Below are 72,089 nucleotides of genomic sequence, written 5' to 3'. Positions count from 1 at the left end.
TCCCCATAGCTCTGCTGGGCGGAAGTGACGTCAAAACATCAGTGCCGCCCAGCCTCTTAAAGAAACATTTTTTTTTTTGTCATTTGAAAAAATGACATTTCCAAATTATTATTATTTTTTTGCATTTAAGCCTAAATATGAGATCTGAGGTCTTTTTGACCCCAGATATCATATTTAAGAGGACCTGTCATGCTTTTTTCTATTACAAGGGATGTTTACATTCCTTGTAATAGGAATAAAAGTGATCAATTTTTTTTTTTTATTTCAGTGTAAAAAATTATAAAACTAAATAAAAATAAATAAGAAAACAAAAACAATTTTTTTTAAAGCGCACCGTCCCGACGAGCTCGCGCACAGAAGCGAACGCATACGCGAGTAGCGCCCGCATATGAAAACGGTGTTCAAACAACACAAGTGAGGTATCATCGCGATCGTTAGAACGAGAGCAATAATTCTAGCCCTAGAGCTACTCTGTAGCTCAAAAAATGCAACCTGTAGAATTTTTTAAACGTCGCCTATCGAGATTTTTAAGGGTAAAAGTTTGACGCCATGCCACGAGTGGGCGCAATTTTTAAGCGTGACATGTTGGGTATCATTTTACTCGGCGTAACATTATCTTTCACAATATATAAAAAAATTGGGCAAAATTTATTGTTGTCTTATTTTTTAAAATTCAAAAAAGTGATTTTTTTCCAAAAAAAGAGCGCTTGTAAGACCGCTGCGCAAATACGGTGTGACAAAAAGTATTGCAATTACTACCATTTTATTCTCTAGGGTGTTAGAAAAAAATATATATAATGTTTGGGGGTTTTAAGTAATTTTCTAGCAAAAAAAACAGTTTTAGTCTCGTAAACACCGAATCTGAAAAATTAGCCCGGTGGTAAAGAGGTTAATATAGGTGTAATATGCTCCAAAGTGAACTTAATCTTTATTTTTTTAAGTAAAGTTCAAGAGCCTATATGATTGCATATAAATTGAATGGATTGTTAGTTATTTTAAATAACATGTCTAACATACTGTATGTGGCTGATATTATACTTTAGTTGATTTTAATGTTATTTTAGCAGAAAATAAAGTTAACAATCAATCCACATTATTAGTATAATATTGATTCACATGCAGTTTTAATTTCATTGCAAACATTAAAAAAACATGTTTGGTTCTGTTCACATCCTTTGGAGTACTTGGGCTTTCTCCTGGATCCATTTAAGGCCAAAGTCTTACTGCCCTAGGAGATTTTGATGAAACTGCAAACACAGGTTCAGCAACTTCAGACCAATGTAGGTATTCCCTGTGGATCTGGAGAGTGCTGGAATTTATGGTATCCCAATTCCACTCTAGAGCTTTGCAAGGAAACATTCTAATGTCATGGGACAAATGGCACCTCCCATTGGGTCAGATGGTTGCATTACTTCTGTAGCAGTGCCCCTGTGGGGTCACTGAGTGTAGTAGTTCCACCTGTCACCCTGCTCAGCCCAGCATTCACTTCCAGTCACTCCTCACTGAACAATGAACAGTCCAGCAGCTTGTTTTTGTTGTTTTATTGAGGGATTTAAAGTGAATGGGGTAAAGGGGACATGGGATGCCCAGATAATTGACTTTAAATTAATGAAAGATATTTGGAATCTGTATCTGCAGCCTCTAAAGCTCCATAATACTCTAGAACATCACTTATGAATCACTCTTCATTAGGGTTGCCACCATTTCTTCGAGTCAAACATTTTGCCAGCGCACAACAATTTCTTTAAAGTGGTTGTAAACCCACTATTTGGACTTTTACCTACAGGTAAGCCTATAAAAAGGCTATAACAAGGCTTACCTGTAGGTAAGGAGAATATCTCCTAAACCTGCACGGTTTAGGAGATATTCCCCCCCGCAATGCGGGCGGCGCATGCGCAGGGGGGAATCCACGGCTGAAGGACCGGCATCCGCCGGACCCTGCCGATTTCGACTCGAACATCAGGTGTTTGCCCATTCATCGAAAAACAAACATAATGAGATCGCAGTGCATTGCTGTATGATGATTGGCCAAAGCATGCACCATGACCATGCTTTGGCATCCCAGCGCCCTCTGCTAAAAGAGCCATAATTGGCCAAAGGCAGGGTGCCTTTGGTCAATCATGGCTCTGGGGGACTAAGTCCATGCCCCATACTATATAAGGTTGCCTACACGGCAGCCCTGTGTAGAGTTGTTGGTGTGAATGGAGAGATAGTGTGATTTAGATTAACTAAGTGTGATGTAGCGCCTATGTACTTTATAGTACTGGTGCTAGTCAAATTTAAGTGTAGATCAGAGTATAGTTAGACTCTGATCCTGATTGTTAGGTGTGAGAATAGGTCCTCTGTCTCAGCTTGGCTGTGCTGTGGGTCATTCTGCTGTATTGGGGTGTTCTTCCAACCCTGGTGCTGTAGGTGGCAGCAGTGAAGTCGAGGTTTGGGTGCTCTTCCCAGCAGCCAATCACAACGGTTTGTCCTCGCTGTGCATGCTGGGGAGAGGTATTTATGGGGCAGAAGCCATTGTTTCTGAGTCTTCTTCGTCCAGTGTGGCACCCACCTTTAGGGTGACCAAATCACGTCGCCCCGGCGCTATGGCCTACCTGGCCAGGGCGTGCTAACCACGCGGTGTTCCTGGTTCCTGGACCATGTTGGTCCGGAGCATCTGAACCAGCGATGGGGACCCAGCGAGCGACTGGGTTCCCTCTTTTGAAGATCCCAGGCTGTGTTGCTGTTCGGTGGGGAGTCGGGCTGAGGAGTGCCATTGAGAGGCTGGCGGTCCAATAGGGCTTGGACGAAACCACCGGGGATCACAGGTGGCCGGACACTGCGGGACTGATCACCTGTCAGTCGGTACCTGGGCGACAAGGTGAAGGAGATCCAGACGTAACTCAACCAAGGAGGCATATCTCCAAGAATTACATCCAGAGGGGACCTGTGGCAGAGGTATCTTCTGAGGCTCTTTGAGACTTTGGCCCCATACACACGATAGAATCCATCCGCAGATAAATCCCAGCAAATGGGTTTCTGCGGATAGATCCTATGGTGTGTACACGCCAGCGGATCTGTTTCCGCGGAGAAATCTCCTCTGGGATGGATTCCAGCAGATCGGATATTTGCTGACATGCACAACAAATCCATCTGCTGGAATCCATTCCAACGGATGGATCCGCTCGTCTGTACAGACTTACCGGATCCATCCGTCCAAAGGGATTCCCCACACGCGTCGTAATGATTTGACGCATGCGTGGAATTCCTTATATGACAGCGTCGCGCCGTCGCCGCGTCATAATCGCAGCGACGGCGCGACACGTCATCGCCAGAGGATTTCCGCGCGGATTTCAATGCGATGGTGTGTACACTCCATCGCATAGAAATCTGCGGAAATCTTTGAGAGGATTTATCCGTGGAAACGGTCCGCTGGACCGTATCCGCGGATAAATTCTCTCGTGTGTATGGGGCCTTTCTCTCAAGTTCAAGTTCACCAAGGAGGATCTGTGGCAGAGACTTATTCCTATAATTGTCCGAGTGATACTCCGGCTGCCAGGTCAGTGAGAGAGGCATGTCCGGGTACACTGAACCCACTCCAGCGGGAGTGGCGCAGAGAAGTGTTACGTTTGGGAGCAGGACTGTTTCCTATCATTACGCCTGAATCTGATATTCTTCCTCCGTTCAACTTTACTTTCCTCACCACAAGTTTTATTGTTTTTACCCGGCTGGGTAATAAAGAGCACAGCAAAAGAGCACCTGTCGTGGACATTCCTTTACTTCTGTTTATGCACATATGCATCACTCGCCCCTAGAGAATTTGAAGGAGCCACGAGGTAACATGCCACCCAAAAATCCAGCAGCTCCAATAGGGGTAATGCTACATAAATATATATATATATATATATATATATATATATATATATATATATATACAGTCATGGCCAGAATTGTTGTGTGTATTGGAACAAAACAAAAAAAGCTAATTGGACATAATGTCACAAAAAACTGGGCTGGTCAAAATTCTTGGCACCCTTTAAAAATTGTGGATAAATAAGATTGTTTTGAGCATGTGATGCTCCTTAAACTCACCTGGGGCAAGTAACAGGTGTAGGCAAAATAAAAATCACACCCGAAAGCAGATAAAAAGGAGAGAAGATCACTTATGCCGCGTACACACGATCATTTTTCGGCATGAAAAAAACGTTGTTTTTCAAAAATGTCATTTAAAATGATCGTGTGTGGGCTTCACATAATTTTTCAGGTTCTGAAAAAATTCGAACATGCTGCATTTTTTAACGTAGTTTTAAACTATGTCGTTTTTCGGGTTGTAAAAAATTATCGTGTGTGGGCTAAAACGACGTAAAAAACCTGTGCATGCTCAGAAGCAAGTTATGAGAGGGGAGCGCTCGTTCTGGTAAAACTACCGTTCATAATGGAGTAAGCACATCCATCACGCTGTAACAGACAAAAAAGCGTGAATCATCTTTTACTAACACGGAATCGGCTAAAGCAGCCCAAAGGCGAATGGAACTTCCCCTTTATAGTGCCGTCGTACGTGTTGTACGTCACTGCGCTTTGCTAGATCATTTTTTTAAAACGATGGTGTGTGGGCAACGTCGTTTTAATGATGAAGTTGGGAAAACTTCGTTTTTTCGACATGCTGAAAAACAAAGTTTTTTTTCATGCTGAAAAATGATCGTGTGTACGCGGCATTAGTCTGTGCCACACTAAGCATGGACAACAGAAAGAGGAGAAGAGAACTGTCTGAGGACTTGAGAACCAAAATTGTGAAAAAAATATCAACAATCTCAAGGTTGCAAGTCCATCTCCAGAGATCTATATTTGCCTTTGTCCACAGTGCGCAACATTATCAAGAAGTTTGCAACACATGGCACTGTAGCAAATCTCTCTGGGCGTGGATGGAAGAGAAAAATTTATGAAAGGTTGCAACGCAGGATAGTCCGGGTGGTGGGTTAGGTTTGCCACCTCATCCCTTTTAACCTGGACACATATGAATTACACAGGTTCTGAGGCTAATTTAATGCAGATGAGGCTCCAAGTGAGTTTAATTACCAACTTAATCAGTCACAGAACCTGTGTAATTCATATGTGTTCGGGTTTAAAGGGATCAGGTGGCAACTCTATGGTGGGTAAGCAGCCCCAAACAAGTTCCAAAGAAATTCAAGCTGTCCGGCAGGCTCAGGGAGCATTTAAATGAAATGAAACGCTATGACAGGAGATCCAGGAGGACCCCACTGCTGACACAGAGACATAAAAAAGCAAGACTACAGTTTGCCAAAATGTACTTGAATAGGCCAAAATCCTTCTGGTTAAACTTCTTGTGTACAGATGAGACCAGGATAGAGCTTTTTGGTAAAGCACATCATTCTACTGTTTACTGAAAACAATCTTATTTATCCACAATTTTAAAAGGGTGCCAAGAATTTTGACCAGCCCATTTCTGGAGTTTTGTGTGAAATTTTTTGCTTTTTCTTTCCTCCCTTTTTTTGTTTTGTTCCAATACACACAAAGGAAATAAACATGTGTATAGCAAAACATGTGTTACTGCAATACTTTTTTTGTAATAAATACTTGTTTTTCTGGGGAAAAAAATGGGGTGCCAACAATTTCGGCCATCACTGTGTGTGATGGCCAAAATCTGCATCCAGTGTAGCCTATATCTACAGTCAGGGCTCAAGTCCTGCAGGAACGCGTGGGAACGGAGTTCCTGCACTTTTTTCACAGCAGGAACTCAGTTCCCTTTGCAGGACTAGAGCAGCCGATAGCAGCTGAGCCGCCCGAGCCAATCCTTCACTAAGCGGCGATGCCCAGCTCGAGGTCTGCCGCAAGTTATCGTGGGATTTAGAAAGAACTTGCTTCTTTCTAAATCCTGCGATAACTCGCGGCAGATCTCCGCAATGTCTCCTGTGAACAATGACAAAAGCTCCCAGGAGACCTTGTGGCATCGAGGAAGTGACAGAATACCCGCACATAACCCAATGAATCCATATACAGGAAGCGGCCAGTAACATAAAGGTACAGTAGAGCCAAAAAAAAAAAAAATGCGGTTTAGTAATTATGCATATGAGCGTATCATTTTTTTTTTGGGTGGGGGAGTGGATCTTGGGTGGGAGTTCCGACACTTTTTTCCCCAGGACTTGACCCCTGTCTACAGTGCATTCCTGGTGTACTTTTTCTACTACACTTCTGGTGGTGTACACAATACAGTGCAGTCATAGTGCACTTGCTACTACACTTCTGGTGGTATACACAACACAGTGCACCAGTAGCGCAGTTGCTACTACTTTTCTGGCTATGTACACAGTACATAATACAGTGCACCCATAGTGCAGCTGCTACTACTTTTCTGGTGGTGTACACAGTACACAGTGCAGTGCAGACGCAGTGCAGTTGCTACTACACTTCTGGTGGTATACACAACACAGTGCACCCGTAGCACAGTTGCTACTACTTTTCTGGTGGTGTACACAGTACAGTACAATACAGTGCAGCCATAGTGCAGTTGCTATAACACTTCTGGTGGTGTACAAAGTGCACAATGCAGTGCAGTTGCTACTACTTTTCTGGTAGTGTACACAGTACATAATACAGTGCAGCTGCAGTGTAGTTGCTACTACACTTCTCTGTTCTGGTGGTGTACACAATACAATTCACCCATAGTGCAGTTGCTACTACTTTTCTGGTGGTGTACACAGTACACAATACAGTGCAGCCATAGTGCAGTTGCTACTACACTTCTGGTGGTGTACACAATACACAATACAGTGCAGCCGTAGTGCAATTGCTACTACACTTCTGGTGGTATACACAATACAGTGCACCCATACTGCAGTTGCTACTACTTTTCTGGCGGTGTACACAATGCAGTACAGCCGTAGTACTGTTGCTACTACTTGTCTGGTAGTGTACACAAAATCTAATACAGTGAAGTGTGGTGTTGCAAAACAAAATATACATCATGCCTGGAAGGCCACCAAGTAGAGGCAGATGCTCACAGGCTACTAAAAGAGGGCAAGCAGGCTCTGTGTCTACAGTCAACAGTGCTGGTTGTGGACATGCTGCATCCTCTGCACGTGGTTGTGGGGCAGGCTTTTCCTATTTTTCTACTGCTGGGTGTGTTATTGAGCCAGAACATGCAGAAGCGTTGGTGGAGTGGATAGCAAAGCCATCCTTATCCTCCTCATTCTCTGTCACCCAGGCTTAGAGTAGTTTGCCTTCCAATGCAGCTGACAAAGCGGCTTATTCTACTGGCTCATTGTCCACAGTCACTCCTTCCGTAGCCCCACCATCATGCACGGAGGAGTTCCCCAAACTATTTGAACACAGTGTCGAGTACATGCTGCTGGAAGATGCTCAGCGATTTGAAGGCTCTGATGTTGGTACCCAGGTTGCCCAAGAAGCACAAGAAACTGGCAGTCATGTTCCCTCAGCTGCAGCATACTGCCAAGTTTGCTCCAGTGATGAGCAGGGAGGGGACAGGGCTGGACTGGGACAAAAATTTGGCCCTGAACTTCATCCAGACCGGCCCACTTTGACAGGTATCTCCCATGGCGGCCAGACAAACCCGCCTCCCCCGATCGGCCACCCCCGATGGCCACCCAAGCCCCCCCTCCCCCTTCACTAGCCATTCTACTTTATTACACAATGCTCTGGCCCCCCATGCGCCTCTATCCCCCCATGATGCTCTGGTCCCCCATGCGCCTATATCCCCCCCATGATGCTCTGGTCCCCCATGCGCCTCTATCCCCCCATGATGCTCTGGTCCCCCATGCGCCTCTATCCCCTCCATGATGCTCTGGTCCCCTGCAACGCTCACCTCCTCTCCCTGGCTAGTTAACTTCAGCGTGACTGAATACAGACATGTTTACTCGGGAGTCGCACTGAGAAGCTCATCATACGATCCAGAAGGAAAGCGGCCACACACAGCTGTGACATAAGCTTCCTTGGCACTTGTTCTCCTGGTCTTTCCTTCCCCCGCTCTCCAACCTGTCTGCTGCCGTGGAGAATCTATATGGAAAGCGGGGGAAGGAAAGACAACGAGTGCTGAGGAAGCTTAAGTCACAGCTGTGTGTGGTCGCCGTCCTTCCGGATCCTATGATGAGCTTCTCAGTGCGACTCTCGTGGAGCATGTCATGGACTTTGGAATGCTGAAGTGTATCTCCTTGAAATCTGTTACACAGTGGGGGGTCTTCTGCCCTGTCTTAAAGCTAAACCCCCCCCTCCAGACGTCTCCATGATCTGGAGGAAAAGCATTGTTCTGTGTCTGGCTGTTTGTGTACGTCTCATTACACATAGCAGTCCTTCTATTCACGCTATCGAACCAATCCCTGCTGACCCTGTTTCAAGTCCTCATTTGCATGGCTAAGAGGACCTAATTGAGAACTACAATGTACTTTACAATTGACCAATAGGAAAGCGGTTGTTGGGGGCGGGGTGTTCGAACTGCTGTATAAAAGTGTGTTGTGTGCATCCAAATAAAGAGTTTTCCTGTTTGAACTTACATACAGCCTGCCTGGTGTTGGTTCTGATGGATTTTCGAAAGGCACATAGCTGTAGTTCGAATCCCGGAGCCTTGGATGACAAACCATCAGACGTTGCGATCTGCAATCTGATTCAATAGCAGCAGAGGAGTGTCGGGAGAGTGTATACCCCAGGGATGGGGGGCAGTTGGCCTAGATCCCCAACAGCATGATGAACTGAGCCTAGTCACCCTGTCTTCTCTCCAGTGGCTGAAAGGACTCCAGGGAGAAGGGCCAGTCCAGGCCTCTCCCCCGTGGCACTCTGCTCTGTTGTCAGCTCTTCTGCTGGGTTGCTGTGAGTGGAGACCACAGTCCCATTCACCGATATCAGCTCGAGCTGCAGTTGTGTGCAGCGGCCAGTAGCATCCTGCCCGGCTGCCAGGGATTCAGCTGGGAGTAAAAGCTTTACAACATCAGCTTGTTGCTGGAGAGAGGGGCCAACCGCCCCGGCTCCCTGGAACTCCACAGTTGGTTCCGGTGCTGGGCAGAGATTGGTAGCACTCTGCCCTGTTGCCAGCACTTCTGCTGGGGATGCATAAACCATAACATCCTCTAAATGGTCCATTAATGCCATACATTCTGTAATGAATGGGACTGTGGTCTCCACTCACAGCAACCCAGCAGAAGAGCTGACAACAGAGCAGAGTGCCACGGGTCTCTGCTCTCAACTAACGGAAGAGGGAGTTCCTGTGGTAGTGGATGGGACTTCGATCTTCACTGACACAACCCCAGAAAATGGTGCGGCACTGAGACAGGAGGATGTCAGCCTTGCTTTGCAAGCACCGGGGGATTTTAACCTACCACAAGTGGATGGGACTTCAGTCTCCATTTGTATACCCCAGGGATGGGGGGCAGTTGGCCTAGATCCCCAACAGCATAATGAACTGAGCCTAGTCACCCTGTCTTCTCTCCAGTGGCTGAAAGGACTCCAGGGAGAAGGGCCAGTCCAGGCCTCTCCTCAGTGGCAGGCATGTTCTCTGAGAGAGGCAGAGGTTGGCTGGGTGAGTTTTGCTCTGTTTGGGACAATTTATTTGGGGTACTGTGTGGATACCGGCATTGGGGGACTGGAACTATTGACTAACTTCAGAGTCAACCCGTCTGGGGTCTCCTCCTGTGTTAGTCTCCTGCCGAAAGGGGAGATATGTGACAGACCTAGTTGTGACAGAGGCTTTTGGAGAGGACTGAATGCGAGCCTCTTGCCTTCCGATTATGGGCCAGGGCCTCAAAACAGGAAGGCGGATAGGTTATCCCGGCAGACAGACCTGGAACCTTAAGACTACTTTTCCAACATCCTCGAGTTGACCCGTTCGGGGTCCCCCTGTGGCTGTTGGACTGTTTCCCAGGGGGGAGTATTGTCATGGACTTTGGAATGCTGAAGTGTATCTCCTTGAAATATTTTACACAGTGGGGGGTCTTCTGCCCTGTCTTAAGGCTAACCCCCCCTCCAGACGTCTCCATGATCTGGAGGAAAAGCATTGTTCTGTGTCTGGCTGTTTGTGTACATTGATTGCCCCCTGGGGCTTCTGTCTCATTACACATAGCAGTCCTTCTATTCAAGCTATCAAACCAATCCCTGCTGACCCTGTTTCAAGTCCTCATTTGCATGGCTAAGAGGACCTAATTGAGAACTACAATGTACTTTACAATTGACCAATAGGAAAGCGGTTGTTGGGGGCGGGGTGTTCGAACTGCTGTATAAAAGTGTGTTGTGTGCATCCAAATAAAGAGTTTTCCTGTTTGAACTTACATACAGCCTGCCTGGTGTTGGTTCTGATGGATTTCGAACGGCACATAGCTGTAGTTCGAATCCCAGAGCCTTGGATGACGAACCATCAGATGTTGCGATCTGCAATCTGATTCAATAGCAGCAGAGAAGTGTCGGGAGAGTGGAACCGAGCGAGCAAGGGTCTCGTTACAGAGCATATCTGTATTCAGTCACGCTGAGGTTAACTAGCCAGGGAGAGGAGGTGAGCGCTGCAGGGAGGGAGAGGAGGTGAACGCTGCAGTACTTCCAGACAATCTGCTAGCAGTACACCACCATCTGATTTTAGCATGCAAATTTCCCTACCCCAGTTGCTAAACCGTAGAAAGAAATTCGGTCCCAGCCATCCACATGCTCCCAGTGTGAGGAATTCATTCCCACACATCAGCACTCAGCAGCCACTGAAAAGTAGAACCCTTGTGTCAGGAAGAGGAGCGGCCCCTCCCAGAGCACTGCCAGGCTGTACGGGATGCCCTATGCTCACACTGATGTTCTGGATGGATGCAGAGAAGGAGGGAATGGAGAACTTTGGCACTTCGCCGCCCCCACCTATGCAGGGGTCCAGGTTCAAAGCACCCTGCCTCATCCGCCTAGGATTGGCCCTGCCACTGCCTCCCCTGGGTGGGAGCAGGGGGCAGCTCAGGCTGCTGCGGCTGACAGCTGGGAAATCGTATGCAGGAGACTCCCGCGAGTTGCGGGAGACTTGAGATGTCTGCACTATGAATAAGTAGTAGTTTCAATTGATGATCCTGAATATGCCAGGGGCCTGCAGTACCCCTTATTTGTGGCTGTGGATATTACTTAAGGAAAATATTTGATGATGGACTACTGATCCCAGCAGTCCCGACATGCAAATCCTGCGCCCTTGGGCTGCATCGATTTAACATAAACTCCACAGTCTCTCCTCTGGCTCTTCAACCAGCTCCCGTTCCAGGACACCTTTCCATGACCGTATCAGGAAAGGCTCCCTCCCAGCTCTCCCTAGCATGCCTCTTCCAGATCTCCACTGTGCCTCACTCACCGACTCCTTCAAGAAGAATTTATCCAAACCATGCTGACCAACTGCTCTCCAGCTCCTGTTCCAGGACACCTCTCCATGACCGTGTAAGGAGAGCTCCCTCCCAGCTCCCTAGCTCCTCCACTGGATCCACCCCCCCAAATGGGGGTGTATCTCCAGCATGCAGTCTAGCACTCCATCCTTCAGTTCACCCGGTCAACAATTCCCCCCTAGCAGGCTGACTGAGGGAATATATAGGGTGCCCGTCCCCTGCCAATCCTAGTTGGGGATTGGTCAGAGCTCCTACATAGATCCCCATGCCACTCCAACTCTCAGCCCTGCCCCTTTTTCAGAACATTCTCACTGGAAACAAATGAGGTGCCCAAAAGCTGAAGTACATGTCAGTCACACCCACTGCTACACTAACCACTCCCTGCCCCCAGATCAAAAACAAACAGTCCCAGCTTTCAGCATAAGCCTGCTTAAATTTACCTACACTGGCAGCTAACACTAGAAATCTCACATCTAGCACCTACCTATGGTAGAGGGTGCTACAAAAGGTATGTTATATTTACTTGTTTTCGTTTTTTTTTTTTTTTTACATATCTTCAGTTGCTTCCTGGTTTCTGTCATACATCCCAGAAATCTTCATGGGCATTTTTTTCTTTCATGTGGAGGGAGGTAAGAGGGCCTTTCTCAGCTAAGCGCTCCTCCACATTCATGTCTGAGCTGAGTACAGATGGATTGCAAAAAGTAAATGCTACACTAATCATCTGGTGTCAAAGTTATTTTCCAAAAAAATAAATAAAAAAAGACATGGATTTGTGGTTTTGCCCTGAATATTAAAAGTGAATGAAAGGATATTAAAATTTTTGTGGTGCTCAGATACAGTTAAGTTTCACATTAAGGTAGGCTCAGATGTGTTATGCCGCGTACACACGGTCGTTTTTTGTGATGAAAAAAAACGTAATTTTTTAGCATGAAAAAAAACGAAGTTTTTCAAACTTCATTTTTAAAAACGACATAGCATACACACCATCGTTTTTCAATGAGCTCTAGCAAAGCGCGGTTACGTTCAGCACGTACGGCGGCACTCTGTTCCATTCAAGCTCGCGTCCTAACTTGCTTCTGAGCATGCGCGGGTTTAAAAAAACAACATAAAGAATTGAAGCATGCTGGAATTTTTTTTTGTCGTTTTTCAGAAGACATAAAATGACGTTTTCCCCACACACGGTCATTTTAATTGACGTTTTTAAAAATTTCGTTTTTTTATCACAAAAAACGACCGTGTGTGCGCAGCATAACTCTTTGTCTATATTCTATGTGCAAAAAAGCATATGATCCAGTGTTAAAGGCAAAACAAAAAAAAACATTTGAACCTTTCAAACTGTGGGAAACGCTATACCTTACCTAAAGTATGGTAGCAGCTATATCATAATCTGTGCAAGGTTTTCTTTGAAAAAAAAATACTACAGGGTAATTTGCTTCAGGTTGCTACAAATTAATGCTTGGGAGGAAATTCTTTCAGCAAGACTTTGGGCCAGATCCACAAAAGGGATACGACGGCGTATCTACTGATTATTTTTTTTTTTCATTCAAAAGTTTTGTTTATTGAGGTCAATAGAAAAACAAGAGAAATACGAAGGATGACTCAACACAGACGCAGCTGTGTGCATATCACGTCTGATACAAATACCACTAAGCAACTCCACAGAGTGAGGCAGAAAATGAGAAACAGGTGACAATGCAAGAGAATACCTGGAGTCATTAACATTGCATAGGTAGTTATTATAATAAAGGAATTAATTATTCATATTCATGTCAAAAACGTATCAGTACGTAGGGGTTACACTTAAGTTTAGAGAGCCAAAAGTAATAAGAGATATCAGAGGTGATATCGTAGGCGAGAAGAAGTGTGAAAGAGCAAGAAAGGAAAAGGGAGGGGAGGGATAATGGGGAAGGGGGGGGGGGGGGTAGGTGGGGTGCGGCAGTGACACTACCTGTAACTGTGTCACCGAATCAGTCATCAGTGTGGGGGCCAATATCACCACTACGTGCCTACCAAGGCTCGGTAGAATCTCCAATGTGGATTCATTGCATTATAGATTCATAATCTTTCGAAAACCTAAAAGCCGACCATGGCCGCCAGGTGTCCAGAAACTTCTCGGCCGTCCCCCTATCTTGAGCCAACGTGTCCTCCATCTCGCGAACCTCCGCCACTTTGCGAAGCCACTCTTTGACCGTAGGCACCCTAGTGGATAGCCAGTAAAGGGGGATGAGGGATTTAGCCGCGTTCAACAAGTGTTTAGTCAGTGAAGTCTTGTAGCGGGCAAGCGAGAAGGAGGACAGGTGTAGCAGGCAGCACGCGGCCGACAGCTCCATGGACGTCTCAGTAATCAGCTTGATAACATCGCACACTTCCTGCCAGAAGGCAGAAATCATGGGGCATGTCCACCAAATGTGGAGCAGTGATCCCACTGCAGCTTTACATCTCCAACATGTGTCTGGTTTTGAAGGGTCCCACTTATGAAGCCTCTCCGGTGTATTGTACCATCTGGACAGTAACTTGTAACTTGTCTCCTGCAGTTTTGTGCTGATGGAGCACTTATGTGCCAATGTGCATACTTTTTGCCACTGTTTGTCTGTAATGTCTAAGTTTAGATCCTCCGACCATTCTTGTTTTTGTTTGTTTAAATTTTCCTCATTTGTGCTTTTCAGCCATGAATAGGCCACTGAAGTGGCCTTAGCCACCGGTTCCTGTTTATGACAGGTTGATTCTAGAACCGTCTGTGGTCTAGACAGATTAGCCGAACTCCCCAATCCATTCAAATAGCTTCGTAGTTGGAAATATGCCCATTGTTTCATGTTAGGGAGATCATTGTCTAACTTGAGTGAGGGCCAAGTTTTGAGTGTATTCCCTACAAAGCAGTCTCCAGCCAGTAGAGGACCATTGGTGCGAGGCAATTTAAAAGTCGGGGTGTCGACCCCTGGTGTGAATTCAGGGTTGTCAGCTAGAGGGGTAAGCGGACTAGGAAAGGTAGAGAGTTTTCCCTGTCTGGCGAGTGAGTGAAAAATCCCCAAAGTGGTTCCTGTGAGTGGGTTTTTACGAAGGTGAGGTGGACACTTGGGCCACGACAACCACGGTGAGTACAGGAGGGTTATGGGACTAAGTTCATTCTCTAACGCTATCCAGTCTTTTGAGTGGCCATGGCAGTGCCAGTCTATGATCCTTGCTAAGTGGGACGCTTGGTAGTACTGTTTGAAATCAGGGAAGCCAATCCCTCCCAGATCTTTAGATTGTGTCAAACTAAGTAGCTTGATTCTGGGTTTCTTCCCGGACCAAAGGAATCGCAGCAGTACTGAGTTCAGGGTAGCGAAAAAACGATGCGGGATCGCAATCGGGAGCGTGCGTGTCAGATACAAGAATCTGGGCAGTATAACCATCTTGACTATGGCCGCGCGACCGAACCAGGAAAAATGTTTCAGGACCCATCCACTGAGAGCCTTCTCACATTCCCTAAGTAACGGCGAAAAATTCCGCTCGAACGTGTCTTTGAGATGCTGGGTTAGCCACACCCCCAAGCATCTGAGAGCATTTCCTTCCCAGCGGAACTGCGAGTTTGCCTTAGTCTGGGATAATAATCTGTCTGGTAGCGAAACGTTGAGAGCTTCCGATTTCGTGTAGTTTATTTTTAGGTTTGACATGTAGCCATACTGGGCGAATTCTTTCATTAAATTAGGGAGCGAGACGTGGGGGCATGACAAGAAAAAGAGGAGGTCATCGGCGTATGCCGCAACCTTGAACTCACTGTCCCCTACACGAAACCCAGTCACATCTGGGTTTAATTTGACTAGTCTGATAAAGGGTTCAAGCGTAAGGATGAAAAGCAGGGGTGACAACGGGCATCCCTGCCTTGTCCCGTTAGCAATCTCTACTTTTTCGGAGAGACTACCATTAATTTTTAGACGAGCCGATGGGTGTTGATATAGCGCCGCCACCCATGCCATCATACAGGGGCCAAATCCTACCCTGTTGCATACCGCCGTCATGAAGTCCCACGCCACCCGATCGAAGGCCTTCTCCGCATCAGTGGAGAGGAGAAGGCCCTCGATCTTCCGCACCCTCGCCGCATGAATCAGCAGCAGGGTCTTAGTAACATTGTCTTTAGCTTCTCGGTTCGGCATGAACCCTGCCTGCTCAAGACCGATCAACCCGGGGAGCAGTGGGCTAAGTCTAGTGGCAAGTATTTTGGCGAATAGCTTCACGTCCAGGTTGAGAAGTGAAATGGGACGATAACTCGAGCATGACGTGGGGTCCTTACCCGGCTTTGGGATGACAGCCACGTGGGCCGAGAGAAAATCTGGGGTTACCTTTCTGGTTACAGACAGTGAGTTCAAGGCATTTTTAAGGGGGACCACAAGGCTTTCAGTAAAAGTCTTGTAGTAAATAGCTGAATATCCGTCCGGTCCCGGACTTTTATTGTTTTTCAGCTGTCCTATCGCTACTCCTATCTCTTCCACTGTGATAGGTTTTTCTAGGCTTGTAACATCATTGTCTGTGAGTGATGGAATGCCACTCCTGGCTAAGTATTCCCTTATGAGCTGAGGTCTATCGCCTATCATGTGAGGCTGTCTATGCTGAGGTGGGAGGTTATAGAGCTTCATGTAGAAGCTGTGGAAGTGGTTTGCGATTTTTTCAGTTGTCACGTCCAATCCCCCATCTTCTCTTTGTATGGCAGCAATATTGTTGGCGGAGGAGCACTCACGGAGCGCTCTCGCCAGGAATCTACCAGACTTGTCACCCGCTTCGTAGTAGAGTCGTTTTTTGAAGAACAACATATGCTTGGCTGAAAAGTCTAGGATCTGCTGTAGTTCGCATCTCAATTCAAGCAGCTGTTTGGCTGAATCAATGGAGAGCGACTGTTTATGGAGAGCCTCCAGGTTGTTAATTTGGGTGGACAATTTATGCAGTAAGGCCTCTCTTTCTCTTTTACGTTTTGCCCCAATACTAATCAAGATTCCTCTAACCGTGCATTTGTGCGCTTCCCATACTGCAAGTGGATCTGATTCCGGGGTGGCATTAAGCACGAAAAATTCTTTCAGGGATTTGGTCAAAGAGGCAAGTGTAGTCTGGTCGGTCAGTAAGGATGCGTTAAGCCTCCATGTGGGTGAGCGTCCAGTGGGGTGTGTCGCATCTAAGGAGAGCGACACCGGAGCATGGTCAGAAAATGTCTGAATGCCTATGTGTGCACCCGTCAATCTCGTGAGGTCACGTTGCGTGATGAAGAGATAGTCTAATCTGGCGTATCTCGCATGAGGGACCGAGAAATGGGTAAAGTCACGTCCCCCTGGATGCGAGAAACGCCAGGTGTCGATCAGATTTAGAGACTGTAGCATCACCTTGAGTCGTCTTAGGAGCCGATAGGCGATGCATGATTTCCCATTAGAGGTGTCCTCCAGGGGATTTAAGGGCACGTTAAAGTCCCCTCCTAGGATGATACAGCCACTGGCAAACCCGGCGAGTTCCCTGACAAGTTTCTGGCAGAAGGTGCCATGCGCCTTGTTCGGGAAATAAACGTTTGCAAGGGTCATTGGTGAACCTCCATATGTGCCCTTAACAAAGATGAACCTACCCCCTGGGTCGCTTAACTGGTTTGTGGGTTGAAAGGGTGCATTCTTGCTAATCAGTATCGTCACGCCTTTTGATTTTGACTCACTGTTGGTTGAGTGGAACACACTTGGGAAGTGAGCATTGAAGAGTCTAGGGATTTGGTTGGTTCTAAAATGGGTCTCCTGGAGGAACACAAAGTGTGGCCTACCTTTTTTTAGCTCCTTTAGTAAGGTTGAGCGACGCTCCGGTATATTCAGCCCCCTGACGTTATGCGATATCACCAGTGGACTGGTCCCCAAAGAGGAGTAGGCCATATCGATCTTCTCAGGTAGCGTGGTCGGTCGGCAAGGCAACCTGGTATGATAAAACTGCAGGAGACAAGTCAGCAACAACACCCCAGAGTCTATCAGTTTCGCTATGCAGCAGGTAGATTAAAATACTTTAGGGATGTGGGTGGGATGGGGAATGTGGGATGGGAGGGAGGGTGTAAGAGAGGACAGGGAGTAGTGCAGAAGTAAGAGAGAGGAGTAGTAAGAAATGAAGTAGCAATGGAGTCAGAAGAAGAAGGTCAACTGACAGAGGCTCTCCCCCACGGACCCGAAATCGGTTCCGCTGGGGTGAGTCTGTTTGCAGTGAATGTTGTGTCCCGCGACTCCAAAAGGATGTCAGGACACTTTGTGGGGTATTAGGGAGGCAACGACAACGGTATGTCAGTACCTCAGGCAAGTAACTGTCTGAACGTACAGGCACAACAAAATAAAAAAGAGAAAAGTAAAACCAAAGGTGTAAAATTTCAGACAGACATTGCCAAGCAACGGGCGGCACACACAGCCCTATAAAACATGATCAATCATGATCAAACTTGCAGGTTATTCAACAAATACTCAACCTAAGTGTGAACAGATCTGCCAGACCGTTAGCATAGAGTTCTTGAGAGAAACTGCATCATAACCCCCAGAACAGCACAATCGATATTAAAACTTGAAAACGGTCTATTTCCCACCCTCCAGCACATCAATAGTAGCTTGCCTTATGTTAAAGAAGAAGAAAAGAAAAAAGTTAAACATGAAATGAACTCAGGCACTAAACAGTTTTGATGATTCCATGGACCAGCTAATAAAAAGGACATAGGGCATCCAGGGTCCCTGATCCCCCAACCCCGCCTGTAGAGCATCGTGTTATACACACGGGGTCCCTCTCATGCAGTCTAGTGTCGCATAGATCCTAACATGGAGGTGTGTTTTCGTACCTAGAAGAGAGCCACGTCCAGGGCAGGGTACTAGGCCGGGCAGCTCGCACGAGCGGTAATGGTGACCTTGTCAGTTCTCAGGTATCCAACAGTCAGCTCAAAATTGCTATAGAGATTCAGGCATACAGAGCTTTAGTCAGGGGGGGATGTTCGATCAGGCGGCAGTAGATTAATGGCTGGAAGTGATCGTTGTGATCGATTGTGAGCAGTGGGGTGGGGTGCAGAGGCACATCAGTTGCGTGGAGTAGACCTCTAGGGGGTTATGGTCCCGGCATATGAGGCAAAGAGCAACATAACGATAATAAAAAAAAAAAGGGAAAAATAATTGTAACAGGAACAGTGTAGAAACAAAGGGAGCGATCAGTCAAAACTCACGGTCAGTCCTCGGCTCGTCTCCCCGGAGCATCAACAGAGCGATTTGGAGTGTCATTCCTTGGGCCTCCATTGCGAGCCTGTTTGGACCTCTTCATCGGTCTCTTGTCAGGGGTGGAGAACGGCGAGTCCGGTGGGCTGCGTGTTGCTGGCGGTAGCAAGAAATCCGCGTACCAATCGGGTAGGTTAATCTGACCTAGGTCAAGGGCCTCGCAGAACTCGGGAAGCTCATCTGGAGTGCGTAGCGTGTACTGTCTTCCATTATGGGAGATATTCAAGGCAAAAGGGAAGCGCCATGTGTATCTAAGATCCTTCTCCCGCAACTTCTCCAGCAGGGGGCGTAGGGCTCTCCTGTTGCGCAGTGTTATTTGTGAAAGGTCTTGGAACAGCATGATGGTAGAGCCGTTAAAGATAATGTTGTCGTTCCTTCTGGCTTTGCGCATAATGTCCTCTTTGAGGGCATAGTTCTCCAGGCAGCAGATTATATCTCTCGGCGGTGCTGTATCAGGGCCTCTAGGCCGCAGCGCTCTGTGCGCCCTTACGAAGCCTATCTCAGTGTCTTCTTGCCTCTCTAGTAGACTGTTAAAAACACTCCTCAATGTGACAACAATTTGGTCTGGGTCCACTGATTCTGGGATGCCCCGTACACGTACATTACATCTCCGTCCTCTATTGTCGAGGTCCTCGATGTGGCGGTTCATGTCTATCAGATGTTGGGCATGAATCATAGTGACCCTTTCTATCTTTTGTATCGCCCTATCTCTGCGTTTCCCTGCTGATTCCGTGGCCACCATTTTCTCATTGAGCACTATCATGCTCGTTTTCAGGTCGGTAAGGGCCGCTGAGAAAGTGGCTTTAATGTCAGCAGCAATTACCGACATGTCCGCCAAGGTCAGTGGGTGATCAGGTGAGGACTTACTGTGTACGGAGCCCTCAGGAGCAGACTGCGAGTCGTCACTATAGTCCTCTTCATGGCGTGTCGGCGCCATCTTGGAGCTGGCGGTGACACCACGGCCTGTTGTTCTCGGCTTGAAGAGCTCTGCAATGTTTTTGGCCGATGAAGGCGCCGGATTCCGCTTCGGGCGGGATGAGGGCGTAGAATGGAGCTTTTTACCAGGCATCTGGGAGCCTGTGGTCGGGTATAGTTTGCTAACGGGCCGTGTGTGCCTGGGAGCCGTCTCAACAAGCTGCCATCCTCGTCGCGCGCCAAGCCACGCCCCATCTACTGATTATTTTTTTTCCCTCCGCAACTCGTATTTTTTTTTACACCCGTCGCGATTCTCAAAACCCGGCGCAACGTAAAACCACGCAAAGCACGTCGGGAAAATGACGTTGTGAGCATGCGCAGTACGTCCGGCGTGGGAGCGCACCTAATTTAAATGGGACTCGCCTTATTTGAATAGGAACGCCTTGCACCGGCCGGATTTAAGATACACAGCCGAAAATTTCTAGGTAAGTGCTTTGTGCATCGGGCACTTAGGTAGAAATTTTGCGGCAGTGTAACTTAAATAGGAATATTTAAGTTACAGCGGCTGGCTGTGGATCTGGCCCTTTGTTCTTTCACGGGTGCATAGAAACATTGGGCCAGATTCACGTAGAATCGCGGCGGCGTAACGTATCCTAGATACGTTACACCGCCGCAATTTTTAATCGCAAGTGCCTGATTCACCAAGCACTTGCGATGAAAACTACGCCGGCGGCCTCCGGCGCAAGGCGGGCCAATTTAAATGGGCGTGTGCCATTTAAATTAGGCGCGCTCCCGCATCGGACCTACTGCGCATGCTCCGTTTATTTACTCCCGCCGTGCTTTGCGTGCCGTGACGTAATTTTTTTGAACGGCGACGCGCGTAGCGTACTTCCGTATTCCCGGACGGCTTACGCAAACTACGTTAAATTTTGAATTTCGACGCGGGAACGACGGCCATACTTTAGACAGCAATACGCTTGCTGACTAAAGTTAGGGCACCAAAAAAAACGACTAACTTTGCAACGGGAAACTAGACTAGCGGCGACGTATCGAACGCGAAAATCTGTCGTGGATCCGCCGTAACTCCTAATTTGCATACCCGACGCTGGTTTACGACGCAAACTCCCCCCAGCGGCGGCCGCGGTACTGCATCCTAAGATCCGACAGTGTAAAACAATTACACCTGTCGGATCTTAGGGATATCTATGCGTAACTGATTCTATGAATCAGTCACATAGATAGAAACAGAGATACGACGGCGTATCAGGAGAAACGCCGTCGTATCTCATTTGTGAATCTGGCCCTTTGTTCTTTACCAGTGTAACTTTAACAATCCTCCATTTTTACTCAAGCAGGTAAGTTAAAGCAGCAAATGAAAGACTATCATCATGGAGGCCTGGTTCAAACCACAATGTGTAAATTCTCATGCATTCTGGTGTGTTCTAGTTCAGACAGCAAAGCGCATTGGAACATGGAAAATGTAGTGTAAGCACCACTTTTTCAGAATACACTGCTCAAACCACAATTTGGTGGATGCAAATGTACTGCATTTGTTTGGGGTGCCAATAACAATTCATTGGCACCCATGTGCATCTCACAAGGGTGTGGTGTGGGAAACGTGCATGTCTTTCCCACTGCATTTTGGTGCGAACGGCCCTTAAAGTGGATGTTAACACGATTCATTCAATTTGAGCCGGGCACATCTATCTGTAATGTTTTATTATCTCTCTTCAAAGCACTGAGTCCTGTGGCTTTCTCCTGCTCCATCGCTCATTATCTTTAACGACAGAGGAGATAAAAGCAGTCTGAAATTTGTGCCGTGGGAGGTTGCCATAGATAGATTATCAGACAGCTTGCCTTCTCAGAACAGAGCTCTGCTCATTACTTTCTTCCTTTGCCAATGTGCAGTGGGGGTGTGTGCCTTTCCTCCAATCAGCTGTCTTGGCTGTATTAATCCACTCTCAGTGCTTAACAGAAAGAGAAAATCTGTAACACGACCTGCACTTTCTAAAGGATATATACTGAAGACAACAGATATACATGCAATTCACTTCACTGGGTTTATGTGATGGTTTACATTCACTTTAATATACAGTTAACGTTTACATTTAAGGCTTCATTTCCACTGACGTTTTTACAGCCTCGTTTTTGAGCGTTTTTTACAGCTTAAAAACGCCTGTCCATGTTATTCTATGGCTTCATACCCACATAGGCGTTTTTGAGCTGCAAATGGCATAGGCGTTTTTGAGCTGTAAAAAAAACGCGGGACCAGCGCGTTCTGTGGCTCCTAAAACAGAGCTGTAAAAACGTCCGACGTTTAAAAACGCGCACAAACGCGCACAAACGCGCGCAAACGCGCAGAAACGCGCGCAAACGCGCACAAACGCTACTGCGGCTTTTCTGAGCTCCAGACTTTTCCCAGCTAAAATGTCATTGGTCACTGCAGCATCTGTAAACACAGGAAATTCCTGTGTGGACACTTAATTACCCAGGAGTGCTTTGCACAGCCGTGTGCTTTGTGGAGAGAGAAAGAGAGAACAGAGAAGATGGCAAATGCAGTGTCCCAGCTCTCCTTAATCACTGCAGTCCAGGCACATCCAGAATTATGGGATGTTGCACATCCCCTTCATGGAGACCATGTGAAGACAGTGTCTTTATGGGAAGACATCTGCGCAGCTCTCTGCCCTGGTTGGGAAGACATTGAAGATACCAGTGAGAGAAAAGAGATATGTAAGTTTATTTTACTTGAATGCATAATCTGTAGTTTAACCACTTGCCACCGCACCTCGCATTGTCCACGGCACAGCACCCCGCATCGGTCCAGGCACCCCGCATCAGCCCCGGTACCCCGCATCGTCCCCGGCACAGCACCCCGCATCGGTCCAGGCACCCCACATCGGCCCCGGTACCCCGCAGCGGCCCCAGCATGGCACCCTGCATCGGCCCCGGTACCCCGCAGCGGCCCCAGCATGGCACCCTGCATCGGCCCCGGTACCACGCAGCGGCCCCAGCATGGCACCCTGCATCGGCCCCTGTACCCCGCAGCGGCCCCAGCATGGCACCCTGCATCGGCCCCGGTACCACGCAGCGGCCCCAGCATGGCACCCTGCATCGGCCCCGGTACCCCGCAGCGGCCCCAGCATGGCACCCTGCATCGGCCCCGGTACCCCGCAGCGGCCCCAGCATGGCACCCTGCATCGGCCCCGGTACCACGCAGCGGCCCCAGCATGGCACCCTGCATCGGCCCCTGTACCCCGCAGCGGCCCCAGCATGGCACCCTGCATCGGCCCCGGTACCACGCAGCGGCCCCAGCATGGCACCCTGCATCGGCCCCGGTACCCCGCAGCGCCCCCAGCATGGCACCCTGCATCGGCCCCGGTACCACGCAGCGGCCCCAGCATGGCACCCTGCATCGGCCCCGGTACCCCGCAGCGGCCCCAGCATGGCACCCTGCATCGGCCCCGGTACCCCGCAGCGGCCCCAGCATGGCACCCTGCATCGGCCCCGGTACCCCGCAGCGGCCCCAGCATGGCACCCTGCATCGGCCCCGGTACCCCGTGGTTATTGTAAATGATGATTGCCTAAAAAAAATTCAATGAGAAAAAAAATAGTCAAGTTAATCCCTATTTTTTTTTTTTTTTTTTATGTGAAAGATGATTTTACACCATGAGAATCATGATCCATCTTCTAAGCCAAACAAATTTGATTCTCATTTTAGCCAGAATCGTGCAGCTCTAATGTACATTGCTTTTCAGGTGGTATTCTCCATGGCTATTGATTATGTTTATACATTTTGTATTATCTGCAGGACAACCTCAAATATTGAAAGGGAGGTTGCAGGAGATTCCCTCCAACAATCAAACAGCCCCATAGGAGGCGAAGTAAACGAGTCACCGAATCTGGATGCAAGTGAATGCCCAGATGAGGTAACTGCTTATGTCTGCCTGTCTATCTCTTTGTCGGTCTGTCCATGTACATGTCAATTATAAATTTTCGTGTAATTTTGCAGGATTCCAGGCCAATGGATGTGGTCACGACTGGTAGTCGGGAGGCTGCTGAACCGAGGGGTCGTGGTGGTGTCCGTGGTCGTGGGCATGGGCGTGGACGTCAGCCGAGGGGAGCCTCTAATACTGAGGGGGATGAAGATTTGGTAACACTGCTGAAGGAAGTGCGGCAGGAGAGGCGCAATGTAGATACGTTTTTGGACCCCAACAATCCTCGCACCACCTTCTGCCGCAGCCTCTACCCCATCCTGGAGGACATTGGGGGAGAAGAAGAGAAGCTTTGCATGGATCGCATATATGCAGTAACGCGAGAATTTCGCTTTTGCAAACTAACTGGTAGGCCGCCACCTATAGGCGATCTATGCAATGCTTCTTTTCCTCCCCCAATGGCCTCTGGCACCTCAGCAGTGCTACCATCCCCCTCTCTATATCATCCCACTCACCAGAGACAACAACAACCCACCCCATCGCAGTCCCAATCTGGTGATTTCACACCTGCCACCTCCTCCCATTTTCCATCCCCGTATCCTGCACCCCGCCACCAGCAGGATTATTGGAATGAGCGCCAGGCCCAATTCCTACCCCGTCCTGAATCCACACATCCCCATGGAGATCAAGTCTCCACCGCCACCTATCACCATCTCTAATTGATTTTTTTTTTTTTTTTTTCTAATAAACATAGTTTTTGACCTGTAAATAAAAGTGTTCAATTGTCTTTTATATGATGCAAAATAGCACTCCTTTGCCCTCTGCCTTCAGACGGGCGTATGCTAGCCCTTTTTGGGCTGAGCATACTCCCGCCTGAAGGCAGAGGGCAAAGGACTGAAAAAGGGCTAGCATACGCTTGCCAAGATGCAGAGAGCAAAGGACTCCTTTGCCCTCTGCCTTCAGACGGGCGTATGCTAGCCCTTTTTGGGCTGAGCATACTCACGCCTGAAGGCAGAGGGCAAGGACTGAAAAAGGGCTAGCATACGCTTGCCAAGATGCAGAGAGCAAAGGACTCCTTTGCCCTCTGCCTTCAGACGGGCGTTTGCTAGCCCTTTTTGGGCTGAGCATACTCACGCCTGAAGGCAGAGGGCAAAGGACTGAAAAAGGGCTAGCATACGCTTGCCAAGATGCAGAGAGCAAAGGACTCCTTTGCCCTCTGCCTTCAGACGGGCGTATGCTAGCCCTTTTTGGGCTGAGCATACTCACGCCTGAAGGCAGAGGGCAAAGGACTGAAAAAGGGCTAGCATACGCTTGCCAAGATGCAGAGAGCAAAGGACTCCTTTGCCCTCTGCCTTCAGACGGGCGTATGCTAGCCCTTTTTGGGCTGAGCATACTCACGCCTGAAGGCAGAGGGCAAAGGACTGAAAAAGGGCTAGCATACGCTTGCCAAGATGCAGAGAGCAAAGGGCTCCTTTGCCCTCTGCCTTCAGACGGGAGTAAGCTTGGCCTTTGCCCTCTGCCTTAAGGCAAGCATATGCTAAGGACTCAAAAAAGCATAGCATACGCTTGTCAGCAGGAAAAATGGACATATGAACAGTTTTTTGTGTTAGACAAATGTTTTTATTTCCCCCCCAAAAAAAAGAAAGTTATACTGTATACATCTTTATTCAAAATTTAGCTCCATCTGTACAGAAGTTGGCTGTATTGGAATCAATGTGTCTTCAAATTTTGGCTTTCACACAAAATCATTCTGCCATGACACCTCTCCTTCTGGGGATTCAAAAAATGCAGCAAACTGGTTGCGAATGCTCATGACCCTTGCCGTTGAGCGTAGGTCCATAAATTGCACCCTCTGTGATTGTTGACTGGGCTCCGGTTCAACGTTGCTGTTGTCATTGTCCCTAAGATAATTATGGAGAACACAGCAAGCCAGAACCACTTTAATGGCGTTCTCTACATCAAGGTGTATGCTTGTTAGCAACACGCGCCATTTAGCTGTGCACACCCCGAATGCACATTCCACAACGCGGCGTGCACGGCTGAGTCTGTAATTGTAGACTTTTTGCTGCCGGTTGAGACCATAGCGGCTGTATGGCCTCATGAGGTTTTCGGCCAAACCAAAGGCCTCGTCTGCCACCATAACTAGAGGCAAACTGGGTTCCTCAGTGCAGGGTAGAGGCCTGCTTTCGGGGATGTTCAATTGTCCCGCATGAATACGGCGTCCAAAGGTCGACTCTCGAAAAATACGGGCGTCACCTTGGCTGCCATAAGCTCCCACATCCACTAAAAGAAATTTGAGGTTTGCATCTGACAATGCCAGTAGGACCACGGAAAAATATTTCTTGTAGTTGTAATATGAGGATCCTGAGTGCGGAGGCTTCCTCACCCTGATGTGTTTCCCATCAAGGGCACCTATGCAATTTGGGAACTGTGTCTTCTCCCAAAATGTGTCAACAACAGATTCCCAGATCTCCTCTGTGGGCTCTGGCATGACGACGTTATGCAATTCCTCCCATATTGCCACACATGTTTCCTTCACGACTCTGGAAACAGTTGTTACACCAAGAAGAAAGTAATGGTGTAAGGTTGCATAACTCTGTCCAGTTGCAAGGTATCTAAGAAAAACAAAAAATGGACATATTGAAAAAAAATATAAATAAAAATAAGTCCTAAATCTAACCTAATCATAACCCTAAACCTTAACCCTATCCTCTATCACAGAACCCTAAACCCGAATCATAACTAACCTCTATACAATAACCCTAACCCTATCCCCTAACCCTATCCCAGAACTCTAACCCCTAACCCTAACCCTATCCCAGAACTCAAATCCCCTAATCCTAACCCAATCACCTAATCCTGAACCTCTATCCTATAGCGCACTGACACCTAGTGCGCAAGTCTGGCTGCTGTGTATACACAGCGCTCTCTCGTGGTGATGTCACAGCCTTGTGTATGTGTAGAGCTGAGCCGGGTGTCAGTAACGGGATAGACGAGTGCGAGGAGGGGAGGAGTGCAGAGACGGCGCTGCTCAGTCAGTCACTGGGGAATGCAGATTTTTAGTGGAGCCGGTGCAATAGAAGTGTATGGGAGCAATATGTGCTCCTCTCCTTCTTAGGCACAATACACAGAGCATGACCTCCACCATAAATCAATATGTCTGCTTACCAGATGACCAGCGGTCTCTTAATTAAAAGAAGACCACAGAAGGCGTGTAGGTAAACACTATGGCAGTTGAATTGTAGAAAGACTGAATAGCCAGTACACCTCCGTCTCAAGCCAATCCATGGAAAATTGGGGCCCCGATAATCATGGAAGACACATAAGGGCCACAATAGTGTAATAACGTAGGTAACATTTATTAAAAAGATGAAAAAAACGCACTTACATATAAACGATATAAAATAGGCATGTCAAATTTGGAGCTCCGGCCGGAAGCCAAACCAAAAAGACCCGTCCAGGTAGGTAGGGAAAGGTGCAGTCAACGGGGGGTGATCCGATACGACACTCGTTCCGCCCGACCGGTTTCGCGAAAACTCGCTTCCTCATGGGGCACGGGTGGCATACCGAATCACCCCCCTTAAATAGCAAAAAGTAACAAAAAATAGTGGCCACTGGGCGTCATCGTACACACGTGAACGCGCATGCGCGCGCACCGGAAGCAATACAGGTCAGACCAAGTGTGACTCTAGTATGTCCTAGGCGCCAGTGCGCATGCGCTCGCGCTCCGCGGAGCCCAGGACCACAAAAACACGGGATAGTACCCGATCCGGACAAACAGGCATTAGATAAAAGAATCGCCAGCCGGATGCCACGAAAACGGGGCCCGTGACTGGAGTATACATGACCCCAAGACCGCACCGTGACGCTCAAGGTGACCTCCGCATCACATGACCGAGAACGCCGACGTCACACGTCGGCGTGCGGCCGCAGCGATACCAAGCCACCAGAGAGCACGGCGCGGACCAGAAACAAGGGGGCCAGGCCTCGTTGTGGGTTGCCAGCTCCACCTCCCTGACACACTGATTGGTCAGAGAAGCCAAGCCTCGTTGTGAGTGAGGTGAAGCTGCCGCACAGTCACAATAGCATCCCCAAGGAAACAAATGGGGAAAATAAATATATAGATCGGCAGAGCACATCAATACTCTAGCGGACTAGAATTATAACTTTATGGCTGGCACAACTATGCACCGCAACACCCAAACGAATAAACAATAAATGAAACTAAAAAGTTAATACAAACATTAGTAATGTTTAAAAGGTAAAGAGGGGGCGAGTGGGGGGCGAGGGACCAGTAGCTGAAGCTGGACCCCGCGCCACCCACTCAATGGTTTGGGAGGGACTATCTCGGTACTGATGAAATTACATAAAACATAATGATGTAAAAAAGTTTATTAATGTATAAAAATTGCAAAACAAATAAAAACATTTCAATGATTGGTCAAACGTCGACTAGTTTCGCGGGGTTGCCGCTTCGTCAGGACTGCCAATCAAATGAGTCAATTGATAATATGCGGAAACCAGGCGGCCCAGGGGGTTCCCCCCGCGGCGGACAAGGGGATGGTTGATTGTGGAGATCGCAGTAAAATCTCTTAAAGAATATAGCCAGGCCATAAGGAAACAAGAGCCTGGTGATATTTACCAGATGTGCCGGGCAAGGGGTGTGAGCAAGGCAGCAAGGTGGGGAGACTAAATGCGCAATGGGTAAAAAAGGTCCAAAAATGCTGGTAAAACCAGTATTGTGTCATAAGAGGAATGTATCCATGTGAATGACAATTGCATGGTAATGCATGGACTGAGAGGTAAAGTGAACTGCGCCGAGGAAGAACCCCAATATACTGCCAAACACATCCTGCGATGGTCACGGCTATGCCATCGGACCGCCGATGGACAGATCCACATTACTTACCTGATGGCCGGTCGACCATTAAGTGTTTATGCATTAAGTATTATGCATAATCGGGATGAAAAGGTACTATTTTTAATCTATACACTTGAGGCAATACTCCCCATTTTTGTTCAATGTTTAAAAGGTGCTGACATTCTCTAAACATATATTAACCTTCGCTGGCATGACCAGCATGCATACAGTGAAGGTTGAACGATAATAACTAGCCAATACAGTAAAATTATATAAAAGGTCGTTACTATAATGTTATGGGCACCGAAATATAAAACTGTATCGAACTGTAACTAAGAAGATTTGTAAAATTTAATACATTCACCAGATTAATAAAAACAGCTTGGCGCAACAGATGGAACTGAGGGACCTACTAAGCACAGTGACTCTAAATCACATAATGTCAGAAAGATCTCTGGAGATTAGGCACATATGGATACGATGAAAAAAAAAAAATGTTTATGAATTATTAATGAAAGCATTAATATCCGTATCAATATTCAGCCCAAAAGGCGTATAGGTTTTGACCCGGTGGATCCAGGCCATTTCCTGTCTCGAAATCTCACGGACTAGATTACTACCTCTCCAATGCGGGCGATATTTGTCGATTCCGATGAACAAGATATTGGAGGGATCTCTATTGTGCTTTAAGTCGAAATGTCTGGAAACAGAATGCTTGTCAAAACCACTTCTGATTTTGGCAATATGCTCATTAAGCCTAACTGACAGGGCCCTCTTAGTGCGGCCGATGTACTGAAGGCCACAAGGGCACTGGATAAGGTATATCACACCTTTCGTCGAACAGGTTATGAAAGGTTCGACTTCAAATGTTTGTTGGGTGACTGTGGACTGGAAAGAACAAATTTTCCTCTCCCTGCACCTATTCAGGGTACAAACCTGGCAACGTTTGCATCTGTAGTATCCTGTGAGATTCTCAAGGAAAGTCCTTGATGCCTTCGGAGGGTCATGTACACTAGGAGCGATACGACTCCCAATTGTAGATGCACCCCTGAACACCACACTAGCCCTTACTGGGAGAATTGGAGCTAACACCTGGTCAGTAGTGAGAATATGCCAGTGTTTCTGGATGAGTTTCTTAACACTGAAGTGCTGTGCAGAAAATGTTGTAATGAAGGGTAGAGAGAATCTGTCACCTTGATCTCCCTTGATTTTGTCTACAAGGAGTGATGCTCTGTCAATGCTCCTAACCTTCTCCATTGATTGGAGTAGACTGGTACCATCGTATCCCTTCTCCTCAAATCTTTTAGAAAGAATCGAGGCCTGCCTCTCAAATGTCAGGGGATTGGTGCAGTTTCGTTTAATACGCATAAACTGTCCCAGGGGAACAGATTTTAACCAAGATGGTAAATGGCAGCTGTCTAAAGGTATATAGGCATTGCGGTCAGTTGGTTTGAAAAAAGTAGACGTAACAAATCTGCCATCCTCAATAGTAATCTGGAGGTCCAGAAAGTGAATGGAATGTTGACTAGTCTCAAAGTTAAATTTAATTCCCCTAGTGTTCTGATTCAGCTCAGCCATAAAGCTGAGGAGATCTGCCTCGCTACCATCCCAGAGGAGGAGGACGTCATCGATATACCTCGACCAGAGTCTGACCTTGCACAAGCCCAAATAGGTTTTATTATGGTCTTGCTAACATACGCGGCCTCCCATAATTATTTCATGTTTGATAACATGTTTTACCGCCAGGATAGGGGTGTGGCCATGGGGGCTAAATATGCCCCCAGTCTGGCCAACCTCTTCATGGCCAAGTGGGAGGAGGACGTCGTCGATGATCACCGCCGACCCGAGATTCTACTCTGGTCGAGGTATATCGATGACGTCCTCCTCCTCTGGGATGGTAGCGAGGCAGATCTCCTCAGCTTTATGGCTGAGCTGAATCAGAACACTAGGGGAATTAAATTTAACTTTGAGACTAGTCAACATTCCATTCACTTTCTGGACCTCCAGATTACTATTGAGGATGGCAGATTTGTTACGTCTACTTTTTTCAAACCAACTGACCGCAATGCCTATATACCTTTAGACAGCTGCCATTTACCATCTTGGTTAAAATCTGTTCCCCTGGGACAGTTTATGCGTATTAAACGAAACTGCACCAATCCCCTGACATTTGAGAGGCAGGCCTCGATTCTTTCTAAAAGATTTGAGGAGAAGGGATACGATGGTACCAGTCTACTCCAATCAATGGAGAAGGTTAGGAGCATTGACAGAGCATCACTCCTTGTAGACAAAATCAAGGGAGATCAAGGTGACAGATTCTCTCTACCCTTCATTACAACATTTTCTGCACAGCACTTCAGTGTTAAGAAACTCATCCAGAAACACTGGCATATTCTCACTACTGACCAGGTGTTAGCTCCAATTCTCCCAGTAAGGCCTAGTGTGGTGTTCAGGGGTGCATCTACAATTGGGAGTCGTATCGCTCCTAGTGTACATGACCCTCCGAAGGCATCAAGGACTTTCCTTGAGAATCTCACAGGATACTACAGATGCAAACGTTGCCAGGTTTGTACCCTGAATAGGTGCAGGGAGAGGAAAATTTGTTCTTTCCAGTCCACAGTCACCCAACAAACATTTGAAGTCGAACCTTTCATAACCTGTTCGACGAAAGGTGTGATATACCTTATCCAGTGCCCTTGTGGCCTTCAGTACATCGGCCGCACTAAGAGGGCCCTGTCAGTTAGGCTTAATGAGCATATTGCCAAAATCAGAAGTGGTTTTGACAAGCATTCTGTTTCCAGACATTTCGACTTAAAGCACAATAGAGATCCCTCCAATATCTTGTTCATCGGAATCGACAAATATCGCCCGCATTGGAGAGGTAGTAATCTAGTCCGTGAGATTTCGAGACAGGAAATGGCCTGGATCCACCGGGTCAAAACCTATACGCCTTTTGGGCTGAATATTGATACGGATATTAATGCTTTCATTAATAATTCATAAACATTTTTTTTTTTTCATCGTATCCATATGTGCCTAATCTCCAGAGATCTTTCTGACATTATGTGATTTAGAGTCACTGTGCTTAGTAGGTCCCTCAGTTCCATCTGTTGCGCCAAGCTGTTTTTATTAATCTGGTGAATGTATTAAATTTTACAAATCTTCTTAGTTACAGTTCGATACAGTTTTATATTTCGGTGCCCATAACATTATAGTAACGACCTTTTATATAATTTTACTGTATTGGCTAGTTATTATCGTTCAACCTTCACTGTATGCATGCTGGTCATGCCAGCGAAGGTTAATATATGTTTAGAGAATGTCAGCACCTTTTAAACATTACTAATGTTTGTATTAACTTTTTAGTTTCATTTATTGTTTATTCGTTTGGGTGTTGCGGTGCATAGTTGTGCCAGCCATAAAGTTATAATTCTAGTCCGCTAGAGTATTGATGTGCTCTGCCGATCTATATATTTATTTTCCCCATTTGTTTCCTTGGGGATGCTATTGTGACTGTGCGGCAGCTTCACCTCACTCACAACGAGGCTTGGCTTCTCTGACCAATCAGTGTGTCAGGGAGGTGGAGCTGGCAACCCACAACGAGGCCTGGCCCCCTTGTTTCTGGTCCGCGTCGTGCTCTCTGGTGGCTTGGTATCGCTGCGGCCGCACGCCGACGTGTGACGTCGGCGTTCTCGGTCATGTGATGCGGAGGTCACCTTGAGCGTCACGGTGCGGTCTTGGGGTCATGTATACTCCAGTCACGGGCCCCGTTTTCGTGGCATCCGGCTGGCGATTCTTTTATCTAATGCCTGTTTGTCCGGATCGGGTACTATCCCGTGTTTTTGTGGTCCTGGGCTCCGCGGAGCGCGAGCACATGCGCACTGGCGCCTAGGACATACTAGAGTCACACTTGGTCTGACCTGTATTGCTTCCGGTGCGCACGCATGCGCGTTCACGTGTGTACGATGACGCCCAGTGGCCACTATTTTTTGTTACTTTTTGCTATTTAAGGGGGGTGATTCGGTATGCCACCCGTGCCCCATGAGGAAGCGAGTTTTCGCGAAACCGGTCGGGCGGAACGAGTGTCGTATCGGATCACCCCCCGTTGACTGCACCTTTCCCTACCTACCTGGACGGGTCTTTTTGGTTTGGCTTCCGGCCGGAGCTCCAAATTTGACATGCCTATTTTATATCGTTTATATGTAAGTGCGTTTTTTTTCATCTTTTTAATAAATGTTACCTACGTTATTACACTATTGTGGCCCTTATGTGTCTTCCATGATTATCGGGACCCCAATTTTCCATCGATTGGCTTGAGACGGAGGTGTACTGGCTATTCAGTCTTTCTACAATTCAACTGCCATAGTGTTTACCTACACGCCTTCTGTGGTCTTCTTTTAATTAAGAGACCGCTGGTCATCTGGTAAGCAGACATATTGATTTATGGTGGAGGTTTTTCTATTTATTGGATCGTCACCACAGCCTTAGATCATCACTTACGGACTGTTTCTTCTGTTTCCTTCACTTCACTGGGGATCAGGACTTTCTTTACGTTTTAGATCATTTATGGACACTGATCTATGTCATGACTTTTAGGGAAAAAAAATTTCTTCTTTTTTTGTATAGCGCATCTTGTTTTTTCCATTTTATGTTATTACTGTACAATATTTACAGGAAGGTGCAGCTTTCTCTACATTGATTTTGTTTATACACGTGTATTTTTTATGAGCATTAGTTTGTTCATTTTTTATATCTATTAGCGCAGTTGCTTTCACAAATTTTTTTTCCACAATACACAGAGCAGCCTAAAACTGAAGTGTCTTCTGCCCAGTTCCTGACATTCATCCTGGGCACTGACTAGCTGGGGGGGGGGGGGGGTTTGCCGCAGGTCCCGTGTATAAGGATAAACATAGTTCCTGGGTCTGTAAACCTGCTGTGCCCATTTTAAGGGATTCACACCATCCCTGTGGTGAGTTCTGAGGTTTGTACACCCGCTGTGCCCATTGTGCGTGGTTCCCACCATCCCTATGCTCAGTTCTGGGGTCTGTACACCTGCTGTGCCCATAATGAGGAGTTCCCAATGATAAGCTGCACTGATGGAGGTTGCACACTATATATCCAGCCTAGAGCACACAATAGTCAGTGGCGCCGTACTGATGGCCCCACCACCTCCAGGCTCAGTGACTGCCCCCCCCCCCCCAAAAAAAATGGTAGCAATCAAAAATAGGTGTGGTATACATGGGCATGAAAAAGAGGGTGGGGTCAGGGGTAGAGCCAAAGGGGGGCGCAAAATGAGGTTTCGCCTAGGGTGTCAAAAATCCTTGCACCAGCCCTGCCCCTAACCCTATCCCAGAACCATAATCCCTTACCATAACCTGTATCCAAGAACCCTAACCCTATCCCAGAACCCTAACCCTATCCCCTAACCCTATCACCTAACAATATCGCCTAACCCTATCACCTAACCGTAACCCATATGTGTTTTGCACTTACCTGAGTGTCACTAAGAGCCGTTCCTCCGGTGAAATCGAGTTGCGCATTGCAGTGTCCATCCTGGTCAGCCTCGGTCTGAGCCTCTCCAACAAGTCGTCAAATCGTGCCACTGACATTCTAGTGAAGTTACTAAATTTGTTGGGATAGATACGCAATTCTGAATAAAGATTATGAAAATAGCCCGTTGAGACCCGATGGGAGACCATAGGATGCACCCAATATCGATGCCGTCTCCTGCTTCTCTCCTCCTCCTGTCTCCTCCGTTGCCTCCGCAAGGCAATCAGAATGATCGCCTCATCGACTTTTTGCAGGACGGGATCCATATTTCTCCTCAAATTTGACAAGATGCCAAAAATTACTAGCAACTGAAATATGCTGTCTCCTCTCTCACTATCTCTCTCTCTCTCCAAACAAAATGGCTCCGACACATGCTCTGTTATGTTTTCTGATGCATTGTGGGATATTTGGGAGTGTTTATAGCCTAGAGATTTTTTTTTTTTTTAAAAACGCTGCCTAACGCTAGCGTTAAAAAACGCGCACAAACGCGCGCAAACGCGCAAAAACGCGCATGCAAAAACGCGCATGCAAAAACGCGGTAAATTTCGCGTTTTTAACGCAAATTTTTCCAGGCATACCTAGCTGTTTTACAGCTCACTTTAAAAACGTCAGTGGAAATGAAGCCTAAATCTTACATTTTAACTTGTTAATAGGGTTGAGTGAACCCGAACTGTAAAGTTTGGGTTCGGTACGGACTTTGGGTTTTTCCCGAACCCGGACCCGAACCCGAATAATTGGAAAAAGTCCGGGTTCGGAGTTCGGGTATGTTTTGGCGCGCTGCACGGCAGCCAATCGCCATTCGTGTTACTACTGTGACTGGAAACTGATCACTAGTGTTGCTCACGAATATTCGTATTGCGAATATTCGGCTCGAATATGGCATATTCGAGTATTTGCGATATATTTCGAATTTCGCGGTGAATATTCGCGATTCCGAATATTCGAATTTTTTCAATTTTATTTTTAAAACAGATCACATCCTATCGACGTCTAAAAGCATTGCTGGTATGATTAGAGACCCTGGGCCGAGTAGCTAAGCTGAGGCGATCCTTTTATGTTGCCGAATTTAAAAAAAAAAAATTTGCGAATTTTCGCTAATGCGAATGCGAAAATGATTGCGAATTTTCGATAACTGTGGTAGGAGAACTCTGATTGTCTCTGATGCAAAAGGGGGGGGGGCTTTGTGTATGTTTCTGTTATTAATATTTGTATGTTTGATATTATTTTTTTTTGTAAGAAGGAAAAAATTGCGCATACCTTAAAAAAAGGGGAGAATACAGCAGCAACTCAAAAATGTTATACAACATAAATTAATACAAGACAGAAAATGGAGTCGCTCTACAAGAATAAAAAATATGTCTAGTGACAAGACATGTGGGCAAATTATAAAATAAGCAAGCGCAAATAACTTGTGAAATACACAGTGAAACAAATATATAAAGAAATATAGTCCCAATAATAGAAAAATAATCTTTCATAAAAATGTCTTTGATATGTGAAGTGAAAAAAAGTCCAAAGCATGCAGCATGAACGTGTTCAATCTTCAAGGTGTTTGATTGACAAACGGCTGTGACAGATGGATAGAGTAAAGAATCACCACCAATGCAAAACACTTTTTATTTTTTATTGTAAAATATCAAGAATATTCTGAGCCAAGTGCTCCTTCCACATTTGCCGAATATTCGCAATTATTTTGTATTGTAAAATATCAAGAATATTCTGAGCCAATCAGAGTGCTCCTTCCGCATTTGCCGAATATTCGCAATTATTTTGTATTGTAAAATATCAAGAATATTCTGAGTCAATCAGAGTGCTCCTTCCGCATTTGCCGAATATTCGCAATTATTTTGTATTGTAAAATATCACGAATATTCTGAGCCAATCAGAGTGCTCCTACAGCATTTTTCGAAATTGCGCAGTAAATATCGCATTCGCATTTTGCGAAATTTCGAAAAAATATCAAGAATATTCTGAGCCAATCAGAGTGCTCCTACCGCAGTTATCTAAATTTCGCAATTATTTTCGCATTCGCAATAGCGAAAATTCGCAATCATTTCATTTCGATAAAATATCACGAATATTCGAATTTAGCGAATAAATCTCGAATATTCAACTATATATTCGAGATATATCGCGAAATCGAATATGGCGTATTCTGCTCAACACTACTGATCACAGCCATGCCTACTTATGGCATGGTTGTGATTGGCCAGTGCAGCATGTGACCCATCATGTGACCAGTCTCTATATTAGATAGAGGCACACAGCACAGATCGTCACTCTGCTTCACTCATGATAGGGAAAGGCTGCTGGAATCTGCTGCTTAGGGAAAGTCTTAGGTGTATCTGGCTCGTTGTCACTGTGCTTCACTTATGTGAGGGAAAGGTTGCTGAATCTGCTCAGGGACAGTGTTAGGTCTATGCTGCTATGCTGCTCCAGAAATATCAAGAAGCACACTTTATTTCTTTGATATCTGCATCATCTTATGGCATCTGGCTCGTTGTCACTGCTTCACTTATGTGAGGGAAAGGCTGCTGAATCTGATTAGGGACAGTTTTAGGTGTATGCTGCTCCAGAAATATCAACAAGCACTCTATTCATGTGACATCTGCTGTGCTTCATATAGTTTAGGAATTTTGTTCAGCTATAGGGGCAGTTTGCAATCTATAGGTGACTCTGAATATTTCAACAGCACTGCACCTGCCACACCACCTGTGCACCTGTGATATACTGTGTTTTTGTCAAGTACATAGTCAGGGACAGGTTCCTGAAATATTTTTCCTATAGGGGCAGTCAGCACTCTATAGGTGACTGAGTATTTCAACAGCAGTACACCTGCCACACCACCTGTGCACCTGTGATATACTGTGTTTCTGTCAAGTACATAGTCAGGGAGAGGTTCCTGAAATATTTTTCCTATAGGGGCAGTCAGCACTCTATAGGTGACTGAGTATTTCAACAGCACTACACCTGCCACACCACCTGTGCACCTGTGATATACTGTGTTTCTGTCAAGTACATAGTCAGGGAGAGGTTCCTGAAATATTTTTTCTATAGGGGCAGTCAGCACTCTATAGGTGACTGAGTATTTCAACAGCACTACACCTGCCACACCACCTGTGCACCTGTGATATACTGTGTTTTTGTCAAGTACATAGTCAGGGACAGGTTCCTGAAATATTTTTCCTATAGGGGCAGTCAGCAATCTATAGGTGACTCGGTATATTTCAACAGCACTGCACCTGTCCCCTGTGATATACTGTATGTGCAGTACATTGTTTAGGGCTGGGTTTCTGCTTTTTGCTATAGGTGGAGAAATATATAGGTGAATCTCTGCCTATTTCACCAGCTTACACTTTTTTGTATTTAAAATTTCTCAAAATTAGGGCAAGACCCTAAATTTGAGAAATATATAGGTGAATCTCTGCCCATTTCACCAGCACTCCACCTGTCCCCTGTGATATACTGTCTGTGCAGTATATTGTTTAGTGCTGGCTTCCTGCTTATTGCTATAGGTAGATAAATAAATAGGTGAATCTCTGCCTATTTCACCAGCTTACACTATTTTTGTATTTAATTTAAATTTCTTAAAATTAGGGCAAGACCCTAAATTTGAGAAATATATAGGTGAATCTCTGCCCATTTCACCAGCACTCCACCTGTCCCCTGTGATATACTGTCTGTGCAGTACATTGTTTAGTGCTGGCTTCCTGCTTATTGCTATAGGTAGAGAAATATATAGGTGAATCTCTGCCTATTTCACCAGCTTACACTATTTTTGTATTTAAAATTTCTCAAAATTAGGGCAAGACCCTACATTTGAGAAATATGAGGAAAACGTCAAATAAGGGACGTGGCCGCGGTCGTGGTGCTGCTGGTGGAGCTCCTGTTACAGGGAGAGGACGTGGTCGATCTGTGCCAGCTACAAGCACAAGTGAAACACCTTTCTCAGGTGCGAGTAGCCGACAGAGCCTGCAGCGGCATTTGGTCGGGCCTAATCCAGCTCTACGAATGTTGAGGTCAGGAGCAGAACAGGCAGTAGTATATTGGGTTGCTGACAGTGCCTCCAGTTCCTTCACATTGTTTTCCAACCAGTCTTGTGCTGAAAGCTCAGAGTTGGCGCCTGCAGTCGATGTCCACCATCAGTCTTTCACCTCACCCCCTTGCAAATCAGCCAAGCAGTCTGAGCCCCAAAGCATGCAGCAGTCTCTTCTTCTTTTTGATGAGTCTGTTAGCATGTGTTCCCAGGGCCATCCACCTAGCCCAGCCCCAGAAGGGGAAGAGATTGAGTGCACCGATGCCCAACCACTTATATTTCAGGATGAGTTCATGGGGGGACCATCACAGCACGTCTTGCATGATGATGATGAAACACAGTTGCCAACTGGTGCTTTTGCAATTGTGCAGACCGACAAGGAGGGCAGTGGTGAAGACTGGGTGGAAGATGATGTGGAGGACGATGAGGTCCTCGACCCGACATGGAATCAACCTCATGCAGGTGACCCATGTAGTTCGGAGGAAGAGGCGGTGGTCGCACAGAGCCACCAGCACAGCAGAAGAGGGAGCAGGGTGCCAAAGCAGAGCGTCTGTCCCCTAGACAGTACGCCTGCTACTGCCCAACGCAGCAAGGGACCGAGCACACCAAAGCCAGGTCCAAGGAGTTCCCTAGCGTGGCAGTTCTTCACACAATGTGCTGATGACAAGACACGTGTGGTTTGCACGTTGTGCAATCAGAGCCTGAAGCGAGGCATAAACGTTCTCAACCTGAGCACAACCTGCATGACCAGGCATCTAAGTGCAAAGCACGAGCTGCAGTGGAGTAGACACCTCAAAAACCAAGAAAGGTCTCTGGCTCCTCCTGCTTCCTCTTCTGCATCAGTCTCAGGCCTCTCTGCCTCTTCATCCACCTCCGTAGTGACAGTGCCACCTGCCACCCCTCAATTAGAGGACCGGCAAGCAACACTACCACCTGGGTCACCAAACATCTCCACAATGTCCCATGGAAGCATTCAGCTCTCCATCTCCCAAACACTGGAGCGTAAGAGGAAGTAACCCTCTACCCACCCGCGATCCCTGGCCCTGAATGCCAGCATTTCAAAATTACTGGCCTTTGAAATGCTGTCATTCCGTCTGGTGGAGACGCAGAGTTTTAAAAGCCTGATGGCATTGGCTGTCCCACAGTACGTCGTGGCCAGCCACCACTACTTTTCCAGGCGAGCCATCCCTTCCCTGCACAACCAAGTGGGGGACAAAATCAGGTGTGCACTGCGCAATGCCATCTGTGCCAAGGTTCACCTAACTACAGATACGTGGACCAGTAAGCACGGTCAGGGACGTTATATCTCCCTAACAGCGCACTGGGTAAATGTAGTGGTGGCTGGGCCTGAGGCGGATAGCAGTTTGGCGCATGTCCTTCCACCACCAAGGATTGCAGGGCGCTTCAGTTTGCCTCCTGTTCCTAACTCCTTCTACTCCGCTTCCTCATCCTCTACCGCCTCCCCATCCAGTCAGCGTAACAAATTCACCACCAACTTCAGCACAGCCATGGGTAAACGCCAGCAGGCAGTTTTAAAACTTTCCTGTTTGGGGGAAAAACCACACACCGCGCAGGAGTTGTGGAGGGACATGGAACAACAGACCGATGAGTGGTTGGCGTCAGTGAGCCTCAAGCTGGGCCTGGTGGTGTGCGATAATGGGCGAAATCTCGTAGCAGCTCTGGGCCTAGCCGGTTTGACGCACATCCCTTGCCTGGCGCATGTGCTGAATTTGGTGGTGCAGAGTTTCCTGAGAACTTTCCCCGATATGCCACAGCTGCTGCAGAAAGTGTGGGCCGTCTGTGCGCACTTTCGGCGTTCTCACCCTGCTGCTGCTCGCCTGGCAGCGCTGCAGCGTAACTTCGGCCTTCCCGCTCACCACCTCATATGTGATGTGCCCACAAGGTGGAACTCAACCTTGCACATGCTGGCCAGACTTTGCGAGCAGCAGCAGGCGATAGTGGAGTTCCAGCTGCAGCACGCACGCGTGAGTCGCTCTGCGGAACAGAACCACTTTACCACCAATAACTGGGCCTCCATGCGAGACCTGTGTGCCTTGTTGCGCTGTTTTGAGTACTCCACCAACATGGCCAGTGCCAATGACGCCGCTCTCAGCGTGACTATCCCAGTTCTATGCCTCCTTGAAAAAACGCTACGGGCGATGATGGAAGAGGATGTGGCACAGGAGGAGGAATCGGGATCATTTGCAAGGCTTTCAGGGCAGTCATTCACAAGTGGCTCCGAGGGTGGGTTCGTGCACCAACAAAGGCCAGGTACACAATTGTTTAGCAAGGGCACAGTTCTGGAGGATGACGCGGTGGAGGATGAGGAGGAGGAAGACATGGAGGAGGAGGAGGAACCATGTTCACAGCAGGATGGCATCCAGACCAGCTCATGGCCATTACTGGTGCGTGGCTGGGGGGATACAGAGGACACAGATGATACACCTCCCACAGAGGACAGCTTTTCGTTGCCTCTGGGCAGCCTGGCACACATGAGCAATTACATGCTGCAGTGTCTCCGAAACGACTGGCGTGTTTCGCACATTATGACAGGTGCTGATTACTGGGTGGCCACGCTGCTGGATCCCCGTTATAAGGACAATGTACCGTCCTTAATCCCCTCACTGGAGCGTGAACGCAAGATGCGCGAGTACAAGCGCACGCTGTTAGACGCGCTGCTGGTGCAATTCCCACCTGGCAGCGGGGGCACAGTGGAAGCAGAAGGCGAAGGCAGAGGAGGAGGAAGAGGTCGCCAACGCAGCAGGGGCACCGCCAGCACCTCAGAAGGCAGGGTTAGCATGGCCGAAATGTGGAAAAGCTTTGTCAGCACGCCACAACAAACAGCACCACCAGCTGATATGGAACGTTTTAGCAGGAGGCAGCATTTCAGCAACATGGTGGAGCAGTATGTGAGCACACCCCTACACGTACTGAATGACGGCTATGCCCCCTTAAACTTCTGGGTCTCCAAATTGGGCACATGGCCTGAGCTTGCCCTTTACGCCTTGGAGGTGCTGGCCTGCCCTGCGGCCAGTGTATTGTCTGAACGTGTATTTAGCACGGCAGGGGGCGTTATCACAGACAAGCGCAGCCGCCTGTCCAGAGCCAATGTGGACAAGCTCACGTTCATTAAAATGAACCAGGCATGGATCCCAGAGGAGTTGTCCGCACCTTGTGCAGAATAGACACCGGGCCGGCCTTACCCAGCCATTGTTTTTTTCTGAGCTTTCTAGGGTTGCTCCTCCTCCACCGCCGCTTCCACCTTCAGTCACATTCTTAGGCTTGCGCACTGCAACTGCTTTCTTTAAGTCCCACCAGAGGTTCTCAATCGGATTTAAGTCTGGTGACTGCGATGGCCACTCCAAAATGTCCCAGCCTTTAATCTGCAACCATGCTCTAGTGGAGTTGGAGGTATGCTTGGGATCATTGTCCTGTTGAAAGGTCCAACGTCTCCCAAGTCTCAGGTTTGTGACGGACTGCATCACATTGTCATCCAATATCTCCTGGTACTGAAGAGAATTCATGGTACCTTGCACACGCTGAAGCTTCCCTGTACCTGCAGAAACAAAACAGCCCCAAAGCATGATTGACCCCCCGCCATGCTTCACAGTAGGCAAGGTGTTCTTTTCATCATAGGCCTTGTTCTTCCTCCTCCAAACATAGCCTTGATCCATGGGCCCAAACAGTTGTAATTTTGTTTCATCAGTCCACAGAACACAATCCCAAAACGTGTGTGGTTTGCCCACATGACTTTCGGCATACTGCAGTCGACTCTTATTCTTTGGAGACAGCAAGGGGGTGCGCCTGGGAGTTCTGGCATGGAGGCCTTTATTACGCAGTGTGCACCATATTGTCTGAGCAGAAACTTCAGTACCCACATCTGACAAATATTTTCTCAGTTCCTCAGCAGTCACATGGGGACTTTTCTCCAATCTACGCTTCAGGTAGCGCACAGCAGTCAAAGTCAGCATCTTCTTTCTGCCACGACCAGGTAGCGTTTCAATAGTGCCCATTGCCTTGAATTTTGCATTTACTACTGTATTACAAAACCAATTGATGTCATATTAGTTGCATATGGTTCTTTATGAAGTCCTTGTAGGATTTCATTCTGAATACAATTACAAATGTACACTAAATTCCCTAAAACCCTTTACAGCATTGGGGGGTTCAATCATTTTGAACAAAACTGTATGGACCTCGTCCTCAAAGGTCAAAAATCATTATATTTTTCATTTAATTTTTTTTTATGTTATTTTAAGTTATTTCCCTATCCACATTTATTTCCAGAGTACTTGCCATGCTCTTCCCGACATTTTTCTGCCATTTGCAGCCCTCCAGCCCTTTCCCTTAGTTTTTTAGAGACATTTTTGTAGTCAAAAGTCCGGGTCCCCATTGACTTCAATGGGGTTCGGGTTCGGGTCAAAGTCCGGGTTCGGGTTCGGTCCCGAACCCAAACTTTTTTTTCAAAGTCCGGGTTCGGGTCCGAACCCGAACATCCAGGTGTCCGCTCAACTCTACTTGTTAATATAATCTTAGATTTTTTTTTCCTTTTTAGGATACCTATAAGAAACTAGTGATATGATTTGAGCAGTTTTGAAAGGCAGAATAAAAATAATATAGTTAATAATATCCCATCATCCACAGACAGCCTCAAGACTCTTGACTTGAGACATAATAAGAGGTCTAGTGTCACCCCAACATCACCGCCTTCCCCAATTCAATTCATATATACAAAGTATTCGCCCTGGGACTTTGAGTGAGGTAAGCAGGGTTAGCTAAAAAACATATCATGATTGTATTAAAAAAGTAGATTTATTACAATATGTTGCACATATAAAACACAACAGCAATGAATGCAGGCCGATAAAATATGTAAAAAGAAAACAATCCACATACATGGTAAACAGTATATAACAAATATACAAACATCAGAAAAATGTGCAAGCATCAATAGTACCCGACGACATTTCACGAGACCAAGCTTACTCTTCAGGGGTAAATGCTTTACCTATATATGTAATACAAGTAGTAAATCTAATAAATGTTTGTTGAATAAGATTGGAGGTGAGTAATCATCGGGGTCAGAGTATAGGACCCCATACTCACCAATGTCCCGGGCCAGGTCATTAGTCACTGACTCCACAGGCGGTGGCAGCAACAAACATCCAGCACGGGAGCTGAGGAGGCAGAGCAAGAGGTAACCCCAACGGCGGAACAACCGGAGCATCGCATTGGCTTTAGTAGGTGCGAGTGCAAGTGTCCCTAGAGGTCTCACCTTGTCCATGATTATTAACTGCAAAAAATTGTAAAAGAGTATGAGCTAGATTCACATACCTCGGTGCATCGTTAGGCGGGCGTAGCGTATCCAATATACGGTACGCCGACGTTGCGCAGAGAGGCAAGCATGGAATTCATGAAGCCAGTGCTCCCCACACTGTGTCGGCGTGGCTTAGATTTCGATGGCATAAGGCGGCGTAAGAGGGAGTGGGTGTGACCCCATGCAAATGATGGTCCGAATGTGGAGCAGTGATGTACGCCCGGCGTATCATGAATGGAGCATGCGCAGTGACGCGGACGTATGACCGCTTCCCTGTGCGCATGCTCACAACTACGCCGGCGCAACTTCCTGGCATACACTGGCTTACGCCGAACGCATAAATACGCCCAGCCATACGCCCGTCCGGCGCAAAAGTACATCCATTTGCTTGTTTCCCCCCCCTGAAGCAAGGTACTTTTGTAGAGCGATGGCAGCTGTTAATGTGGGCAAGGAGAAGAGGAAGAGAAACTTCTCTAGGGAGGAGAGGGCTATCTTGTTGTCGGCAATAGCCAAATATGATACATACCTGCATGGTGCCCACAGTGCCAGGACCAGCAGGGCACATAAGAGGGAGATCCTGGAGCTGATCAGCCTGGATGTGAATGCCATTGGCAATGAGACCCGGACGCCTGATGACATACAGAAGAAGATCAATGACATAAGACGTCGGGTCCGTGACAAGCTGGCCAGTATGAGGAAGCACACCAGGGGCACGGGAGGAGGACCAGCCTCATCTCTGCGGTTGACCGATGAGGAGGAGGTCGTCGCCAGGTGTCTTGCGCAGGAGCAGGTGGAGGGCGTTGAAGGCTATGACTCCACTGAGCTGGACTTGAGGACAGGTAAGTGTGTTTTATCCTCCATCCGGTGTGTAGCATGTGAGGGGGTGGAAGGGAACATGTGACAAGTGTGTGGGTCCACCAACATGTGAATTTTTTGTGTCATCCACAGATGTGCTGGAGGGAGCTGGGCCGTCGTCGGCCGGTGTTCGACCCATGCCATCCCTGGAACATCCTGTGGCTCAGTCTGACCCCCTGGGAAGCCCAGTCATATTGGTGGAGGGGAGTGCTCACACCTCTTTGCTAGAGGTTGTAGTTGAGGAGCCAGTGGATCTCCACCAGGAGGACTGTGTGTATTATGAGGAGGCTTCCACCATCCCTGGACCCTCAGACACCTCCCCGCCCATCAGGTCTACCCCCTCCCGGGCTACCCCCTCCCAGTCTTCCCCCTCCAGGTCTACCTCAGGAAGGCTTTACGCAAGACCAGGGGTGTACCCAGAGCCCTCCAAGAAGGCACAGCAAGGCTGATCAGAGCAGCTCCATCTCTGACAGCCTGCAGGATGTGAGTGGAAACTGCGTTGCAATGGTGACCTGCATGGGGGAGCAGCAGGCCACAACAGCAGGCCTCATGGCGGAGGTGAGGAGGTTGGCAGTGGCTGTAGAGGCCAACACTGCTGCCATTGAGGCGGAGGGGAGGCAGACAAGGCGCCACCAGCGGCACAACACCACCCGCCAGCTAAGGATGCAGGCGCAGACAAATGCGGTCCTCACCCGCCTCGCCGTTGCAATGGAGGGCAGGCAGCCACCACCTGCCAGGAGTGACATAGCAGGGGATGATGCTCCTCCTGATGCCCCACCCCCCCACCCGAGGCTCCCTCCAGACAACTGAGGAGCCGGAGCCGTGGCACCAGGCTTGGCTCACGACAGAGCAGATGAGTACTCTTTTTTTGTTTATGCTCAGAGTAAGAGCTTTTTATTTTCTTTGCTCAGAATCTGAGTTTTTTTTTTGTGTGACTTACACAGAAGTATGTGCCGTCCTCCTATAAGGGCATGCCATGTCAGCCAATGGCATGAACCCTTTTTTTTTTTAGTTACTGCACACGGTGAGGAGTGAAGGCTACAGTGTGACTGGTGTGTGAATGTGGGGGTGACATTCCTGCCAGCAAAGGGGTGTCACCCATGATCGTCGGGGAGAGGTTATCCCCAAGACCGTGTGAATGTGGTATGAATGGACAGCGACACCATTGGGGCCTTGGCATGGCGTTGCTGCTCCCAAGTCCCGTGCGGTGGACTTGGGCTAATCCAATGTGAGGTGGATGTGGTGTGTGAGCTAGGGACCACAGTGGTGTGCATGCGTGCATTCTCCTTGTGCCATGCTGAATGTGTGTGTTTAACGTGCAAAGATGCGTTCCACGAGGCAACTCCTGACTGCTGTTCCCTCAGCAGATGGGGTAGCCTCGTTCAGGGGGGGACTGTGTGGCTGGGGGTCAGGTCATCACATATGTCAATCTCCAGGCCCTTTCTCATGGCGTAGTTGTGCAGCACGCAACATGCTTCGATGATCTGGCACACGAAGTTTGGGGAATAAAACAGGGCCCCCCCGGACGTATCCAGGCATCAGAAGCGGGACTTCAGGATGGCAAATGTGCGCTCCACCACTGCACGGGTGCGTATGTGTGCAGCATTGTATTTTCTCTCTCCTCTGGTTTGGGAAATCCGGTATGGAGTCATGAGATGGGGCCCAAGTGCATATGCTGAGTCACCTGGAAGGGAAAAGACAGGAGGATGTTAGTCGTGCATGTGCCCCTCGTGATGTCTGCATCATGGGGTCAGACAGTCATGCCTGACTCCCATGTCACTCACCAACCAGCAAGCTGTCCCCGTACACGTTCTGTTCGAATTCTGTGGAGATGTTGCTTTGACGGTATATGTTGCTGTCGTGGCTGGCCCCTGGGTGTTTGACACGGACGTGCCATATGAGGCATCGGGCATCGGCTATCACCTGTACGTTGATGGAATGCCACTGCTTACGATTGCGGTATATGTGCTCTGTGGCACAGGGGGGCCGTAGTGCCACATGTGTGCAATCAATGGCCCCCACGGTGCGTGGGAAGCCCGCAATTCTGTAGAAATCCTGCATTGCCTTCTGGCGCAGGTGCTCATGGGTGGGTTTGATGATGTGGTGGGACATGCGTGCGAGGATTGCGGGGACAACCTGGTGCACACATCTGCTCATGCTGGATTGTGACATCCCAGACACGACTCCACTTGTACGTTAAAAAGATCCACTTGCAAGGAAATGGAGTGTTGCCAGTACCTTGACCAGTGGCTGCACTGCATGTGCGTTGGGTCTTGCTGGTAATGTCATCATGCAGGGCTGTGGCTAATTCCAGGATGGCAGCAGGGCTGAATCTAAAGATGCGATACACCTCCGAATCCCCCATGCCAAAGATGTTCATGCGCGTTCGGTATATCCTCTCCCGTCCCCTCCTACGTGCCTGTGGACACAGTAGTAGTGCTATGACCATGGCTGCCCTTGGCATGTTGGCATACAGATGTGTTGTCCAGCAAGTGTGGTTGCTCAGCTCGTCCGTAGCGGTGCTGCTGCAGCTGCTCTCCAGCTGACCTGTGCACGTCTGTTGCTGAGTTACACCTGCTTTATGAGGGATAGCTTTAGGCCGGACGTACAACTTACGCGCACCACGCGTAGCCTGCGCCGGGCGCACGTACGGTCGGGAATTGCCGTATCTCCCTCATTTGCATATTTAAATAGGAAATCAAATAGGAGCGCCAGATGCGTCCAGCGGAAATATGCGCCCACGATACACCGGCGTGGAAAAGTTACGTCGGTCCGAAGAAGCCTATTTGCAGGCGTATCTAGTTCTGTGGGTACGGCGCACAGATCCGACGGCGCACATTTTGACTTACGCGGCGTATCTCGAGATACGTTGGCGTAAGTCCTACGTGAATCTGGCTCTAAATATGTATATCAGACGGACCCTGCAAATACAGGTGAACTTCCTGCAGTATTTAATATGCATGTAAATATACAAGGACCAGCATGAAGTAAGTGCTGGTATTAGCTGGTTGACTGGAAGGACAATAAAAATTGATTCATTACAGAGTGTAAAATATTCCCCCCCGCCCCCCAAAAAAAAAAAAATAATTTTATACAATCATAATATGTTTTTTGGCTAAACATATTTACCTCACTCAAAGTCTCAGGGCGAATCATATGTATATAAAGGCTCGTACACACGGTCGGACATCCAACAAAATTTCCCTTGGATTTTTGACTTAATTGATTTGTCCGATCACACCCATAGCATACACACACTCGGACTTTTTCCTCAACCAACACGAACGTAGTGACGTTTTAACGTACGGCCACGCGATTCAAAGAGGAAGTTCAAGTTTCGTACGTCCCGCGTTGCGTTCCATCAGCTACTATATAGTTAGTTTACGTTTCGTGTGAGTGCTTTCCCGATTTCCATTTTCGTGCCTTTTTGCTCGTTACTTTGCGTGCGTTCGCTCGATAACGAGATGTTGCGGAATCCAGCGAGAGAACGGGCTATTTATGGTCTTGGAGTTCTGGCTATTGCTCAAGCCCGGACCAGGACCAGGAAGAGGAGGACTGTTTGGACCAAAAATTGGTTGCTTCATCGGGACCAATTTTCACATATGGCATTGCTGAGGGAGCTGCAGGAAAATAATCCGAATGATTTTCGGAACTATCTTCGGATGTCCGATGCCTGCTTCCAGCGTCTTCTAAACTTGCTGTCCCCATATATTAGCAAGAAGGACACCTGTATGAGGCCTGCTATTCCTGCAGAGCAACGGCTCATAGCCACTTTGCGATATTTGGCGACAGGGAGAAATCTACAGGACATAAAGTTTACTACTGGGATCTCTCCCCAGGCTCTGGGACACATAATTCCGGACACTTGCTGTGCCATTATTCAAGTCCTGCAGAAGGACTATATTCGGGTAAGTTTTTTTCTTTGTTTTCACATTTGATACACTTCATGATTTCTCCAAAATATTTTATTAGTACTTTGTCTTATTTGTATATATTATGTTATTGTCTACCCTCTGGTGTGACAGTCACAAAACCCCAAGTCGGTTGCAACCTGATCCTTCCTTGGTTCACCATATTGGTCCCATGGCAAAGGAGAGAGTTCTTACCACTTGCCAAGCTTTAAGCATTTAACATTATCTACACAAAATGTATTTAATCTGCCACCAGAGGGAGTCATGAAGCATATTATTTGCTCTGCTTCTTAATTGTTATTCCACAAATGTTTTGATATATTTTAGTGTTCTCTTGCCCCTATAATGTATGTTTTCAAAATGCTGATAATATTTTCTGCTCAAGTCTTAACTAATTTTTCTTTGCTTCACTCCACAGTTTCCTTCAAACCGTGAGGAATGGCAGGATGTTGCAGCCCAGTTTGCCAATCAGTGGAATTTTCCCAACTGTGGGGGTGCCATTGATGGCAAACATGTCCGAATTGTTCCTCCACCGGCCTCAGGCTCTTTTTTTTATAATTATAAGGGCTTTAACAGCATAGTTCTGCTTGCTATTGTTTCAGCAAATTATGAGTTTTTATATGTTGATGTCGGTATGAATGGTCGTCATTCTGATGGAGGTGTCATGGCTCATACCGAATTTTATCAGCGTCTTACGTCTGGCACCTTACATTTGCCACCTGCGCAGGACAACGTGGAGGGCCTCAACTTTGTATTTGTGGCAGATGAGGCGTTTGCTCTTGGGGAACATCTTTTGAAGCCCTTTCCAATGAGGAACCTCACTCGTGAGCAACGGATATATAACTACAGACTATCTCGTGCCAGAAGGGTGGTTGAAAACGCCTTTGGCATTTTGTCATGTCGTTTTAGGCTTTTTCTGACTGCCATTCACTTGGCGGAATACAAACTAAATCATGTTGTTTTGTGCTGCTGCATCCTCCATAATTTTCTACGGAGGAATGCTGCTAACTACATAGGTTCCGGGCATACTGATGACCCCTCAGGTGGACGTCCAGCTGAAGATGCAGTGATGCCAGCCCTGCAACAAACTCGACCTGCTGTCTCCTCCCAGAATGCCCGTCTGGTGCGGGAGCAATATATGGAGTATTTTGTGGGTAGAGGGGCAGTGCCTTGGCAGCAAGATGTCCTTTAGTTTTTTGTGAACCTTTAGGATGTTCCTTTTGAAAACATTAAATTTGTTTACAAGATGCTGTTATGTTTGTTTATTACTATTATTTTACTGATTAATGAAATGTTGCTGTGATTACCATTAAATATTTTAGAACAACCAAATGTTTAATTAGCCTTTCTAAAGTTACAAACAGCTATGTGTATTATTATTATGCCTTTTTGTTTCTGATACACACCTTTTCCATATGCAAATATACTGGTAGTAGTGATCAGATAAATAATAATCCACAAAATGTTTCAAAAAATATATTTGTTCAATCCTGCACAATCCAATGTCACTTTTTGGCAGTTTACAAAATCAAAAAACATTGTTAGTTCAGGAATAACACAATTGTGTATTATTTGGGTAAAATGCTAAACATGCATCTTTTCAAACTCAGCCCTAGACATAGCAAACTTTTTTACATCAAAATTTTTCCTTTTTCAGCTTTCTTCACGCAACAAATAAAAAATTAGCAATGTAAATGTCTGTCCAGATGCACTTTTGTTCATTCTGTGTTCCATTTTTGGGTGTGGCAAAAATGCATGCACAGTGGTCTCCATGCGCCCCGTGGGTTGTGGTTGGCTGTAGCTCACAACATGTAGTTAGCCTTATCACCGGAAACGGACTACCATGTTGTGAGCTAGAGCCAACCGGAACCATAATGGAGTGCATGTCAAACCCTGTGCCTGCATCTTTGTCGCATACAAAAATGCACACCAAAATGAATGGAACTGCGTCTGATGTGAACTGACCCTTAGCACAGTCTTTACCAACTCTCATTCTCCTGGTGCAATCCCAGGGTCAGAATGACAAGTTTTTCCACTTTTGGCCTCGATACATTGGGCATTTCTATATGTGCATTTTTGTATGATTTTAAGGTCAAGCCCTTAAAATATAACAAAATGACATTTGTAGGCACCAGGAGAAGAAGAGTGGATAAACACTCAGCTGAGACCCTGAAATCACACATAAAGATAGTCATTTTGTGGTAATGACCTACCATTAACACTTTTTTTTGGAGAAAAAACTCAGATTTTACAAAATGTGCGTAGTGCAAATAGAATTAGTGCAAATTCTTTCATTTATCACAAACTGAGCATGTGCAAACAAGGCTAATTACAAATATTTCCATGATAAAACCTTGAACACGAGGGAACATTTGTAATTATAAAACAACGATAGAAAAAAACTAAAATTTTGCTAACAGGTCGTAATAATCCCGGATTCGTCTCTGAACACCAGTGGCAGCCTCCTTGAGATTTTCCAGCTCTGTCATTGCCTGCAGCATATCAGCACTGATCCGACCAATAGTGCATCCTGGTAGTTGGTGGCCTTGGAAAAAGACAAAAATTTAGTATGTGTTTGATGGTGAAGTGACTGAGGCAATCCCAAAATAAACCAAAATGTTACAATGGGGTCTATTTTCTTGAAATACTTACCTAAACCTAGACACTCAATTAGTCCTAACAACCTTTTTCATCTTCATAATACACCTACACTACTAGTGAATGTACACACTACAGATAATACTCTGTAAATCTTGGGCCAGGTGCATATCCATGTGTCTTCAAATGCATCTACCTAAACACCACTGCCACCTCTCCCTTCTACATGCTCAAATTTTGAATACACTCAATAATTTGCTATTGTGGTGTAGGCGTGTGTGGTGTGGACCTAGAAAAAAAAAAACAGGTGTTGATTTTGCAAGGCACATGTTCCAAAAACTTACTGGGGCAAACAACAACCTCCGAAGGCTCATCTTGCATTTCTTGCACTCCTTCACCCTCAGCATATCTGGTGTCTGGGGATGTGCTGTCGACTGGTGGCTCTTTGCTGGGTCCGGCACTATCCTCCAAATCCTGCAAAGGTTGGTGTTGAGCACACTCACAATCCTCTAAAATGAAAGAATAAATCATCTATGAATCGTTGCCAAAATTACATTATATTAACATAATCACATGTGCTGCTTTTAAAGTCCACCAACCTTGCCCTGGTGAACCAGTTTGCGCCACACTAGTGTACTACACTATGCATTATTACAATAAACGCTATGCTAGGGAACAGGAGTATGATGTCATATAAAATCTATGAAGACATGTCTATATCTAGGCCACATTAAACAACTCAGGCAGATGGCACCCATCACTCTTGTTTGTTATGGCAATATGGTTTATATGATGTGAAATCTAGCAGGCGTGACTCTGTGTGACTCTGATCCCCAGGGACTCTCCTCTACCCATCTCTACCCTGTAAATGCGTCATTAATGGTCAGTGATGAGCCACGCATCTAACATAAAGTGTAATGTACCCCTTAAGTTCAGTCCTGACACCATGGCGTTTGTCCTATCTCTAAACACCCCTGTCACTGGCAAAAGCACATAAGCATTTTTATTAACTTACGTTTTGGGGCAGATTTGGGGCCTGTTGTCTCCCCTGTTCTCTCCCCTGTTGGAGCCCGGCCAAGGGAAGCCTCCCTTTGTCCCCTGTGGTGTCTTTCTCTGTGCCTTTGTCCTGTTGAAAAAATTAGAATACAGTATATTAAGGATTTGCCAAAAGTAGCCAAGACATAATAAAAACTTTACAATTTTAATGAACTGCTTTTAAACTTCCATTAACTTCTTCTGTAGGCCCCACCAGAAAACTAAATCATTAAATTTCATCCATCTATAATGTACAGACAAATAATTCTCAAATTACATTTACTTACTTCTTTTGATAATGGTGCGGTGAATGGCTTCTAAATTTTCTTGCTCTCTGTGCTTCAAATCTGACCATCGTTTGCGGATTTGGTCTTTCGTTCGTTGGATACCATAATCTCCTTCCAATACCGCGAGGACCTTCTCCAGAACCCAGTCTTTATGGCTGTTGGGCCTATCATAATTTTCAAGTTTACAATCGTAATCGTACTTCTCAAAGATGCGAACCATCTCCACCATCTCCCCCTTGCTCATGGGGTGGCCTTGTGTTTTCTATAAACGCCTCCACTGCGGGGCCTATTCGTTTTCGTGGGTTCCGCCATCACATTCTCCCTCACACATCCCAGAATGTCGCATGAAGAAAAAGGATTGTGGTCCCGCCCCAGCGTCATGACGCACGTAGAGCGAAGCTTCACGCATGCGTAGGCTATATAAATCAAGAACGAGCGCTCGATGTCACGGACGCATGCACGAACCTAACGGAACGACTCTACGTGCAGCCGAAGGTCTACGCGGAACGAAGGTAGGTGAATACATTGGGACACTAGTGGTTACTGCATGATTTAGCTTAGAGCAAACAGAGATTGTATAAGCAGGTTAGGAAGTTACAGCAAGCACTTATTGGTCGTATTGTATCCTTTATTGCAGATATCTCATCCAAATAATGCCGAAAGCAAAGGGTGGAAAGCTTAATTCCAAAGCATTCATCACTGCTTTTATTGATCTCTATAGATCACACACATGTCTGTGGCAGGTCACCAATAAAGACTACTCCAATAAAAATAAAAGGCAGGCAGCAATTGATGAACTGGTGGCAGAAGCAAAGACTGTGTACCCCAGGGCCAACGAGACCCAAATAAAAGCAAAAATTGGGGGCCTGAGGAGCACTTTTAAGAGGGAGCTCAAGAAGATTGAGTGTTCAAAAAGATCGGGAGCGGCAGCAGATGATGTTTATGTGCCCAAGCTATGGTACTTCAGCAGCCTGATGTTTTTAAAGGACCAAACAGAGCCAAGAAAACATCTGTCCACACTTGCATCCGCATCAGCAGAGGCCACAGATACTGAGGCTGAACCAACTCAGGATGAGGAGGAGGAGGAGGAGGAGGAGGAGGAGGAGGAGGAGCTCAGCTTGACACAGGTATAGTATTCCTGAAAATATGTGCATTCAGATATACTATGATCAGTGGCGTTGCTAGGGGGGTGACATGACCAGAGGTGTAGGGTGCTGGGTAATGTAAAGGGGTCCAGACGTGCAGTTGTGGAGAGGGGTACACAGTAGTAACAAAATGATATTGAAGGATGCAGAGGTATGCAGGGGGCACAGTGGGGTGTTTGTACATTTTAACGTGTGGGGGGGGGGGGGGCCAGATATTGGATCTGCCCCGGGTGCAAAATGCTCTAGGTACGCCCCTGACTATGATGTTAATGTGTTGTTATGATGGCAAGAAAATAAAATGATGCTCCTTTTTCAGACACAGGACGTTGCCAGCCAAGAAGAGGCTGGGCCCAGCAGACAGTCCACACAATGTAGAATCCCTACACTGAACCCTCCTAGGAAAAGGGCCAAGAAGAGGCAACATCTGGATGATGCCACGGCTGATTTTCTAAGTAGGGCCACATCGGTCATCACCACAGCACCCGATAGTGCAGAAGGGTTTGGCTGTTTTATAGCAAACAAACTACGGGAGATTGATGCCGATCAAAGGGAGCTATGTGAGGGGATCATGGTCCAGCTCCTTAGCAAGGCCAGGAAACGGGAGCTAACCCCTATTTCACATGTCTGTGATATAGATCACACACCTCCAGCCAATGTACAACAGGCCTACCAACAACAGACAAGCTTCCAAGCACCCCCAGCCTACCCACACCAGCCAACCTACCCACACCAGCCTGCCTACCCACACCAGCCAACCTACCCACCCCAGCCAACCTACCCACACCAGCCAACCTACCCACCCCAGCAAGCCGAGCCACACCAGCCAACCTACCCACCCCAGCAATCCCACCCACCCCAGCAAGCCGAGCCACACCAGCCAACCTACCCACCCCAGCCAACCTACCCACCCCAGCCAACCTACCCACCCCAGCAATCCCACCCACCCCAGCAAGCCGAGCCACACCAGCCAAACTACCCACCCCAGCCAACCTACCCACCCCAGCAAGCCCACCCACCCCAGCAAGCCGAGCCACACCAGCCAAACTACCCACCCCAGCCAACCTACCCACCCCAGCAAGCCCACCCACCCCAGCAAGCCAACCCACCCCAGCAAGCCAACCCACCACAGCAGCATGGGGGTCAGTGGCCAACTCAGAGCCCCGATTTTAGGGGATACTAATTTATCTTTAAATATCTATGATTTTGAACATATTTTTGCTATTATTTGTAGTTGAGTATGTTTTGTTTGGTTTGGCTTAAGAAAAAATGCTCGAATTATGGCATAAAATCTTTATTTTTTAGATATTATTGTTTTTGGTATTGTGGTGTGAGTGTTAAAAATTATAACGCTTCAGCTGATGAGGTGTGAAGTGTGGAGAGTGTTGGCCAGTTTGGTATGCTGAAATATCAGCCTGTTGAAGTACCACAGCCTGGGCACAAATATGTCTGCTGCTGCTGCTCCCCATCTTTTGGAGACCACAATCTTCTTGGGCTCCTTATATTTTAGTTAATGCTTAGGTCCCCAAGTTTGGAGATTATAACCTAATTTATGTATGCCCTGGGGTACAGAGGCTTTGCCAACTCAACCAGTTCTTCAATTGCTGCCTTCCTGTTGTTTTGTATTTGGATCTGTTATTATTTTTCCCATTTTTTGCTAAATAAAATGATGATGCTAAAAACTTGTGGATTATGTGTGGAAAGTCAAATGTAAGTTTGTGAGTAGGCAGGCCCTTTGCTAAAATTGAAGGGACATAAAATAGGGTAGTTATTACTTTGCCCAGCATAAAGAATTGGGGATATTTATTGGTTTTGCATTTCAAATAAATAAAAAAAAAAAGGCTGGATTCATATCCAGAAAATACACTAATCCAAAGTAAATACATTTGTTTTTAATCCGTCCGTATCACCAGTTGAGCAGATGTACATATTAGGACATTCTAAAGAAAAATAGAATATGCGCTGCTATTTGAGATTTCGAAACTTGCCGCGTGACGAATGAGCATTTTCAAATACGAACGCTAGTTTTACTAGACAGCTGGCTTCCGGGTGCTCTTTATTTCGGGGCATGCGCATTTAGCTTTTTTTGAAAAATCCGATGGTTTTCTGTACACACGGTCGCACTTTGCACAATCGGACTTTTCAGAACAGAAAGTTGGTCCGTTCACAGACCCAACTTTTTGTCCGATTGAAGCCTAAAAAGTTGGTCCGATGGAACGTACACACGGTCGGAGAAATTAGAAAAGTGCCGGATTTTGAAGTTGGTTGGCCGAAAATCCGACCGTGTGTACGGGGCTTAAGACTCTTGACTTGGACACATTTTAATTGACAAAACTAGAAATGTTTAGCCTATCCACCACTATTATTTTGCGTAGAAAAAAAGGGTGGTGCTGCAGTTCAGAAAACAATCATGGTGCATTTTAAATGTCCGAGGGACATTTTTGTTACAGGTACATTTCATACAGCTTATCCCCAATTTTCCAAAGAGGTGGGCATCTCCACTTTATTTTAAGATACTGAGCCACATTCTACTTCATAAAACCAACACGTAACAGTTATTGTGGCATAAATATGGATAGTACCATGATGTTTTCATACTGCCTTCTCTACTGCCTAACATTTTTTTATTTTATTCTTTGTGCTTTGTTATGTAAAATATGGATAATTGGGAGTAGTAATTAAATCCTGATTTGTGGCCAATTCACAAATTGTCATCAGTTTTGCCATTGCCAATATACACAAAAACTATTTCTTCCATTCTCCTTCCACCAGTGCATACATTCAAGGGTTAAAAAGGGATCCCATCATGTCTTAGGACATTACAAGCAGTTCTTAGGCAAAGCCTTCTGCACCCAAGGCAAAAATGCCAAAGTGCCGCAAATCTTTGCTCACTAATATACCTTCATGTTATGCTTTAGACAGCTTTGGACAGCTCATCAGAGCCAATGGGATGAATCATCCACATTCACCTCAAAATGTCAATTGCACCTACAGCTCCTGCAAACATTTTTTTAAAGGCTGTAAATATATATTCTATATTTACCTGGCTAAACAAATAATGTTTGTATTTTTTATTGACTTGAATAAATAAATAAGGACAATATGTACAGGATCACTATATACTGTATTCATTTTAACCATCTGCACACTGCTACATTCCTATGTTATCATATGCACTCCTGGGAGCCAAATCTGAGCAATGTGCATGAAAACAGTAAGTAACTAAAGCCGACCATAGACTGTTCCAAATGAACAGGCTGAATATACCAAGTTGATTGATCAACTTGGGTACAACCAGCCTGCCAGATTCACTTAAAAATTATCACTAGTGGCTACTACAGCTACTAGCAGAAATCACTCATTTCTCCCAGTGGGACAGCTTCCCTCACCAGGAGCAGATAATGTCGCAACCCGTGGCTGCAGTAAAGAAATTTGCACCGTCTATGGCTTGCCTGTCAGGATCACTTAAGTGCTCCTGTTTCCCATTCCAGTATCCGGTAGACAAAAAATCTTTTTTTTCGTTTGTCATTTTCGTTTATTTTTTTTCGTAAATTCTGGAAATTCGAAAAAATTATTTTTTCCGTTTTTGTTTCATTCGTTTTTTTTATTTTTTCGTAAATTCGTAAATTTCGAAAAAAAATGTATTTGTTTTTTTGCTTTTTTCGTAAATTCGGGAAATTTTCGGATTTCCGAAAAAGCAAAAAAACAGAAAAAACGAATGGAACGAAAAAACGAATGAAAGAGAAAAAAACATAAAAATCGAAAATTTACGAATTTTCGAATTTCGAATTTTTCAATTTTCGAAATTTCGAATTTTTGTCATTTCGAATTTTTCAATTTTCGAATTTTCATATTTTCGAATTTTTCAGTTTTCGAATTTTTCAGTTTTCAAATTTTTCAATTTTCGAATTTTTCAGTTTTCGAATTTTTCAATTTTCGAATTTTCGAATTTCGAATTTTTCGACATTTCGAATTTCGAATTTTTCAATTTTCGAATTTTTCAATTATCAAATTTTTTAATTTTCGAATTTTCGAAATTTCATATTTTCGAAGTTTCGTATTTCAGTTTTCGAATTTTCGAATTTTTTAATTTTCGAAATTGCGAAATTTCGATTTTCAAATTATTAAATTTTCGAAATTCGGAAATACGAAAATATTTGGAAATACAAAAATTCGGAAATACGAAATTTTTCAATTTTCGAATTTTTCTATTTTTCAATTTCGAATTTTCGAAATACGAAAATTTAGAAATACGAAAATTTGAAAATTCGGAAATTGAAAAATTCGAAATTTGAAACATTTTTTTCAATTTTCGATTTTTTTAATTTTCGAATTTCGAATTTTTCAATTAGAAAAAAATTTGAAAATGTAAAAATTCCAAATTTCCAAATTTCGGAAAAATTCGAAATTGGAAGTGAAAAATTCGAAAATTCGAAAATTGAAAAATTCGAAAATTCGAAAATTGAAAAATTCGAAAATTCGAAAATTGAAAAATTCGAAAATTCGAAATTTGAAAAATTCTAAAATTCGAATTTTTCGATTTTCGAATTTTTCAATTTTCGAAATTTCGATTTTCGAATTTTTCAATTTTCGAAATTTCGATTTTCAAATTTTTCAATTTTCGAAATTCGGAAATACGAAAATATTCGGAAATATGAAAATTCGGAAATACGAAATTTCAAAATTTCGAAAATGGAAAAATTCGAAATTTCGAAAATGGAAAAATTCGAAATTTCGAAAATTCGTAAATTCGTATTTTCGGAAATACGAAAATTCCTAAATTCAAAATTTTCGGAAATCCGAAAATTCGTAAATAAAAAAATTTGTAAATACGAAAATTCGTAATTAACGAATTTCCGAATTTTCGTAAAAAAAACGAATTAGAAACAAAACAAATTGCACATGTCTAGTTTCCAGGTGTTGGCGGTTGCATTTTACTTCTCTGTGTTCACCTATTAGGTGATTGATCTGCTCAGTCACCTGATATACGCAAAAAGAAAAATCTATCCTTTGCTTGTGATAGAGACACAGTTACCTGCATTGTTCTTGATCAAACCTCCGGTTTGTCTGCCTTGCTTAGCTGTTGGATCTCCCTGTGTATGACCCAGATCGGATATCGGACTAATCCCCGAACTTAGCCTGCCGTATTACCTAAACTATCATTGGATCGGATATTGGACTATTCCCTGAAAACAGCCTGCCTTATTACCTGGACCATCTTAGAACCACACTGTCTGCTAAACCACAAGTAGTCTGTTGTCTGCTCTGTTTGCGTCTACCCTTGTGTGGTGGTCAGGCACTATAGCATTGTGTATAAGTCCTGGGGGCCACCAAGTACCAATAGTACCAGGTAGAAGTGACATTTGTGAAACTGCCTAAGGAAAGAAAGACTGAAAGAGATAAGCAGTGAATACAACATTTTTGGGATAAAAAAAAACATGACATTTGTGTATGATATGCAGTTCTTTAGCAAATACAATGTTGTTCAATTAGGGTTTAAATTTACTTTATCCTGTCAATGTTTTGTTAATTCAAACAATTGCAAAATTACACTGTCTACCAACTAAATCTGAATGTGTCACCAAGAAATAAGCTTTTGAGCATACAACAATTAATTAAAAAATAAATAAACATGTTTCCTTTGAGTCTGTCAGTGTCTGGGTATAAGTTGAAACAATATACCAAATTCTCTCTGAATGGCATTTTTTAATGTCCAGGCAAAAAGAACCATCAGCCTAGGTTCACACTGCTGCGAATTCAAAATCGCGGTAAAATGCGTGATTTTACCGCGATTTTGCCGCGATTTTGCCGCGATTTGCCGTGATTTTGGCCGCAATTTAATGTAAATCGCGGCCCGAAATCGCAAAAAGTAGTACAGGAACTACTTTTTGAAATCGCAGATGCGACGTCGCACTGATTAGGACAGTGCCATTGCCGACAATTGCCGCCGGTTTGAGATGCGATTTGACATGTCAAATCGCATCTCAAATCGTTCCAAATCGTACCCAGTGTGAACCAGGGCTTAAGAAACCCCTCACTCTTGGCCATATTTGGCTATTTGCAGTAAAACTTAAGAAGTTAAAACCTTTGGGCCAGATTCACAAAAGAGATACGACGGCGTATCTCCTGATACGCCGTCGTATCTCTGTGATCCGCCCGTCCAAACTATGTGGCTGATTCATAGAATCAGTTCCGCATAGATAGCCCTTACATCCGACAGGTGTAATTGGCTTACACTGTCGGATTTTAGGATGCAATTCTATGCCGGCCGCTAGGTGGCGAGGCCATTGCGGTCGGCGTAGAATATGCAAATGACTAGTTGAGGCGATCCACGAACGTCCGCGTTACCCGTCGCTCTAACTTTACGTAATTTCCGTCGAAATACGTGTCGTAAAATTAGGGCTGAGGCCTAGGTGTTCTAAGCAATGTTAAGTATGGCCGTCGTTCCCGCATCGAAATTTAAAAAATCACGTCGTTTGCGTAAGTCATCCGTGAATGGCGCTGGACGCCATTTACGTTAACGTCTAAACAAATGACGTCTGTGTGACGTCATTTAGCGCAATGCACGTCGGGTAATTTTCCCCGACGGAGCATGCGCCGTACGTTCGGCGCGGGAGCGCGCCTAATTTAAATGGTGCCCGCCCCATTTGAATTAGGCGGGCTTGCGCCGAGCAAATTTACGTTACACCTCCGCAAGTTTACAGGTAAGAGCTTTGTGAATCAGGCACTTACGCTGTAAACCTGCGGCGGTGTAACGTAAATGGGATACGTTACGCTGCCATGGAGCAACGTAAATGTATCTGAATCTGGCCCTTTGATTTTACTGTTTTGTTCATTTGACAATGGCAGCATGGATTTAACGATCACTAAGATCACAACTGAATTACAGGTGATCTTTCCATTTTTTCATCCTTCTCAACAGTGCCATCATTTTGGGTAATATTACCTCCCAGGAGAATTTTTTATATTGCACATTAAGGGCAAGGTGCAAATCTTTTGCTATCCCATCCCCAACCAACCTATACTCACCTTTCCCAACCTCCTCCACGACAGTTGCCTTGGGATTTAACAACTATGTAAGGGTTAATTATGTCATCCTCCTGGTTTGGTGATAGTGTTCAGGTCTGGTGATTGACTATTCAGCCTCAAATCCACTAAATGTAAGTTAATGAGTTTTTTTTTTTTATATAAAATTCATACAGGGATTCTGGGAAGAATGCAGCCTAAATATGTAAAACAATTGTGAGTGGCTATAGTGATTAATAGTATTCATGTAAACATTCAGATTTGGTATTCTTGCTTTCATCAATACAAAATTAACTAAATAACTTTTCTAAATCTAGCCATAACTTTACTGTGGAATCCCCAGAAGTATAACACATAAAACATAATGGAGCTGTGTTATTCATGAATGTATTTTTGTCTTTCCGTGATGCATGTGGGTTCAATTACAATTCATGTTTGCTTACTCAAACATTTTCCCCTTTAATTGCATGCCTATTTTCTTGCAATTTATACTGAGCACGAACACAACTTTGCCATCTGCCATACCTATAATGCAGTTCCCTTATATATACAGAAGGCCACATGAACCTGTAATGGAGAGTTGAGCGAAATTTTTTTTTTTTATTTAGAATCACATAAAACTCAAAGTTGTACAACATGTGACTTTCCAGTTATTGTTGATCTTGTATAGTTTGTTCTATCATCCAATATTTTCTACACGCATTATGTCTTTCCATTATCTTTTTCAAGGCTTTCATAAAATAAAGTTTCCATAGGCAATAAAATTAGATTTTTGCACTTACTGTAGAATATTTTTCTTGACATCCACTAAGGGATACAGGAATTCAGAAATTCTGAAACAGTTTGGTTTTAAGCTGGTGCCTATAGGAGTTTTGGATGCTGTTAACAGAAAAAATATTGAAGGCCAGATCTTGTAAAACCCTACCTCTACCAATCATGCATCAGTTTTATGCAAGCAGTACTTAAGGCTAGGGATGAGCCGAACACCCCCCCCCCCGTTCGGTTCGCACCAGAACCTTCGAACGGACCGACCGTTCTCGCAAACATTTAGAACCCCATTGAAGTCTATGGGACTCGAACGTTCGAATTCAAAAGTGATCATGTTAAAGCCCAATATGCAAGTTATTGTCGTAAAACGTCTTTGAGAACCCGGGTTTTAAAAACGGCCGTTTTTTCAGGACTCCTGAAAAAACGACTGTTTTTAAAACTTTTTTCCATTGATACATGTTCCCTCGGGCAAGACCCGGGTTCTCAAAGACGTTTTCACAGGCATAATATAGACACCCAGCAGGTACAATATTTAAAGGAATTTTTCATTTTTTTTTTTTTTTTTTTTTTTAAGCATCATTAAAATCACTGCTCCAGTGATTTTAATGATGCTTAAAAAAAAAATTTCCTTTAACCACTTCATTACTGGGCACTTAAACCCCCTTCGTGCCCAGACCAATTTACAGCTTTCAGCACTGACGCATTTTGAATGACAATTGCGCGGTCATACAACACTGTACCCAAATTATATTTTTATCGTTTTTTTCCCACAAATAGAGCTTTCTTTTGGTGGTATTTGATCACCTCTGCGTTTTTTTTTGTGCGGTATATACGAAAAAAGACAGAAAATTTTGAAAAAACCCCCACAATTTTTTACTTTTTGTTATAATAATATCACAACTTTTTTTTTATATATTTTTTTCCTCGGTTTAGGCCAAAACGTATTCTTCTACATATTTTTGTTAAAAAAATCGCAATAAGCGCTTTGTGAATTTGGTTTTTGCCTCTCTGCGCTACAACGGCGTAGCGTAAATTAGATACGCTATGCCGGCATAAATATGCGCCAATGTATGTGAATCCGGGCCATAGCGCCTACAAAAAAGGGGATAGATTTATGATTTATTTTTTATTTTTTACTAGTAATGGCGGCGATCTGCGTTTTTTTTGTCAGGCCTGCGATATTGCGGCGGACATATTGGACACTTTGACACAATTTTGGGACCATTCACATTTATACAGCGATTAGATCCATGGGGACTGCCTGCATGTGTTATGTTACAGTGCTGTCACTAACTATCACTGCCCTTAAATGGTGGGTCAGAACCGTGCTAGGGAAGGGTGCAATGTAAACTGGTCCTGACTGATACTGTAACTCAGCCTGTGTAAAGACACAGTTACCTGCAGCAGCCCCAGAAACATGCTGGAGGGCAGATGGAAAAGATGATTTTTCCAAGTATTTTGCCTGTGAACTTAATTGGGGAATCATGAGCATTGAAAAAAGATAAAAAAAAGCCTAAAAGATTCCTGCACCCATAACTATACAGTGTGGATGTATGAATTCTTCTTCTGGGATATTGCATTTGACACTTGAACAGTAGCTGCATCTGACTGGAGTAAGCCACTGTTCAGATGACAATTTTCTGCTCAGCCCCTTAGATTTTTCAAGGATTTTTTGAAGGATGTCGGGCCACTTCCTAGATGAATTTCATCCAGTTCATCAGAAACCATCTGAAATTATTAGTGTATGGCCGGCTTCACTGATAATGTAGGACAGAGGTTCATACCAGTTAACGCAAACTGGGATCCAAGGAAGGATTCAACATCCTATAAGTGAATTCCCCAGAAGTATGTATCCCTTTGAATCTTCTAGTTGTATCTCTGTTAATGTGGATCACTAAACATCTACATTGGGCACTGGCCAGATTTTAATGAAATGCTTATCAAAAAAGGAATGCTCTGGTACAGTCTCTCAGGTGGGGCCCAAGACTTTTCAAGGCGATTTTAATCCACATAAAGAAAGTCCTCAAACAGTGGGTATTTGCAGCCACAATTGATTTAAAAGACCCAAGCCCTGCATCAATAAGGCTTAAAACAACCCTCTGTTTATCTGAGTACCCAAAAGGAGACTGCAATGATCCAAAAATAGCCTCTCCTGAATGTTGGGATTCTGAATCCAAAATTAGAAAGAATGTCTGGACAGCCGCACTCTGACAAAACCTTTCGATGCACTAAAAATATATAGTATCAGACAAAAACCATGTGGTCAGCATCGACCAATGGTGAATTGTGCCCAATCAATGAGAATCAATCTCAGATGCTCATTGATTGAATAACACTTAAGGGTGTGAGCATGCTTTAAACCATTAACCCTTCACAGATATGGAAAATTATAAAGAAATGTGAAACTAATGTGAAAACAAAGGATAAATCCTCATGTAATATATATATATATATATATATATATATATATATATATATATATATATATATATATATATAAAACAAATTGTCCATGTAAGTGTTGTATTAACATTATGAATCCAAGTGATAATATGGAATACAATGTATATGTAAAACTGAGAATATAGCCTACTTAAACAGTTAACATATAAATGTCAAAAAGTGATACCTATAAAAAATTATTATCATCAACTATAAAAGCATAAATGTGTATCCATTGTAAAACATGACCGTGAATAAAGATACAATTGTGATCTTTGTATGTGTGGGACATATGAATACATAAAAGTGCAAGTACAGCAAAATGTGCAAATTTGTATGTCTTAAATAAATGTAGATTTAGATGAATTAATTTGTGATGTGTTATGTGAAGGATTGATTAAAGATTGGCTAAATGGCTATAGTCTCACTGTAAAAAATTACTAAATATGATGTATAACATAACTGTAGTGTCCACATGATGTAAATTATGGTGTCTAAAGTATATTCATTATTAAGCCTTGTATTAATACATAGGGCCAGATTCACATACAAATGGACAGGCGCAGCGTATCAGAGATACACGACGCCGCCGTATCTTACCTGACGGCGTAGTGTATTTCTGGCGGCGGAATTTAAATCGGCGGGTAGGGGGCGTGATTCATTTAAATGAAGCGCGTCCCCGCGCCAAATGAACTGCGCATGCTCCATTTTGAAATCTCCTGCCGTGCTTTGCGCGAAACGACGTCGCACTGACGTCATTTTTTGAACTTAGACGTGAGTTACGTCATTTCCTATTCACGGACGACTTACGCAAAAAAAAAAAAAAATTGAAATTTCGACGCGGGAACGGCGGCCATACTTAACATGGCAAGTCTATCTATACGCCGCAAAATAGCAGCTTTAACTATACGCCAGGAAAAGCCGACTAGCGACGACGTAAGAGAATGCGACGTAGGCCGCGCGTACCTTCGTGGATCGACGGAAAAAGCTAATTAGCATACCCGACGCGGAAAACGACGTGAACTCCACCCAGCGGGCGCCGAAGTATTGCACCTACGGTCCGAAGGCGAACGAAGCCGTACGCCTGTCGGATCGCAGCCAGAAGCCGTCGTATCTTGGTTTGAGGATTCAAACTAAAGATACGACGCGGCAAATTTTAAAGTACGCCGGCGTATCAGTAGATACACCGACGTACTTGCTCTGTGAATCTGGCCCATAGTTTGTATATGGTGATTTAAAGGCAATAAGATGTCACTGATAAACCCATCTCTATATAAATAGGCAAATATATAAAAAGAAATGAGACATACATATGTATATCTCTATGCTTGTATATGAGAAACATCGAGATAGGTGTCAGTGCACATAGTATAACATCATTAAAATCGAAAGAAGCCTCCACCAGCGCCCAAGATCAGGATCGCATGTGGAAGTTTTGCCAAATAACTAAAACAGATCTAGACCTATCTCGTCATGTACAATAACTGACAAAATGAAATAAAATAAATAGGATATAGATACTTATTTCTCCTATACATATAACATAACACATAATTCTGCACAAATAGATGAAAGTGCAAAGAGAGACAACATCTTGTGTTTCATATTACAGCCTCGTGATCGTGTAGTCGGGGATCAAAATAATGCATGACCTATCTATGCGATTTAAATATCCCAACATGTGCATACACTGTCCAATGTGGCTAGTCCTTTTATATTCCACTGCAAAGAGTGTTAAAGCTATAGTAAAAAAGAAAGAAAAAGGACATGATTACACGATTAAATGTGTTTCTATTCTAAAAACAGGACCCTCAGCATTTGTAAATTCTTATTGACTTGATTATTGAATCAGGTATTAAGATCAGATGTGCATAATTAATTACCCCAAGTTCATATGAACTTCATATCCTCCATAGAAAAAAAAAGAGGGAGGCAAGAAAAAGTTAAAGCCACTCCTCATTCAACACTCGTGAATGGACTATCTATAGGGTAATATATCTATGCATAATCCGATTCATTGATCTCGATTCAATAAACTTGGATGGAAAAACTCCAAGAGTATTTAAAAATATTTTCAAAATGCTGGTTGGTATGTATTTGTAAATAAATAACACGTGTATCTATGTTAGGAGAAGATGTAAAAAAAAACGTAAAAAAATTCAAAAACGTAAAAAGAAACAAAGGAGAGAAAGAGGAGAGAATTCGAAGGCATCACAAGCATCTACTGAACTGTTAGTCATAATAATGGAAAACATCCCAATCAAAATTTAACCCATTCGGTATACAGGTATCTAAAAAAAATATCCAATAGACCTCACGCTTACATAACCTTCTGAACTTGTCTCCCCCTCTAATTGGAATAGTCATTTTTTCCACACCCTGGATGGACAAACTAGACGTATCCTTTGAGTGTACAGTGTTCCAGTGGTTTGCCACATTGGTATTGTGGTTCTTTTCTACAGTTGTGTTCAAAATTATTAAACCCCCCAATGCTGTAAAGGGTTTTAGGGAATTTAGTGTACATTTGTAATTGTATTCAGAATGAAATCCTACAAGGACTTCTTAAAGAACCATATGCAACTAAAATGACATCAATTGGTTTTGTAATACAGTAGTAAATGTTTATTTTGTGAATTCCTCATTTACACAATTATTCAACCCCTTAAAGACTACAACTCTGAAGAACAGAGGTTCATTGAAGTGTTTTCAATCAGGTATTGAAAACACCTGTGGATGTCAGGGAGCAGCAATAAAGCCTAATAAGCACCAATCAGGCAGCTTTAAAATGACTGTGATACTCAGCTCCTTCTAGACATTTACTGGTGTGGTTACAAACATGGTGAAGTCAAGAGAATGGTCCAGGAAGACAAGAGAAGAGGTGATTGCTCTTCACAGGAAGGGCAAAGACTATAAGAAGATTGCAAAGATGTTAAACATACCAAGAGACACCATAGGAAGCATCATTCGCAAATTCAAGGCAAAGGGCACCGTTGAAAGAAGATGCTGACTTTGAATGCTGAGCGCTACCTGAAGCGTAGAGTGGAGACAAGTCCCTTTGTGACTGCTGAGGAACTGAGAAAAGATTTGTCAGATGTGGGTACTGAAGTTTCTGCTCAGACAATACGGCGCACACTGCGTAATGAAGGCCTCCATGCCAGAACTCTCAGGCGCACCACCTTGCTGTCTCCAAAGAATAAGAAGAGTCGACTGCAGTATGCAAAAATCATGTGGACAAACCACAGAAGTTTTGGGATTGTGTTCTGTGGACTGATGAAACAAAATTAGAAGTGTTTGGGCCCATGGATCAACACTATGTTTGGAGGAGGAAGAACAAGGCCTATGATGAAAAGAACACCTTGCCTACTGTGAAGCATGGCGGGGGGTCAATCATGCTTTGGGGCTGTTTTGCTTCTGCAGGTACAGGGAAGCTTCAGCGTATGCAAGGTACCATGAATTATCTTCAGTACCAGGAGATAGTGGATAACAATGTGATGCACTCCGTCAAAAACCTGAGGCTTGGGAGACGTTGGACCTTTCAACAGGACAATGATCCCAAGCATACCTCCAAGTCCACTAGAGCATGGTTGCAGATTAAAGGCTGGAACATTTTGGAGTGGCCATCGCAGTCACCAGACTTAAATCCGATTGAGAACCTCTGGTGGGACTTAAAGAAATCAGTTGCAGTGCGCAAGCCTAAGGCCCCATACACACGAGAGGATTTATCCGCGAATACGGTCCAGCGGACCGTTTCCGCGGATAAATCCTCTCGAGGATTTCAGCGGATTTCTCTGCGATGGAGTGTACTCACCATCGCATTAAAATCCGCGCCGAAATCCTCTGGCGATGACGTGTCGCGCCGTCGCCGCGATTATGACGCAGCCACGTGCGTGACGCTGTCATATAAGGAATTCCACGCATGCGTCGAATCATTACAACGCAAGCGGGTGATCCCTTCGGACGGATGGATCCGGTGAGTCTATACAGACCAGCGGATCCATCCGTTGGGATGGATTCCAGCAGATAGATTTGTTTAGCATGTCAGCGAATATTTGATCTGCTGGAATCCATCCCAGGGGATAAATATCCGCGGAAACAGATCCGCTGGAGTGTACACACCATAGGATCTATCAGCTGAAACCCATTCGCTGGGATTTTTCAGCGGATGGATTCTATCGTGTGTATGGGGCCTTAGGCCCCGTACACACGAGAGGATCTATCTGCTGGAATTGATCTGCGGATCAGTTCCAGCGGATAGATCCGCTGGTGTGTACAACCCAACGGATAATTTTCCGCGGATTTTTTTCGGGCCGACCGATTTCCAGCGGATAAAAATTTCTTAGCATGCTAAGAAATCTATCTGTGGGAATCGGCTTCAGCGGATCGATCCGGTGGTCTGTACAGACTCACCGGATCGATCCGTCCGAACCCATCCCTCACATGCGTCGTAATGATTCGACGCATGCGTGGAATTCCTTATATGACAGCGTCGCGCACATCGCCGCGTCATCATCGCGGCGACGGCGCGACACGTCATGGCGATGGGAATTCGGCGCGGATTTCGATCCGATGATATGTACACTCCATCGGATCAAAATCCTCAGAGGATTTATCCGCGGAAACGGTCCGGAGGACCGTATCCGCGGATAAATCCTCTCGTGTGTACTCGGCATAAGAATGTGACTGAACTGGAGGCTTTTGCCCATGACGAATGGGCGAAGATACCCGTAGATCGCTGCAAGACACTTGTGTCAAGCTATGCTTCACGTTTAAAAGCTGTTATAACTGTAAAAGGATGTTGTACTAATTACTAAGATTGAATGTCAATTGGGGGTTGAATAAAACTGATAATGATGTGAGCACAGAAAAGACATTTGTGGTTATTTCATTATAAATGTTATGTTATATTTGTCTGACCTACACGTGCCTCTTTGATTTAATTGTAAGCAGGATGACTGAATGATCAAAATCAATGTCAAACTGGGCAAAACAATCAATTTCAGTGGGGGTTGAATAATTTTGAATACAACTGTATGTCGTACAAATGGTCATACAGTCTGTCTCTAATGCCGCGTACACAAGATAATTTTTCGGGTTGTAAAACACAAAGTTTTTCAGGCTCTAGAAAAAACAACGTTTTTTTCAACTTGATCATTAAGACGGTCTTGCCTACAAGCGATCGTGAAAAAAAAAAGCTCTAGCAAAGCGCGGTGACGTACAACACTTCTGATGGCACTATAAAGGGGATGTTCCATTCGGATGACACCTCCCTTTGGGCTGCTTTAGCTGATTTCATGTTAGTAAAAGACGATCCGCGCTTTTCTGTATGTTACAGCGTGATGAATGTGCTTACTCCATTACGAACGGTGGTTTTACCAGAACGAGCGCTCCAGTCTCATAACTTGCTTCTGAGCATGCGTGGATTTTTCACATCGTTAAAGCCCACACACGACCATATTTTACAACCCAAAAAACGACAACGTTAAAAACGTAGTGAAAAAATAGAGCATGTTCGAAAAAAAAATGTGGCCGTTTTTCACAACTCGAAAAATGCTCTGAAGCCCACACACGATCGTTTTTAATGACATTAAAAAAGAAACGTCATTTTTTAGAACCCGAAAAACGGTCGTGTGTACGCGGCATTATGCGGGCTTTAACGACGTGAAAAATCCATGCATGCTCCGCGCATGCTCAGAAGCAAGTTCTGATACGGGAGCGCTCGTTCTGGTAAACTACCGTTCGTAATGGAGTAAGCACATTCATCATTTGCATGCATTTTTTTTTCATGATCGTGTGTAGGCAAGACCGTTTTAATGATCAAGTTGAAAAAAACTTTGTTTTTTCTAGAGCCTGAAAAACTTTGTTTTTTACAACCCGAAAAATGATCGTGCGTACGCAGCATAAGTCTTCAGATGGTGCGACCCACATACTGAATCTTACATAGATCACAGTTGATGACATATATTATGTATCTAGTGTTGCAGTTAAAAAACTGCTGTATTTCAAAGCTCTTATCACTAGCATGTTAGTGCACAAATTGCCCCAACTTAATGTGGCGTGAGGAATTACACCCCGTTACCTCACATCTGAAGGTACACTTAAAATGTATACAAAGAAACACCCGCATGAAGCGCTACACCATAAGGACGGTAAACCACAGTGTTGTCAGTGGTTAAAGAAGTTTCACTAAAACACAATCCGTGCAGCTGTCAACCACTAAGGAGACATGGGCAAAAAGCAAAAGAACAAAAACATACAGCGCACAAGGGTTAAGTGAATGTCACTTTATAGTCTGTAATGTGTGGAAAAACATATATGCATGAAAAATTGAAAAGTTGAAAAAATTTAAAAAATTGAAGTAGCCACAAATAGCACACAGGAAAATAGCACATTAAATTTTTTTTTTTTTTTTTTTTTAAAAACTAATAACAATAGTCCGCATAACATAAGCAGCAGTTCACGTGGAGATGGTAGAGTGAAAACACATACACTTCGGGGGAGATGTTAGGAATGAATCCAAGTAGTGTGCATACACTTGTATGCAGAGGTAAAACAATACCTCAACAAAAGCAGCCGCTTCTACGTCTCAATGCAGGGAGATGGAATCCGTTGGTGGAATGATGACAGCCACACTGGGAGCAGATGTAGAAGTTATATCCATGCAGAGATGGATACTGCCGTTTAAAGACCACTAGCTCAGGGGCTGATGGAAAGGAAACCTTCCTCGCAAACAGAGATCTCCAGCGGCAGGGGAAGTCCTGGAGGGGAGCCACCAAGCCGGTTCAGTGACGCAGGCGCGTCACACGGGAGCGAGGAAAGGGGGATGGTAGCCTGATGGAGTCACACAGAGAGCAGGAGGCTCAAAGCACCAATCAGTGTGGGCAGAAAACGAGCAGTAGAGATGCTGGCGCTAGTGTCACTGAGAGGATTTCCCGAGTGTCGGCACTACACATCAGCTGCAGTGTGCTTGCTGCAAACATATAGGGGCATCAAAGATTGTACTGGTGAGCCGTGACTGACATGTTTCGCGTGCCAGGACGCTTTATCAAACTTAAAATGTAGCCAATTGGCCTCTGTTGGTTTGGTTTGAAATAAACTTGATGAAAGGGTACCCCCCAATGTAGGTGCCCTGCGTGACACTGTTTTGATGCCTTTAGACAGTATTTCCTGATAAGTCACATCATTGTACAGGATAGGAAGATATTTGACAATTTGTCTGATTTTATTGAATTCCAGGCTATATAGTGTAGAAAAGATCGGTGCGCCACCAAAGGGTACATCTGATTGATTACCCATGAGGCCACCTTTATTCCTATCCTGCAACAATGAAGACCTGGGAATGGTGTCGACTTTGCATAAGGCCCTATTAATGATATTCCTTTGATAGACTCTATCCTGAAATCTTTGTGACATCTTAGTGGCTTCCTCAACAAATTCATCCGGTGAACTGCAGAGGCGTTTAAGCTACAGAAATTGGCCAAAGGGAATGCCCCTGATAGTGTGCTTCGGGTGTGCTGAGTCAGCCCTGAGAAGTACATTCCCTGCTGTGCTTTTCCTATGTAGACCTGTGACCACATGCCCATTAGTTCCAGTGAGTTTGACATCCAAAAAGTCAATGGTTGTGGTCTGCAGGTTGCCAGTAAATTTTAAATTCAAGTTATTGTCATTTAAAAAGGAAAGCCAAGTGTCAAGACTGGCTAGATTATCAGAAGTGACGAACAGGAGATCGTCGATGTAACGACAGTAAAAAATAGTATCCAAACGGCGGGGACTACTATGTCCAAAGATGCTGGACCTCTCCCACCACCCCATATAGGGATTGGCTAGGGAGGGAGAAAATTTGGCTCCCATTGAGGCCCCGCATCTCTGAAGATAGTAGACCCCGTCAAACATGAAAAAATTATGGTATGTTTTAAAAGATGTTCCAATACTTGTAAAATAAATTCCTGCAAGACTAAAGAAAAACTACCTGATTCTTTAAAATAACTGGCAACAGCTTGAATGCCAAGATGATGTGGGATGCTTGAGTATAAACTCATTACATCACAACTGACCCATCTATAGTCATCTTCCCATGTAAAACCATCAAATTTGTTGAGTAATTGTTTAGTATCCTGGAGAAAACTAGGAAGATGGATCACAAATGGTTGCAACTCACCATCCAGCCATTCACCTAATCGCTCATTCAGAGAGCCCATCCCTGCTACTATGGGCCTTGCAGCCAATGGATCTAGTGCTTTGTGGACTTTTGGTAGGTGATGAAACACTGGCATGATCGGATTGGCTACAACAAATAAATCTCTTTGATTGCTGGAAAAGATTCCTGCCTGTACAGCTCTATCCAATAGGGCAATCAACTCCCTCATAAATGGAACTGTAGGATCTGATCTCAGTTGTTGATACGTTTTGATATCTGATAGTTGACAAAGTGCCTCATTTCTGTATGTTATGGAATCTAAAACTACAACTGTGCCACCTTTGTCTGCATTTATAATAGTAATGCTATTGTCTGATTCTAAAGCTTTCATAGCATGTTTCTCAGCAAGAGATAGATTACTAGAAGAACCTCCACGACAGTTGCGGGCCAGGCGGGTGAGGTCCCTCTCCACCATTTTTTGAAAAGAGTCGAGATCCTTGCCCCTGGGTCCCAATGGATAGAAATCCGATCTTAATTTAAAGGAAATACTATTCCCTGAATCAACTGGATCCAGGGGGCATGGATTAGACTCCAAAGCTAAATCTGCGAGGTCTTGCAAAGTGCAGACCTCTCTAAATAATATAGGAGAGGAAACAGACTCACCTGTCCCCAAACTGTCAGTGGGAGCATCCTTGGCATCAGACGTGGGGGT

The 72,089-nt window shown here is 45.2% G+C and overlaps 1 protein-coding gene across 1 annotated transcript; it reads right to left on the bottom strand.

Moving 5' to 3' along the window:
- Nucleotides 1–25,150: 25,150 nt before the first annotated feature.
- Nucleotides 25,151–34,260, bottom strand: LOC120930465 (protein ALP1-like). Its single transcript, XM_040341650.1, has 2 exons — nt 33,770–34,260; nt 25,151–26,030 (listed from the first exon to the last, which is right to left on the bottom strand). Exons 1-2 carry the CDS (start codon nt 34,090–34,092, stop codon nt 25,151–25,153), a joined length of 1,203 nt encoding a protein of 400 aa, XP_040197584.1. The 5' UTR covers nt 34,093–34,260.
- Nucleotides 34,261–72,089: the final 37,829 nt, after the last annotated feature.

The sequence above is a fragment of the Rana temporaria genome, chromosome 3 (genome assembly GCF_905171775.1).
Source record: "Rana temporaria chromosome 3, aRanTem1.1, whole genome shotgun sequence".
NCBI classification, from domain to species: domain Eukaryota; kingdom Metazoa; phylum Chordata; class Amphibia; order Anura; family Ranidae; genus Rana; species Rana temporaria.
The sequence above is the reverse complement of the archived record's forward strand: the minus strand, read 5'-3'. Positions and strand labels throughout refer to the sequence as shown.

Excerpts from the sequence above, each read along its gene's own strand:
- LOC120930465 (XM_040341650.1), bottom strand. The coding sequence starts at position 34,092 with ATGGATCCCGTCCTGCAAAAAGTCGATGAGGCGATCATTCTGATTGCC. Across the intron at positions 26,031-33,769 it reads CGGCTCTTAGTGACACTCAG|ATACCTTGCAACTGGACAGA; the intron begins GTAAGTGCAAAA and ends TGTTTTTCTTAG.